We start from the raw sequence: 70,380 nt of genomic DNA, 5'->3' as shown, positions 1-70,380 counted from the left end.
TTCTTAACCACTGCACCACCAGGGAAGTCCAAACTGGCTTAATTGATGTGTGGAAATCTGATAAATTCTAGCATTGAACTCTCACTGCTACAACTGCTGGCAGGAAAAGTGTACAAGTAGTCCCTCAGTATCTGTGAGGGATTTGTTCTAGGACCTCCTGCCGATACCAAAATCTGCGGATCCTCAAGTCCCTTATAAAATGGCATAGTATTTGCATATAACCTACCCGCACCCTCAGCCCACCCTCCACCTGTATACTTTAAATCAGTGGTCCCCAGCCTTTTTGGCACCAGGGACCGGTTTCGTGGAAGACAATTGTTCCACAGATGGTGAGGGGCGGGGGGGGGGGGGGCAGGGGTTGGGGACCCCTACTTTAAATCATCTCTAAGGGCTTCCCTGGTGATGCAGTGGTTAAGAATCCGCCTGCCATTGCAGGGGACACAGATTCGAGCCCTGGTCCGGGAAGATCCCACATGCCGTGAAGCAACTAAGCCAGTGCACCACAACTACTGAGCCCGTGCGCCACAACTACTGAAGCCCGTGTGCCACAACTACTGAAGCCCACACGCCTAGAGCCCATGCTCTGCAACAAGAGAGGCCACCACAATGAGAAGCCCATGCACTGCAACAAAAGAGTAGACCCCGCTCACCGTAACTAGAGAAAGCCCGCGTGCAGCAACGAAGACCCAACACAGCCAAAAAATAAATATTTAAAAAAGAGTGAATCTGCATAAAAACATAAATCTACCATAAAAAAAGATTTAAATCATCTCTAGGTTACTTATGATACCTAATACAATGTAAATGCTATGTAAATAGCTGTAAATACAATGTAAATCATTGCCAGTGCTCAACGAATTCAAGTTTTGCTTTTTGGAACTTTCTGGAGTTTTCTTTTTCTGAATATTTTAAATCTGCAGTTGGTTGAATCCGTGGATATGGAGGGCAGACTGTACGCTGACAATTTTCCTCTCCTCTTTTCTTCCCCCCCAGCTTCTGACCTGGACATATTTGTGTTTCCAAGCAGGCCATGGAAGAAAGACTGATAACAATTTTCCTGGTGTCAGTCTTGAAGGTTCAGTCTTGAAGCTGCCTCTTCTTCTGCACCTGAGTTCCCTTCCCCCACCGCTGGACTGGTTTCTTTTCACTATGGGAGGAGAGAGGAGAGAGAGCAAGGAGGGTATGGTAGAAATGACTCCACCTAGAGCTTGTGGGATTTTTACAGGAGGCCCCGCCCTGCACCTCCCTGCCCAGGGGTCTCTGATGGGAAGGTTGAAAGGTGGCTCTGGTCCTTACCAGGTGTGGCAATGTTGAGCCTCTAAAGACCACTGTCCCAGGATAGGGTGGGGGCGGGAGGGTGGGCAGTGGAGGTGATCATCTCTGTGCTAGTGACTTAGATTCCTGCCAGAGCTTGACCTCTGCAGGCAAAGAATAAAGAGCACGTGGAAGGAAGGGGCCTGGGGAAGCTGAAACTGTGTGACTTTGGCTGAGTCATTCTATAATCAGCCACACCCTTGCTCAGCAACCTTCAATGGTTCCCCACTGCCACGGGATAAAGTCCCAAAGGCTTAACCCTGACCCAACTTATAGTAACCACTGGACCTGCTACTCTACCTTCCTTCCTTTCTTCTTTCTTCCTTCCTTCCTTGCTTCCCTTCCTTCCTTCTTTCCTTCCTTTCTTTCTCTCTCTCTCTTTCTTTCTTTCTCCTTTCTCCCCCTGCTTTCATATACGATATACATATATACATATCATATATATGTGATATATTTTAAAAATTAAACCTTTTCTTTAGAATAATTTTAGATTTACAGAAAAGTTGCAAAGATAGTTAAAAGGCTTCCCGTATACCCCTCAACCAGTTTCCCCTATTACTAATGTTGCAGGAAGGGGGACCCATTCCAGGGCCCAAGAGTGGGCTCTTGTCTAACACTCGGAAATGAATTGTCTGAGGAGACACATGTGCTGACAAAGCAAGAGACTTTATTGGAAAGGAGCGCGTGGGCAGAGAACAGCAGGGTAAGGGAACCCAAGAGAACTGCCCTGCCACGCGGCTCACAGTCTCGGGTTTTACGGTAATGGGGTTAGTTTCCGGGTTGTCTCTGGCCAATCATCTTGCTTGGCCCATATCTGGTGACTCAGGGTCCTTCCTGGTGGCTCATGCATCTCTCAGCCAAGATGGATTCCAGCATGGGGGTTTCTGGGGGATTAGGGCAGGACATATCGTCTCCTCCCTCCTTTAGGCCCTTCTCGAATTCTCCCGGTTAGTTTTCAGCGGCAGCACCATGTCCCTTATCGGGACCCCTGTTGTGAGACAACTCAAGCAACCAGGCCTGGCCAAGGCAGATGGTTTCAGTCAACAGTTCCCTAACATTAACATCTTATGTTACCAAGGTGTATTTGTCAAAACTAAGGAGTCAACATTGATATACGTATTATCAGTAGCTAAACACCAGACTTTTAATCAGATTTCACCAATGTACTTTTTCTGTTCCAGGATCCCATCCAGGATACTACACTGCATTTCGTCCTCCTGTCTCCTTAGTCTGCTCCGGTCTGTGACAACTTACCAGTTTTTCCTTGCTCCTATGACCTTGACAGTCTTGAGGAACACTGGTTAGGTATTTTGCAGAATGTCCCTTAATTTGGACTTACTTGATGTTTTCCTCATGACTAGACTGAAGTTATGGGTTTGGGGGAAAAAATAGCCCAGAGATGAAGTGCCCTTCTCATCACACGCTGTCATGGATTGCATGCTACCCACATGACTTATTACTGGTGATGTTAACCGCCATCACTTGGTGATATTGGCCAGGCCTCTCCACTGTAGAGTTACTGCATCCACTCCCTAACCCCCACCCCTACCTTTCTATTCTTTAGCAAGTCGCTAAATCCAGCTGACACTCGACGGGTAGCGAGTGGGATTAAGTTCCACCTCCTAGAAGGGGAAGCATCTACATAAATTCTTTGGAATACGTCTTTAAAGAAGATTTGTCTCTTCTCCCCTATTTATTTATTGATTCAATCATTTAGTTTTATCAGTAGGGACTCTGTGACATTGATTTTACACTTTGGGTTATCATCCAATACTATGTCACTTCTTTTGTTTTTCAAATTGTCCAGCTTTGCCCATTGGGAGCTCTTTCAGGTTGTCAGGTTGACTCCCGAGCGTTTGCCATGCCTCCCCAACCTTTGGTGTTTGAACACTTCCTTACTTTCTGGCACTGCAAGATGCTCTAAGCTCATCTTGTCTTTTCTCTACCCCAGCCCCAAAATCATCTACTTCTCCAAAGATCCCTGGTTCTTTCTATCAGAGAATGGGTTTTAGAAGACAAACTCTGGACACTGGGTCATTGCCCACGCTACTGGTGAGTAGACCTATGTTTTTAAATTGTGAAATGTACAATATACAGAAGAGTGCATCAAACATATAAGTATGGTTTAAAGAATAATTATAAGCTGAATAGAATCAAATCTGTTTTTTAGCATTAATTATGTCCATTCCTGTGTATCTTCCTCTTGAAACCTTCCCCTGACCTACAAGGCCAGGATGGGGTGCCCCTCACATGAGCAACCATAACACCTAGTACTTATTCCTATGCTAATTCTATATTAATACATGTCTATGGTAAACAAGTTGAAGATGCAGTTGTTTAAAGAAGAAACCAAGCCAGCATTATTCTACCATCCAAGGGAAAATTTCTAACCACCAAGAGTGGTCCAAGGATATAATGGTTTCCCTCTAGATCTGTGCTTCATTCACTAGCCACATGGGGCAACTGAGCACATGAAATGTGGCTGGTCTGAATTGGGATGATTTAGTACAGAAAAAAAGAATGTAAAATATCTCATTAACAGTTTTTTGTATTGATTGCTTGCTGAAAGGATAATATTTTGGATGTGTTGAGTTAAATAAAACATTATTAAAATTAATTGCCCCTGTACATGTGACAAAACTTATACATTTAAAATTGGTTAATTTTATTGCATGTAAATCAATAATGGGGATTTAAAAAGTCTGAGAAGACAAAAAAATTTAATTTCACCTGTTTCTTTTTTTTTTCCCTTTGGTAGCTACCAGAAGAATTTAAATTATATATGTGGCTCACCTTATATTTCCACTGGACGGGGTATTCTATAAAGAGAGATCTCCTGGTGACTAGATGTTTTGGAGCACTGAGTGGATTTTGGCACAGTGCTGGTGGTAATTGTGGAGGTTGGATTAGGTGATTCTTAAGATTTTAGGCTTGAGAGTTTTTGATTCTGTCTCTGCCTTTTCTCCCACTCTTTGCCTCTGTCTACACTCTGCTTATTCCCCAAACATGCCCTATGGCTTCCTTTTTTTTTTTCCCCTATGGCTTCTTCTCTCTGAGCCTTTGTTCATCCAGTGCGGTCCATTTGGAATGTCTTCTCCACTATCTCTTCTGTTAAAATCCTACCTGACCTGAAAAACAGCTGACATGCCATCTCACCCATGAAGCCTTTCCCACAGCGGGAAGTAAACTCCCTGAATACCTCCATCACTACTCACCAACCCCTCAGTGCATGTTGTACTTTGGCAATTTGCTAACTTCTCTCCCCTACTAGATTGGAAGTATGTTGAAGGCAAGTGTGTGTGGCACAGATACTTTGAAGAACTGACCTGCAGATCCTCAAACTCTATTCATGCTCTTTCCTAAGACACATTTTCTGGAGAAGATACTCTGAAGTCCAAGTCCACCTTTTTCTTTCCCACCCACCCTGCTCATACTTTACAAAAGGCTCTCAGCCCTGATTTTCACCCACAACCTTACCCCAGGGGGTTGGGGTGGGGGGTTAAACACCTTCAGGGCACCAACCAAAGGTGAAGAACTGTGATGACTGGATAATAAGGCATTTTGCAAGTGGGACAGTTGCTGGTACTTTGCTTTCAATAGAGTTGAAGGAGATTCTGATTTTGTTGTCATTAAAAATAACTTTTGATGATAGGCCACTATGTAATTTTTTGGCTTGTAACGCCAAGAATTCAAATAATTAAGTGATATTATTGTAACAGAACTCCCTCCGCTTTCAGCTACTTATTTATTTGAACAAGGTTTCTCAGAGTTTCTATTTATAAAAGTTAAAAATAGATATAAAGCTGATGCTGAACCCAGCTTCACTCCAGCAATAAGTAACATTTATTCATAAATACATAAACTAATTGAAAAAAAATCTATTTCAGTAAGAGATACATTTCCAATATCATTTTACTCTTTGTTTAATAATCATTTTTCAAAAGATATATGTTACGTTGCTTTGATCAATTGTGTACTAATACAATAAAAAGTGATATTTCAATCCAGAAGAAATTTTAAAACATAGAGCTTTAGAGTCAAAGGAAATTTTAAATTATTTAAATTTCAAAATTTCTTAAAGTGCAATCATATATATAAATTTCTGTTGGGAGTATGAATTACATAATCAATAACAGACTTTCCAGCAGAAAATATATTACCCTAGGAGAACATTCTGTGAGAGGAAGCAAAATGTAACTATACATTGAAGAAGAAAAAAAATAATGATGTAGCATTTCTGCCTGCTAATGTACAGCTTGTTCTGATATTTTCTTGACATGAATAATAGTGAGTATCAAACCATGATGATACTTACATTCAACTGATGATGGAACAGTTTTATTTAAAATATTTTCAATATGCTAGCAAGTATATCCTTTGCAATGGCTTACATTTAAGGTGAATATTTTATTATTTTTTTAAAAGTTTGATCTATATCCATTCCTTCATTTTATTTTCATTTTTTTTTAAACTGTAGTATCTTTAATTTTATTTATTTATTTATTGGCTGCATTTAGTCTTCGTTGCGGTGCGCGGGCTTCTCATTGTGGTGGCTTCTCTTGCGGAGCATGAGCTCTAGGTACGCGGGCTTCAGTATTTGCAACACGTGGCTCAGTAGTTGTGGCGCACAGGTTTAGTTGCTCCACGGCATGTGGGATCTTCCTGGATCAGGGCTCGAGCCCGTGTCCCCTGCATTGGCAGGCGGATTCTTAACCACTGTGCCACCAGGGAAGTCCCTAAGATGAACGTTTCAGTTGTCAATTTTAAAACGTGCCAGATAGCCTGCATGTGGACCAGCAGGTCCATTCTTCGACCTACTCCTTCCTTCCTCTCCCCTGGTTGGCTGACTTGGATGGAGGTCATCAACGGCTCTATGCCTTCTAGCCTTGGCTTGGATTTGGTCAATGGGAAGTCCTGGCAGGAGACAGGAGGGAGGGAAGAGAGTGAGATTAGGGTTTCTATTCCCCTTGTTCCCACCTCTGGACATCTAGTCAGTCTGGCCCTGTCCATGGACAGAAAGTTAGTGCTCCTCTTAAGGAAGAGAAATTGCCCTTTAGACCTCAGGTGGTAACAGCCTGGCTGCTGCCCTTCCCAGCTTCCTGCATAATCCCTTGTCATTTCCCTACACCTTGACCACACCTCCTACATTAGCTTCTTTGCATATATGACCTTCTTGAATTGTCTTACTTTGAGTGCATTGTTTCCTGTTGGAATCCTCACAAATGCGGAATTAAAAAAAATTCTTTAAGGGGGCACAAGAGCAAAAAGTCTGAAGACCACTGATCCAGGTTATAGCCTCATTCATTCATTCAATAAACATTGACTGCATCATGCCCAGTGTTTGGTTACAAAGATGAATTAGTTGGCCACCTCACACCCATTAGGATGGTTACTATCAAAAATACAAAAAACAATAAATGTTGGAGAGGGTGTGGAGAAAAGGGAACCTTCTTGCAATGTTGGTGAGAATGTAAATTGATACAGCCACTACGGAGAACAGTATGGAGGTTCCTTAAAAAACTAAAAATAGAACTCCCGTACAACCCAGCAATCCCACTAATGGGCATATACCCTGAGAAAACCATAATTCAAAAAGAGTCATGTACCAAAATGTTCATTGCAGCTCTTTTTACAATAGCCAGGACATGGAAGCAACCGAACTGTCCATCAACAGATGAATGGATAAAGAAGATGTGGCACATATATACAATGGAATATTACTCAGCCATAAAAAGGAACGAAACTGAGTTATTTGTAGCGAGGTGGATGGACCTAGAGACTGTCATACAGAGTGAAGTAAGTCAGAAAGAGAAAAACAAATACTGTATGCTAACACATATATATGGAATCTAAAAAAAAAAATGGTCATGAAGAACCTAGGGGCAAGATGGGATTAAAGATGCAGACTTACTACAGAATGGACTTGAGGATACAGGGAGGGGGAAGGGTAAGTTGGGACAAAGTGAGAGAGTGGCATGGACATATATACACGACCAAACGTAAAATAGATAGCTAGTGGGAAGCAGCCGCATAGCACAGGGAGATCAGCTCGGTGCTGTGTGACCACCTAGAGGGGTGGGATAGGGAGGGTGGGAGGGAGGGAGACGCAAGAGGGAAGAGATATGGGGACATATGTATATGTATAACTGATTCACTTTGTTATAAAGCAGAAACTAACACACCATTGTAAAGCAATTATACTCCAATAAAGATGTTAAAAAAAAACCACAAAAAACAAGTGTTGGCAAGGATGTGGAACAATTGGGACACTTGTGCACTGTTGGTAGGAATGCAAAATGATGCAGAAGCTGTGGGAAATAGTATGGAATTTCCTCAAAAAAATTAAACAGAATTAACCTATGACCCAGCAATTCCACTTCTTGGTATATACTCAAAAAAATTGGAAGTAGGGTCTTGAAGACACACTACTGTGTACACCCATGTTCACAGCAGCATTATTCGTAATAGCTAAAACATGGAAGCAACCAAAGTGTCCATCAACTGTTGAACGGTTTACCAAAATGTAGTATATTCATACAATAAAATATTATTCAGTCTTAAAAAAAAATTCTGACACATGCTGCAACATGAATGAACCTTGAAGATGTTATGCTAAAGTGAAATAAGCCAGTCACAAAAGGACAGAAAAAGTATGATTCCATTTATATGAGGTACTTTATTATATTTTTAAATTATTAATTTTGGCTGTGTTGCGTCTTCGTTGCTGCATGTGGGCTTTCTCTAGTTGCGGTGAGCGGGGGCTACTCTTTGTTGCAGTGCACTGGCTTTTCATTGCAGTGGCTTCTCTCATTGCAGTGGCTCCTCTTGTTGTGGAGCACTGGCTCTAGGCACGCGGGCTTCAGTAGTTGTGGCACGCGGGCTTCAGTAGTTGTGGCTCGTGGGCTCCAGAGCGCAGTCTCAGTAGTTGTGGTGCATGGGCTTAGCTGCTCCGCAGCATGTGGGATCTTCCTGGACCAGGGCTTGAACTCGTGTCCCCTGCATTGGCAAGTGGATTCTTAACCACTGCACTATCAGAGAAGTCCGCAATATGTACTTTAATAAAGGTGTGGACAAGTTGTGAGAGCATTGTGGAGAGAGCAACCAATTCTACCTGGGGGAATTGGGAGGAGCTTCCCACAGAAGGTTTTATTTGGTTTATGGCATTGAAGATAAGTAGGAGCTTGTTTGGCAATGAAAAGGAGAAAGTGCATTCGAGGCAAAAGGGCAACATGAATCAAGTCAGGAGAACCAACGACTTTTTAGGGATTGCTGAGTCATGGCTGGGTGTTCAAAAGCTAGTTCAGAAAGCACAAAGATTAAAGGAAACCATTTGTAAATATGATTAAATTAAAAACTTAAAAATGGCAGAAGACATTATGAACAAAATTAAAATACTAAATGACTCTCTGGAAAAAGGTAATTGCAATTTATATATAAATAACACCTAGAAGCTGGTGAGAAGTAAAGACAAGCAAACAAGTTGAAACATAAGCAAAGGACGAAGACGTAATTCTCCCAGGAACTCCCAACTGCAGAGGGAAATGCAAATGAGAATGATTAGATATCACTTCCAAAGAATAGAGTAGGGAAAGGGGGAAAATAGTAACTTTACAGTGGAGAAACACCAACTAAACCAAGTGATGAAAGGTAATAACATCACCAGTAATGTCATGTGGGTAGCATGTGACCTCCTATAGGGTGTGATAAGAAAGGTACTTCAGGGAGCTTCCCTGGTGGTACAGTGGTTAAGAATCCACCTGCCAGTGCAGGGGACATGGGCTCGAGCCCTGGCCCAGAAAGATTCCACATGTCGCAGAGCAACTAAGCCCATGCGCCACAACTACTGAGACTGCACTCTAGAGCCCGTGAGCCACAACTACTAAGCCCACGTGCCACAATTACTGAAGCTTGTGCGCCACAACTACTGAAGCCCGCACGCCTAGAGCCCGTGCTCTGCAACAAGAGAAGCCACCACAGTGAGAAGCCCACGCACCGCAACGAAGAATAGCCCCCACTCACCGCAACTAGAGAAAGCCCGCGCGCAGCAATGAAGACCCAACACAGCCAAAAATAAAAAATAAAATAAATTAAATAAATAAAAAATCTTATATAAAAAAAAGATGAGATACTATTTTCTACCCATGAAATTAACAAAGAATAAAAAGTCTGACTCAAATAAACCAGGAGGATATGGGAAAAATGGTTCTCTCATACTTGCAGGCAGAAGGGCCAAAGGTACTTTAGGAAAACAATTTAGTCTAGTAAAGCAGTGAATGTACAAACCCTGCAATCCAGAAATTCCATTTTCAAGTATATAGAGAGAAGAATTCTTACACATGGACACCAAGAGATATTTATAAAGGCATTTGATACAAATTGTCCACGATAACATAAAATTGGAGCAACTTGAATGTCTATCAATAGGCGAACAGATATAAAAATTGAGATATAGAAATGTGGTGGAATATTTACTATACAGCAGCTAAAAGGAGAGAATGAGATCTCTATATATCAATATGGCTAGATGTTACAAATATTGAGTGAAAAAGTAAAGATGAAGAAGGATATATATGATATGATACCATTGATATAAATTTAAAAGACACACAAAAATACTTTATATTGTTTATGTATACATGTATCCTAATTCATTCATCTAACAGATTTTTTTTTGGCTGTGCCATGCAGCTTGTGGGATCTTAGTTCCCTGACCAGGGATCTAACCCGGGGCTCTGGCAGTGAGAGCGCTGAGTCCTAACCACTGGACTGCCAGGGAATTCCCTAACATCTTTCTTGAATACCTTATTATGTGCCAAGTGCTATTCTCAGTTCTGAGGATATAGCAGTGAATAAGGGCTAACAACTGTATAGGACTTAATAAGAGCCAAGCAATCTGTAATAATAGTATCAATAATAATAACAATAATAGCAAACACTGATGTAGCATTTACTATATAGTTACGCTATAGTTATATAGTTACTATTATAGAGGTAAAATTCTAAGTGCTTTACATGCATTAACTCATTTAATTCTCATAGTAACCTTATGACACAGGGTCTGTTATTACCCCCAACTTATGAAGACACTGAGGGGCAATGAAGTTAAGTAACTTGCTAAGGTCACACAGCTGGACAGTGGTAGAGACAGCGATCAAATCCTGGCATAATGGCTCCAAGTCTGTCCTACCAACCATCATGCTCTCTGCCTCAAATCCCCTGCTGTCATGGAGCTTACATTCTAGTGAAGGCAAGACAGACCATAAAAATGTGTAGGAAGTCAGACAGTGAAAGAGCTGTGGAAAAAAATAAAGAAGGGAAGGAGGGAATTCCCTGGTGGTCCAGCGGTTAGGACTCCGCACTTTCACTGCTGAGTGCCTGGGTTCAATCTGGTTGGGGAATTAAGACCTGCAAGTAGTTGGCGCGGCCAAAAAAAAGAAAAAAGAAGGGAAGGAAAGGGGGAGTATGAGATAGGTTGTGGGGTGTGGTGGTCATGGGTGGCCCCACTGAGAGATAACATCTGAGTGAGACCCCAAGGAAGCGAAGGAGGAAACCATGCCGATACCTGAGGGTAACTGCATTCCAGGCAGAGGAAAACAAGGTCAAAGGCTCTGGGAAGGTGTAAACCTGGAGTGTTTGAAAAATAAATAGCAAGGAAGCCAGGGTGGCTAAAGCAGAGGCAATAAGGGCAAATAAGGGGAAAAGAGATGAGGCCAGAGAGAGGTGGGAGCTAGATTGGGTGGGTCCTTATAAGTCATGTGGACCTTGGAGGGGTCTGAGCAGGGGGTGACAGTATCTGACTTAAGCTTTACAGGACTTAGGCTTCTTTGTTGAAGCGAGATTGCCCAGAGGCGATTGTAATAATCTGGGCAAGAAATGGGTGGTGGCTTGGACTGGAGTGGTAGCAGTGGAGGTGGGAAGAAGTGATTGGATTCAGGAAAGGAGTCAAGGATGACTCAGGTTTTTGGCCTGTGTAAGTGGGAAGACAGAGTGATTGTTTCCTGGATGGGGAAGACATTGGGAGAAGCAGGTTTGGGGATGGGGTGGAAAGGCCTGGGGTTTCTTTTTGAACATGCTGAGTTTGAGATTTCTGTTGGACAACCAGGTGGACACGTTGAGCGTTCAGTTGGACGTAAAAGTCTAGAGTTTTGAGCAGACGAGATGAAAATCTATGCATCGTCTGCATATAGATCTTTTTTGAAACCACAAGAAAGGATGAGATCACCACAGAAATGAATACAGATATAGAGCAGCGAAAATGTGAGAACTGAATCCTGGGGCCCCAACATTCAGAGTTTGCAGCTGAGGAGGAGGAAAGGGAGAAGGGGCCGAATTCAGCAACAGGAGACTGAGAAGGAGCAGCCAGTGAGGCAGGAGAAAAACCAGGGAAAAGCCAGGAGAGAGAGCCAGCTAATTGAAGAAAGTGATTCAAGAAGGCTCAGGTGATCAAAAGTGTTGAAGGCTGCTGATGGGTAAAGAAAGATGAGGACTGAGAAATGACCGTTTGATCAAGCAACATGGAGGTACAGGGTGGCAGAATGTGCCATCCCAAAATATGCCACTTTGGCATAAGGATTATTATTATTACTATTTTTTGCAACTCACGTCAAATAAGGATTATTTGGAGGTAGAGGCAATTGAGAAGAAGGAGAGGCTTCTCTACCCTACCCTTATTTGCATAAAAGCAGGACACACATCTATAAAGGTGTCCCTCCTCCTGTCTCTACCGGGAAGGATAGAAGTCAATCACCAGAGACAACTTTAGACCCTTATCAGCCTAGAGACAGCTCTGGAGGAATCTATATATAAACTTTACTAACTAACCTTTATCTACCATCATTTCCCTTGATTTGCCTTCCCACAATTTGCTGCCCCTAGAGTCGGATCCTTTTCCTTTCTCTTGTCACTTCTCTAGAAGTTTATCATTCCTTTGCTAAGATGCTATATCAGCCCAAGTTCTAACTAATCTTTGAGTCACTCATCTCTGGGTATATGATGCACATGTTTATGAACTTCTGTTTGTTCTTCTCTTGTTAATCTGTCTTTCGCTAGTATAATTTACGCAGCCCCAGCTGGAGAAGCTAAGATGGGCAGAGGAAGAGATTTTCATTCTCCTACAGAAGTCATTAGTGACATTGACAAGAGTGGTTTTAGGTACAGCATATGGGGGTGAAAACCTAACGATCAGATTTGAGAGTCTGGGAGGAGAGAAACGACGCAGGCAGTACAGACAATTCTCTCAAGTTTTTGGCAATAGCTGGAAGGGAGTGTGGGGTGAAGAGATGTGTGTTAAGGTGTCAAAATAATGCGGGCTACCCTGGTGGCGCAGTGGTTAAGAATCCGCCTGCCAATGCAGGGGACATGGGTTCAATCCCTGGTCTGGGAAGATCCCACATGCCGCCGAGCAACTAAGCCCACGTGCCACAACTACTGAAGCCTGCATGCCACAACTACTGAAGCCTCCACGCCTAGAGCCCGTGCTCCACAACAAGAGAAGCCACCGCAATGAGAAGCCCACGCAAAGCAATGAAGAGTAGTCCCCACTCACTGCAACTAGAGAAAGCCCATGTGTAGCAACAAAGACCCAAAGCAGCCAAAAATAAAATAAATTAAAATTAAAAAAAAAAAACGGGTTTCCCTGGTGGCGCAGTGGTTGGGAGTCCGCCTGCCAGTGCAGGGGATGCGGGTTCGTGACCCAGTCCGGGAAGATCCCACATGCCGCGGAGCGGCTGGGCCTGTGGGCCATGGCCGCTGAGCCTGTGCGTCCGGAGCCTGTGCTCCACAACGGGAGAGGCCACAACAGTGAGAGGCCCGCGTACCGCAAGAAAAATAAAAAAATTTTTTTAAAATTAAAAAAAAAAAAGCATTACGCTCATGATAGAAGTTGCCCTGTCGTTGGTAGATGTTGATGTACATTACTTTTTTTTTTTTGGCCATGTAGCATGTGGGATCTCAGTTCCCCGACCAGGGATCGAACCCTCACCCCCTGCATTGGAAGGACAGAGTCTTAACCACTGGACCATCAGGGAAGTCCTACATTACATTCTTGATAGAGGTTGATGTCAGTGAAGGTTCAAAGAGACTTTAAAATTTGATAAAATAGTGCAGATATCTGTAAAAAAAAAATTGAAGGCAAATAAAACAAACTGTAACAGCTGATAATTCAGAAAGGTAAAAAATTTGATGTTTGTTATATTATATTTACACTTTCAAATGTCTTTATAAATAATTAGAGGGCAAAAAAAGTTTGTGGCCCTGAATGTGTGAAGGCCCTTGAGTGCCATGTCAGGAATGGGGTCTGCAGCTGTCTAAACAGGGGGACCATGGCTCAGAATGCTCTCCCTGAAAGCTGTGTATAGCACAGACTGGATGTGGGAACAATAAAAGTTTACTTTAATAGTCCAGGCCAGAGTTTTCCAAAGTGTAGACAGGACCATCTGCATCAAAATCTCCCAAGGGCACTCAATAAAATTCAAACCCTGGGCCTTTCCCCTCCAGCCTACTAAATCCTAATGTTTCCAGCAGGGCCAAGCAATCTGTACCTGAGAAGGTGGAGTGGTAGCAAGTTCAGGGGAAGGTGGGGGGCTGCGTTTAGTACCTGTGGAGATGGAGGTGCCCACAGGACTTCCAGCCTGTGAGTAGATATAAGAGTTCCAAGTTCACCAATGGATGTTGATCAGATTCATAGTCAAGTCTCCCGTGGCAGGAAGCACAGGGACTTGCACACAGTAGGTGCTAAATGTTTATTGAGTGAATTATGACTTTAGCTTAAAAGCCATTCACTGGATCACAAATTCTACCTCCTTACCAACTCTCTCCTACTTGCCGAGGACGTGCATGTTTTTTCATGCTGGCTATCAGCCCAGAGAAGTGGGAAAAGCTTGGATTTCAGAGTCAGACAGACTTGGATTCTCACCTGGCTCCCCTTCTTCCCAGCTCTGTGGCCACAACTGACTCTCTCCTTGGAACCTTAGTTTTCTCATGTGCAAGTAATATACCCTGTCATTCATTCATTCATTAGGGCTCTCTTGCTCTCCTGGAGCTCACGTCCTATGGGGGGGAATGGCAGTAAACAATAAACACAGTAAATAGGTTTATTATATCATATGTGAGAAGGTGGCTGGGCCTGAGTGGTAGTGGTAGTAGTGGTCAGGTAGGGGAAGTATCAGGAGTCACCACATAGTAGCGGTGAGAAGGAAGATTTGTGGAAAGGCTTGAGGGATGTGATGGAGTAGGCCAAGTGGATATCTGGAGAAGAGTGTTCTAGGCAGAAGGAACAGCAAGTTCTAAGGCTCTGAGGTAGAAGTGTGGCTGTCAGTATTTGAGAAATAACAAGGAGGCAGTGTGGTTGGAGTGAAGTGAGTGAAGGGGAGACTGAAAGAAGAGGGCCTTGGGACTTCCCTGGTGGTCCAGTGGGTAAGACTCCGCACTCACAATGCGAGGGGCCTGGGTTCGATCCCTGGTCGAGAAACTAGATCCCACATGCATTCCGCAGCTAAGAAGGTTGCATGCTGCAACTGAAGATCCCGCATGCCACAACTAAACATGCTGCAACGGAGACCCGGCGCAGCCAAAATAAATAAATACATACATACATACATAAATATTAAAAAAAAGACTATTAAGAAAAAAGAAGAGGGCCTTGCAGGGCTGTGATGTTATATAACAAAGGAAATAAGGAAATGAACTCAGTTACAGAGTGCCGATAATGTGTAAGGAACTGAGCTTGACATATGTCAGCCGTTTAATCCTTGCACTAACCTTGAAGGCAGGTGTTCTGACCTCACCCACTTTTTTTACACATGAATAAACTGAGTGATATAAACAAAATACGACTCGCTCATGATGTACAGCTAGTAAGTGGCCCAGAGGATCCTTCCCAAGCACCACACATTGTTTGCTATGTATCTGTCATAGCTAGAGCCATTCCATAAAATTCCCATTACTTTTAGCAAAAGGATTCAATGAGGGGAATTGAGGAGCAGACATGGCCTAAGCAAGGGGGATTACCACCCAGGCCCAGGCATCCTGAGGCTATTCTGGATCTGCAGGAAGAAGAGTCTGCAGATATATGGCCCCTCTGAGTCAAGAGCAATGTGGGCCTGCAATGGTTAAAAAATGAGGACTTGCTAGACTTCCCCAGTGGTCCATTGGTTAAGACTCCGTGCTTCCACTGTAGGGAGCATGGGCTCGATCCCTGGTCAATCCCTGGCCAGGAAATTCCACATGCCGCATGGGGTGGCTAGGGGGAAAAAAAAAAAAGAGAACTTGCTAAAACAGGATTACAAATATTGCAGCATATTTTAACTGATTACCTTCAAAAAGATCATGCTTTTAACATGCAGAGGGACTTCCCTGGTGGCGCAGTGGTTAAGGATCCACCTGCCAATGCAGGGGACACGGGTTCGAGCCCTGGTCCGGGAAGATCCCACATGTCGCGGAGCAACTAAGCCCATGAGCCACAACTACTGAGCCCGTGTGCCACAACTACTGAAGCCCTCACGCCTAGAGCCCGTGCTCCGCAACAAGTGAAGCCACCGCAGTGAGAAACCCGCACAGCGCAAAGAAGAGTAGCCCCGGCTCACTGCAACTAGAGTAAGCCCTCACGCAGCAACGAAGATCCAAAGCAGCCAAAAATAAATAAAATAAGATAAATAATAAAATTTAAAAAACATGCAGAATACACAGCAATATAATTTATATAAAATTATTAAATTCATAGCATACCACAGGGGGAGTGGTCTGATGATGGGACCAGTTTCACAGATGTGAGGGACTTCTTTCTAGCCTGTGTTTCTGTGTCTGAATGTATAACTTCATGTGGCCCTAACACAGAAAGTCTACATTTGAGGCCCTCAGTACATGTAAATAAAGATAAAGATGGTAAATATATGTGGTACTTGCTGGCTGCTGCCCTGAGTTCTATATGTACATTGGCTAAGACCCTTAGAACAGCCCCATGAGATTGGCATTACTGTTTCCATGTGATGGAGGAAGAAACAGTGAATCAGGGAGGTTGACTGATTTACCCAAGGTCTTCTAACTAGTGAGTGGTGGTGTGGGGATCTGAACCTAGACAATCTGGCTAGATTCTTAGTCTTAATTCTTATGCTATACTGCCTGGTCTAGGCCGGGCCTCGGCCACGGGCTGTCCCAGGTGGTTTGTCCCAAGGGCTCTTTCCTGGCACTGTCATGTTGATACAACCTTCTCCAGGCTGTGGAGGACCTTAGGGCTGCTATTTCCTGGTTCTCATGGGATCTGCTACCTCCAAGGCTGGCACCCAAGGACCGACTGAGGACCGGAATGAGGGAGAGTCAGAGAGTGAGGAGGATCAGAGTGCATGCATGAATGTTGACCTCAAGACTGGAAAGGACTGGGAGTTCCATGATGGTCTAGTGGTTAGGATTTGACACTTTCACTGCCGTGGCCTGGGTTCAATCCCTGGGAACTGAGATCCCGCAAGCCACGCGGCATGGCAAAAAAAAAAAAAAAAGAAGACTGGAAAGGACTGTAGGTCTCAGGGTTCTGGCCCATGTCACCTGCATAAAGTCCCTCCACTAGCCCCACCTTTGCCTCCTTTTTTCTACACTGAACCTGTGGTGTTTTGAAAGAGCTCTGGATTAAGATGTTAGAAAACTGACTTAAGTCCTGGATCTGTTACCTAATAGCTGTGTGATCTTGACCAAATGGCTTTATGTCTCTGAGTCCTCAGTTTTTTCATCTGTGAAATGGAAATGAGAATAATAGCTACTATTTATTGAGCACGAGGACTTGGATCATTGATAAACCTGGGGCACTTGGTTGTAAACTATAAAGGACCGAACCATGTGAGGCATATTGTCATTGTTCTGATCCTTGTCCTAAATGCTTTTCCTCTCTTTGGTTATTTCCATTAGAGCTGATGTTCTCCTTTCATCTGCTCCAGGTGACACAAGGCCCTTGGATTTCTCTGAAGGCTTTTCTAGGCTCTTCTGTCATCTCCCAAATGGCTGGACCTGTGCCAGGAGAATGTGAAGTTCAGAGAATTCAGTTTAATGTCGGCACCTGCAGTCACAATCACATCACTCTAGTAGCGTTTGAATATACTTTTATGTGAAAGGAGAGCATATCTCATGAAAAGTACACAGATCGTGAGTGCTCAGTGAGTTATCACAGAACAACTACATCTGTGTAACCTTTGTATCCACCACCCAGTAAAGAAAGAGAACATTATCAGCACCCTAGAAGCCCTTGTTGTGTCCACTTTGTGCCCCCTCCTAACCACTGCCACCTCCTTCCTCCCCACGTCTATGTCTGTGTTGCCAAAGCCCAGCACAAAGCCTTGTCAAGAGGTCCATAAATAGTTGCTAAGCCCTTTGACATCATTTTGTGATCTCAAGCTAGTCACTTGGACTTCCTCTGCCTTGATTCACTCTTCTGCAAAACAAGGGTGGCATTTCAGTAATCTCAATAATTCTCAACCCTAGTCGAGAATCACCTGGGGAAACTTTTGGAAAACTATCCATCTTGCTTGGGCACTACCCTGGAGGAAGTGGATACAAACCTCTGAAGGTCCCAGGCAATGGTAGTGTTTAAAAGCTTTCCAAGGATTCCAGTGTATGGTCAGGATCTCTCAAATCTTACAAATTTCAACCAACACTATATGTTCAAATCTCAGTTCCACTGCTGCTGTGGGTTGAATTGTGTCCTCCACAAAGATGTTGAAGTTCTAACCCCCAGCACCTGTGAATGTGGACTTATTTGGAAATACGGTTATTGAAAATGATCAAGTTAAGATGAAGTCATTGGGGTGGGCCCCTAATCCAGTGTGACTGGAAACCTTACAAAAAGGGGAAATCTGAGCCCAGAGACAGAGACACAGGGAGATCACCACGTGAAGACTGGAGTTATCAAGGAACACCAAAGATTGTTGGTAAACCACCAGAAGCTAGGAGAGATGCGTGGAACAGATTCTTCCTCACAGCCCTCAGAAGGAACCAATTCTGCTGACACCTTGACTTCAGACTTCTAGCCTCCAGGATATGAGACAGTAAATTTCTGTTCTTTAAGCCACCCAGTTTGTGGTACTTTGTTACAGTAACCCTAGCAAACCGATATAACTATTTACATACTAGTTAAGGAACCCTCTTTACCTGTTTCCTCATCTGCAAAAGTGGAACCATAATTGTTCTATATGCTGGGCTCCATTCTAAACACTTTACATAGATTATCTCATTTAGTCATCACATATACTACACTACAGCAGATCAGCAGATATAGGTACTCCCGTTATCCCCACTTTTTCAGATGAGAAAACTGTGCAACAGAGAGGTTAAGTAATTTGCTCAAGATCACATGGTAACTAAATGTATAAGATTATAATACATCCTTCACAAGATTATTGGGGAGTCTCCAAGAGACTGTGGATGTGGATGTGGATGTGGATGTGGATATGAAGGCGCTTTGTAAATAGTAGAGCATTTTACTCATGTTAGTCAGAATCTCTGTAGATTCCAGACTTTTTTTTTTTTTTGCCATCTCTGACTCTCCCTCCTCTTTCGACGCGATACTTCCTTTCCTCGGAGACAGGGGTCGCTGCGTTGAGCGGGCGCTGACAGGTCCTTCTAGCCCGCTGCACCGGCTGCTCGCTGGTGCCTATAAGTGGCAGCGCCGGGCTCAGAGAGGCAGTAGTCCGCCGCCGCCGGGGCTGGGGCCGGGGCTGCAACTGGAGGTGGAGCTGGACGCGGAGGACCTGAAGCTGGGCCAGGGCGCAGCGCAGCACCGCGCCGGGGCCGCAAGGAGGGGCGTTTCGTTGCTGGCCCACCGCGAGCCGCCCTCAGCGCCCTCCAAGGCGCCCTCTCGCCAGGCCGCCTGCCTCCGCCTTCCGCCTCCCTCCATTTCCCCGGAATCTCAGCCCGGCGCGCCTGCACCCGGTCCTTCTTTGGGTGGGGAAACTCCCTGCCGCTTTCTGGCTTCACTTCCTCGCAGCCTGGGCTCTCAGCCCCCTCTCTTCTTCTCCTGGACTGGGTCTCACCCCCTTCGATCCCCTTCCTTTAGCTCAGGCTCCCTGCCCCTTACCTTAGCCGAGTCCCAGCTCATCAGTCACTTTCCGCAGCCGAGGGTCCCCACCCTCCCTTTTCCTTTTCCTTGCCTGGGATCCAACCCATCCTGTCCTTTCCTCTGTCCCTAGGGTGCAGTCTCTCCCCTCCCCCACCCCCTTTCCCAGGCCTGGAGTTCCAGACCTTTTGGTCTTCTCTTACGGTCCTAACTGAGTCCTTGTCCCTCTTCCCCAGTTTGGAGTTCTAGATCGTGAACCCAGCCTTCCTCCACTTCCAGAGGACTGCTTCCACAAAAACACATCTCTAAAACATGAACTTTGCTTAGAGACCCCCAGTCTCTCTTCCCCGCTGCTGACCCCCTGCCACCTGTGTCCCAGGTCTTACTCTCACTCTGCTAAGGGTCGAGGGTGGCAGCAGGATGCTTCTCTGGTCTGGTGTCTGTGGCCTCTCTCCGCCTCGAATCTTCCCTTCGCTGCTCGTGGCAGTAGCCTTGGTGGGGCTGCTACCCGTTCTTAGAAGCCATGGCCTCCAGCCCAGCCCTACTGCCAGCACCATCAGAGGCTCAGAGCCGCCACGGGAACGCTCCATTGGGGAGGTCACCACCGCCCCGCCGGAGCTCGCCCCCGAGAGCCGCCCTGTTAACCATTCCTTCACTGAACACAGCCTGAAATCTCGAAAGGTCTTTCCAGTCCTGGGCATCGACTACACACACGTGCGCACACCCTTCGAAATCTCCCTCTGGATCCTGCTGGCCTGCCTTATGAAGATAGGTAAGTGCAGTTCGCCCCCGACGCTTCCGCCGCCACCAAACTAATGAGCTTCTTGAACCATCCTTACCACTTGAGGCTGCCTAGGAATAAAGGTCTGGACTACTGCTGTAAAGTAGGCAGCCTCTATCCCATCATCGTGGTCCTTCTCAAACTGGAGCTCCGTGGCCTCTGTGGTCTGAGGCCTCCTAAAGATTGGAGCCAGCGTTGTTCATGGGAGAGAGCAGGACCAGAGGATGGGATGCTTCAGGTACTAGGTACCTTCAGCGAGGCTTCCAGGCCTGGCAAGTCTCCTCTGGCTGGGACAGACCCCGAGGGGAGCCAGGCACCCAGCTGTGTGAGACAGGAGTGTCTTCAGCAAGTGGCACAGTCCGCTCTGTCCACAGCGACCAGTGTAATTACATGCTTCGTGGGAGGGTGTTCCAGGATGGAGGCTGTTTCTACTTGGTTTGTCTAAGGAGTTTGTAGTGGGGGACCTGTGTGCTGGAGACTTACAGGTGTGGTGGAAGATGAGGCATCCCCATATCCTCACCTTCCTTCATCCCCAGAGTGTTATCTGTCAGCTTTGCCTGCCCAGGCTGGTCTGGAGCCCCTGAGTCAGTTTCCTGCCTGGGAATGCCATTCCTTATACAGTTTATGGGACGGGGGCCTTGGGAATTCCTGAAGTCTGGTTTGGGGGTGGAGGGAGAGTGGAGGAGGGTCAGGCTTGGTCTGGCCCCAGCTCATCTCCAGGTTGCACCCAGCTGTGTCTCAAGGTGCTGTCATGTTGGCCTGCCTGCTGCTCATCCAAGAGGGAGAGGGACAGGTGGAGGAGCTCAGCATGTTCTGATCTGAAGAGACTTTGAAACATTCTTTTTGGGAGAAGGAAGCAGAAAAGTTGTTCCCTTCCAGAGTACTATCACCCTGCTAGGCCCGAGCATTCTGTTCTGCTGGGTGATTGATGGAGCTCACCAGAGCCTGCATAGCCTAGAAGCCCCTTGAAGTGGTGTCCAGGGGGCAGGGGGTGGGGGTGGGGTTGAAAGCTGCCTTTGCTTTTCTAGCCCCCAGCTAGCTGTGGAAGGCACGGGGGCCTGGAACTCTGCTGGTTTGGGTTTGGAGAGTTTGTGACTCTTGGCAGGAAGCCTTGCAGCTTTCCCAAGGACATGCAGGAGCTCAGTGGCGATGCCAGGCTGGTATGAGGCAGGCTCTGGGACATGCTGCAGGAGGGCACTCGTGCTTCTGTTTTGATCCAGGAGCTGGCTTCCTGATACGGGGCTTTGGTGCTGTGACAGTAGCAGGCCTGCACATGGAGCTGGGCCACCAGCACCTATCCCCTGATGGCAGCCAGCTTCCCGGAAAAAAATCGAGGCCTGGGCAAGGGGAGCCACGTGTACTGATTCTGACAAATCCATGACCTTGAACAAGCTGGGGCCTTTTTCTGCAGGTCTCGCCCACCTGTGAAACTGGCAAGCATCTCTAAATTTTACCATATCAATTGAATCGTGAAACCCTGTGTCTTAATTTGTTGGTAAGAAGCTGAAGTGACTGATGTGTCATTTGCCTGTGTGAGACCAGGAAGAGGCCTCATAAGCACTATTTATAAATTGCCCTCCTCTTTCCAACCCCCTCACCTGGCATTGTGTTAGGGCATTCGAGGCTAATGCACGCACTGTGGGTCTCAGTGCCTTCTGGTGGGTCGACATCATGACCACAAAGATCCTACTCTGGATAGTCAGGAGTTTGTCTCTGCAGGCCTGATTACCTCTAATCCTGATGGGGTCAGGCTTGGCCTGCTTTGTCCCTGCCAAAACTGTGCCCGGGACCCTGGGCAGCTGGCAGAGGTGGTGCCATGACAAGGGTATCAGTCTAGAAGTTAGGAAACTTGGCCTCTTATACCACCTCCCTCTGTGACCTTGCACCAGTCATCCCTCTCCACTTGTCAGTTGATCTTTGTGGCCTCTCGCAGGTCTGATATTTCTGCCATTCCACTGACTTGGGTAACCCTGGCAAGTCACTCACCCTTGGGCCACAGTTTTCTCATCGTAAAGTGAGGAGGCTGGATATGATCTCCGAGGGCATTTGTAGTTCCAAGAGACTGTGTCTCTGGCTTGATAGGGCAATTTTCTGCCTCTGAAAACAGGAGTGCCCTAGCATCTGGCCATCCTGGGAAGAGGGTAGAGAGAAAGATGGCCAAAAGATCTTAAGGGTCCCAGTTCAGGTGGCAAAAAGTGAAAGCCCATTTCTCCCTTTACCTTGCAGTGTTTTTGTTTTGTTTTGTTTTTTTGTTTTGGCTACGCAGCCTGCAGGATCTCAGTTCCCCAACCAGGGATTGAACCTGGGCTGCGGCAGTTGAAAGCCCCAAATCCTAACCACTAGGCCACTGGGGAACTCCCCCTTTGCAGTGTTGAATTGAGGTTGGCACCACTCTGCCACTTACCCTCTCTGAACCTCAGTTTCCTCAAGTATAAAAAGGGGGAAATAATAGTATCTAGTTATAATGCTGCCGGCGTGATGATGACATAAATTAACGCACGTAAAGCTGGCTTTGTACCTATAGGAAGCACTCAGTGAGTTGCAGCTGCTCCTGTTAGTATTTTAACCACCTAAGGTAAATGTATCCCTACCTCAGCCCCTCCTACAGTCTTCCTCTGAGGCTGGAGGATTACAAATCTCTCAACCTAGGCTGCCACCAGCAGTCCTTCCCTAAGGTTTCGGGAAGGACTGAAAGTCAGTCCTACTGACTTTGTTCTTCCTTCACTTAAGCTGCCTCCAGAGCAGGTCCTGTGGGGAGGGGACATGGCACCAACCGACTTTGGGGATGGGGTGTGTGCCGAGGCCATGCTCCCTCTGTACTGTCAGTTACCCAGGAGCCTAGGAGTTCATTTTGGGGTCTTATCTATTCTCCCAGACCCCAGCATGGGTAGGAGCTATGTTGGAGGCCTCATTCTGTCATCTGGGGCAGCTGCTTCCCTTGCAAGTTACCCCTCCTTTAAAAATAGAAGGTGCTGTGCGCAGTTCTCACTCCTGTCCTAATCGTTGAGCAGAGCCTCAGGTAGATACTGTGGGAGATGCGTGTGGGAAGGGTGGGGTTAAGAGCTGAAGTTCTAGAGTAGATGCTAATGGATTCTTTTCTAAGTGACTCAGGGGGTCACATTAGGCAAGTCACTTCCTGTCTCTGGGCCTTTTTTCTCTCTCTGACAGCCAGGGATTCTTGCCTTTTCCTTGGTGAGGAGGGGCTCGTGATGTGAGTTGGGGTTAGACTATTGGGAGAACTCTGAGAATGACTCCAAGCCTTAGGTAGGCCCATTCCCCTCCCCCACCTCCGCCTCCCATTGTGGTTTGGACCCTGCATGAATTCCACGTTGTCCCTGTTTACCTGGCTCCCAGTCCAGTGCCTGTTTCAAGGGAGAGCCTCACTGTAACCCAGCTCACCACTGGCACCCCGTGCGTTTGTTTACGCATATCCCGGACCCGGAACTCCTGGCAGCCTATGAAGCAGGTATTCATCAGAGACCAAAAAACCTTCCTTTGTCCCTTCACATCTTATAGCTTTTTCTGGTTTTGGTGTTTGCAAGGTGTGTTCTGCCATTGCCTCCTTAGAGCAAGTCTGTGAGGAGGGGAGATGGGGATCATTATTGCCCACTTCACGTGCGTGGATATCAGACCCAGCAACTGGTTTCCTGTGTAAGACTAGAACTTGCCTCTCACTTCTCAGAAGGAGAGAGGAACAACTTAAAGGTCACCTTGAAACTGTCTCTAGAAGCCCAGATGGAACTCTCCAAAAAGAAAAAGGTGACCTTTTCCTCTTTGGGAAAACAGCTGAGTGACTTCAGGATAGTGGGAGGGGAGGTCATCTGGGGACTGGGAAGAAGCTTCAGGTAGGACATGTGTGTCCTGAGGCTCCAGGACACTTAGAGGGCCTCTGTTGGTCATATCGCCTGGACTTCATTCAGCTGAACACCCATGAGGTGCACCCTGCCTCTCCTTCCCGCCCCACCTAGCCCCTCCAGCTCTGGTGGGAAGGACAGATGTTGTCACAAAAGCCTGGGCTCTGCCCCTGCCCCTCGCTACCTGTGTGACCAGGCCCCTGGTTTCTCTGAACCTGACTTGCCCCATCGGGAAGGTAAGGATGCTATCTGTACCTTCCAGGATCGATGTGGAGACCAAACGTGGGAATGCTAGCACAGAGCCCAACGTGCTGTGGCAGCTTTCAGGGCCTGTTCAGATTCCTCCACTTTGGGCGGTCTTCCCAGCCCACTCCAGCCCACAGCCGTTGCTTTCATTTCTCCCCTAAAACCGTATCCCTTATTGTTTATCCACAACTTTGGCATTAGGCCTAGTCTGCCCTGTGACATATCTTCTGTTGGGGGGCGGAATGTGTGTTTTAGTAAGAATTACCATCTATTGAGTATCTACAGAGTGGTGTCAGGCACTTTATAAAAGTAATCTCATTTAATTCCTACTATTATCCTATGAGATAAAGGCTCTCTGTCTCACAGATGAGGAAACAGCCCAAAGGGGTTATCTGCTGTGATGCTGCATTGCCATTTATCTTCTGTTTGAGCCTTGGCACAGTCTCCTGACCCTCACGTCCTCCTCAGCAGATGCCCGGGCCCCTGCACGGGGTGGGTGCCCAGCTCCCTGCACCTGCCTTCCGGGATTTTAGGACTCCCTCTGGGGGCTAGCACTTGTTGAAGGTGGAAGCCCTCCCCCTGCCCTGAGAAAGCTGTAGGGGTTCTGTGCCGGCTTTGGGCCCATCCTGTGTCCCTGTGAGTCCACATATGTGTACCTGAATCCTGCAGCCAGGCTGGGCCTATCCTTATCCTCTGCTAGTGACCCTGCCTGCCGTCTCTTTGCTCTCTCAGTGGTCTGACTGAGCTTGTTTCTTCCCTGCTTGGGCAGGGGGATGCCACTTAAAGAGTAGTTTCCTTTGCCCAGCAGGGGATGGCTAACCTTGTGATTACCATCTCCTGCTTCTGGGCTGGAAGGGTACTGGGCTGCTTTTGGTTACCCTTGGGGCCCAGCAGGATCCCCTGAGAGGCAGCCTCTGTGCTGGAAGCAGATGGCACAACTCTCTTTAGGCCTGTAAGGCGAGTGGAGTTTAGTAGTAATTCTCATTAGTATTGTGACTTATTTCCAAAGCACTTGCGTGTACAGTATTTAATTCCGATCTTCTCAATGGTCCTGTGGGTTAGAATAGCAGGTGGTATTGATGTAACCATTTTACATCTAAGGAAACCGAGCCCCAGGTTGTGACCTGCCTGAGGTCACTTAGCAAGTAAGTGGCAAAGGACACAATCCCTGGATTTCTAACCCAAGGCCGTGTCCTCTTTCCTGCCTGGTCAGGTTGTTGTGAAGATCAAGGGCGACCAGAGGTCCCAAGGGTCTTTAACTAGAGTAAATGACCAGGCACATCCACGTTGGTAACTTGAGTGGTTGACAGGAGAGACACTGTTTCTTCTTGGAGGAGCGAGGGGCTAAAGGAGCATGGTGGTTTGGGTTGGTCTGGAGCCCAGGCCAACTTAACTCCAAGTTCTTAACCCCTCAAGCATGCCTGTATTTGTATGAAGAAAGTGTGTGAGAGTGTGAAGGCTGACTCAGCCTTGGCACCTGTCATCCTCACAGTCTGTGGAGCAGCAGACTTTTGAAATGGAAACTTTTCCTTTCCCTTGATGTGTTGTAGGCCCTCTGGGAGGAGAAAGGAGAGGCAGAGAAGTGAATTACAACAGAACACATGCTGAATGGGGCAGGAGAGGGAAGGGGTCAAGAGACCCTGAGAGATGGTATGGTGCTAGCTTTTTGCTGCCTAGCTGTGTGACCTTAGGCAAGGCACTACTTCTCTGAGCCCTCATTTCCTAATTTGTAACATTTATGTTAAATATTTGTTAACTGTATTAGCTGTCACTTATTAAGCTCCTGTTTCAGAGGCTGTGTCAGGTACTCGCACAGCTAGAAAACAGTGGGGTTGAAGCCCAGATCTGTCTGACTTTGGAGCTCTTGTTCTTTTCATCATCATGCCCTGGTTCCCTTTCGGTTCAAACGTTTTATTTTTCCCATGATCATTTTGAACAGGGAAGGATTAAAGGCATTTCAAGTCTTGGCTGCTCTCTGTGCATCATTTCTTGGGTTGGGGGGGAAAACAGTGACCCCCCCCCCCCGCCCTCCAAGTCTTACCGTGAAGCAAATAGCCCTTCTCAGAGGTGGTGGCATTCAGAAACACAGGAGGGACAGGGCATTGGAGCTCAGTAGCCCTGGGCTCCCTTCGGGAATGCCAGCCTGTCCACAGCTGGCAGGCCTGCCTCCCTCCCTCCCTCCCTCTCTCCTCCTGTCACCCTCCCCCACCTGCCCCCCCTTTCCTTCCGTGGTGGGGAGAGAAGGCTCACTAAGCAAACCCAGGACCTGGGTTATTCCTTAGTCATCCATTGCCTGTGTGGACCTCCTGCTGCAGCACTCGCTCCCCCTGTAAACGTCTGAGTCAGACACGTCTCCCCAAGATTGTCTGCACACACTGCGCTGGGCCCAACCATCTCTTTAGATGCCAACAAACATCAACTGATACTTAAGGCAGGCCGTGATTATATGTGGGTTTTTTTTTTTTTTCCCGGTACGCGGGCCTCTCACTGTTGTGGCCTCTCCCGTTGCGGAGCACAGGCTCTGGACGCACAGGCTCAGCGGCCATGGCTCAGGGGCCCAGCCGCTCCGCGGCATGTGGGATCTTCCCAGACCGGGGCACGAACCCGTGTCCCCTGCATCGGCAGGCGGACTCTCAACCACTGCGCCACCAGGGAAGCTCTATGTGGGTATTTTTAATCTTACAGGCTAATCTAATTTTAACTGAACTAAGTTTTGAGTTGGGCCGGGATCAGTGGGCTGTCCCCCTTCCCTGGAATCGTGCTGACTTCATTTCCTTCCCCTGAAAGCTCTTTCAACATGCGGGGCTAGTTTTGGGGTCTGTTAGGTCATACATGACCCCTGAGTTGTGACACTGACTTGCTGATGACCTGGAGTTTCCCCAAATTACCCAGGCAAGTTCTTTCCTGAAAACATATAGCCTTAAGCAGCTCTGAGTGAGATTCAGGATGAGAATTCCTATTCCTTCCCAAGTCCCCTTCCCGGTCCCTTGGGGGACACTTACCCCTAAGCCCAGACTGGCCCTTCCACAGTGCTGGGCCTGAGACCAGGCCACTGAAAAGCGGAGAGGTGACATCACAGCTGTGTCAGACAGAATCTATGAGCTCACCAAAATAATAAGTAACTAACACTTACGTAGCACTTGCTGTGTGCCAGGCAGACTCACAGAGGCTCTGGCTTTGGGCTGGCCAGCCAGGACTGAGAGCAGCTACTCAATTCGTCTGTCCGAGGTGGGGTTGTAGAGGCAGGTCAGGTGAAACCAGCCAGCGGGCTCTGAGCTTGTGGCACATCGGGGAACCAAGAAGAGTGAGACCCAGGCCTGGCTCATCAGGAGCTCCCAGTCTGTTTGGAGAAAATGGTCCATCTGTGCTGAGGTCTCGGCGGACTCCTGGCAGAGGCAGAGTTCAGAGGGAACAAGCAGTCCCCGAGGGCACAGGTGGTTAGGGAAGGCTTCTCGGAGGAGGTGGAATTCGAGCCAGTCTTGAAGATGGAGAGGAATTAGGCAAGCAGGCTGGACAGGGAGAGCTGTTCTTAGGATAGGACTCCTACAAGAATGGAAGCCCCTTGAGTGCAGAGCCTTTGTTTGCTTTCTTCTCTGTGCCTGGCACAGGGGGAGGGCTCCTAAATACTTGGGGGACAAATAAGTGCATGACTGACTTCCGTGTAGAGATAGTGTCCACGTGAAGCCTTTGAGGAAGACAAGAAACCAGCTTGACACAGAGTGATGCTCTCGGCGTCAGCCAGCACCTGTGTAAGTGCTGCTGCCACAGCCGCCTTCCTCCCCCTCTGCCTCCCTCGGCCTGGCTCTAATGGAGGGTCTTCTAGGGCATCCTCTCTGGGCTGGGTGGGGTCTCTCTGGGAAAGTCTGCATCTGTTTGGTTTACCCTCAATTTGTATAATTAAAAGCAAGTTACCAGAGCTTCGTCAGGGAGCTGCCGAGAGCCCTAACTGAATTAAGCTTTTCCTAGGAAGATTCATCGAGTCAACAACCGCACTGTGACTGTGAATTAATGAGACCAGTGCCGTAAACCATGCAAAAAGGCAGTCTTGCTAATTTATAGCTGTACCTAGACACGTTGACTTATGTCTTCTCTTTGTTTTTGTGTGTGTGTTGGGAGTGGACTGGGGCCAGAATCTCCTTTCTGTGGCAGGTTTATTTTTATAATATGAATAAATAAAACATGTTCAACAGTAGAGAGGGGTATTAAGGTAAAAAGTAAAAGTTTTCCTCCTCACTTCTCTGACCACCTCCACTGTCGTACTCCCCAGAGGTTACCGCTGTTAACTTTCTCCTGCATCTTTTCAGAAATTTTCTGTGCATATATGAGTGTGAGAGTGTGAGGGCAGATTTTAGTTTTTAATCTTTTTTTTTTTGTGGCTGCGAGGCTTGCAGGATCTTAGTTCCCTGACCAGGGATTGAACCCGTGCCCTCAGCAGTGAAGGCGTGGAGTCCTAACCACTGGATTGCCAGGGAGTTCCCGGGTTTCGTTGTTTCTTGTTTTTTAATCTTAACATCTTTATTGGAGTATAATTTACAATGGTGTATTAGTTTCTGCTTTATAACAAAGTGAATCAGCTATACATATATCCCCATATCCCCTCCCTCTTGTGTCTCCCTCCCACCCTCCCTATCCCCCCCCTCTAGGTGGTCACAAAGCACTGAGCTGATCTCCTTGTGCTATGTGGCTTCTTCCCACTAGCTATCTATTTTACATTTGGTAGTGTATGTAAGTCCATGCCACTCTCTCACTTCGTCCCAGCTTACCCTTCCCCCTCCCCGTGTCCTCAAGTCCATTCTCTACGTCTGCATCTTTATTGCTGTCCTGCCCCTAGGTTCGTGAGAACCTTTTTTTTTTTTTTAGATTTCATATATATATGTGTTAGCATATATGTGTGTTAGCATATATATGTGTTAGCATACGGTATTTTTCTCTTTCTGACTTACTTCAGGATGTATGACAGACTCTAGGTCCATCCACCTCCCGACAAATAACTCAATTTCGTTTCTTTTTATGGCTGAGTAATATTCCATTGTATATATGTGCCACATCTTCTTTATCCATTCATCAGTTGATGGACACTTAGGTTGCTTCCATGTCCTGGCTATTGTAACCGGATTTAGTTTTTATAAAGCCACTTGTGTAAGGAAAAGAGCTCCAGGCTGGGAATCAGGGACCTGGGTCCTAGTCCTAGCTCTGCCTCTTTCTTGAATATTGTCGTTTTGCCTCCCTGGGCCTTAGTTTCCCTGTCTGTTGATTTCAGTTGTTGGAAGGCTCTCCGGGACTTTCCAGCAGGAAAGGCAGTGGTCCCAGAGGAGCCCCTCCTCTGGTGAGGCCTGGGCAGCCTGAGGCCCTTGGAAGGAGATCTCCACAGCCCCATCCTTTGGGGGAATGGGCCACTGCTATCATGAGCACTGGCTTCAAAGCACAGAATTCTCAAGTTCATGGTAATGGTCATTTCCAACTCTAGCTCAGGGTTATGGGGTTAAATGAATGGGTCTGCAGAGAGCCAGCTCTCTTGCTGGGGAAGTAAGACAATACACAGGGGAGAAAGCACAGGTGGGAAGTTGTGTGGCTCTGGCTAGGATGCAGAGGGGCTCAGAGAGGAGGGGGAGAGACAAGTGAAGGCTCCCTGAAGGAGGTGATCTTGAGCAGTGGGCCAGGTGGAGAAGAGGAACATCTCTCAGGGGGACTTGCTGTTAGAAGGGATCCTGGCTTAGGTGGGAGAATGGACTTGGGGACCTGCTGTTCTTCTAGGATCTAGATCTAGGTTTCTGAGATTCTTTCTGAGTTCTTGATGGAGTTCAGGGGACCCATGGACCATCCTCCTCCAAATATCTGCAGACATTTGTGTGTTTATATCAGAGGAAGAAAGCCCATAGTAGCCATAGATTCTCAGCAGGATTTGTGCCCCCACCCCACGGCCAAAGGTTAAGAGCTTTGGCCCTTGTCCTGTGGGAATCTGAAGAAGGGTAAAGGGCTTTCCTTGGACGAAGTGGTACTTACCTCTGGGATGAGAGGGGTTTGCCTGGGGAACTGCAGAACTCCTTCTAGGCAAGGGGAATGAATCCAGTCAGAATGAACAAGCTGTGTCCCAGGAGAAGAGGAGGGAAGATGATTCTGTAAAGCAGAGAGAAACTTTTCCAGATTGGGGATCAAAGCAGATGAAGCAGGCTTCCCCTGCCCAGTGTAGACAGGGCAAGTACTGGGTTCATTCTGCCCCCTGGTTCTGGTGGGTTTCCAAGGTGAGCTCAGCTGACACCCTGGGAGGTAACTCAGTCCTCCTGCCCTTTTTCCTAAAGTGGCCAGGGCCCAGACTGTCCTCTGAGACTCTGTTACGGGAAGCAGCTACCTTGGAGGCAGCAGAAACAAGCCATTGCCTTTTAAGGGGACGGGCTTTGAGGGCATAATACTAGGCAGCCCCGATTGGCCTCTGCTGTTTCTTGGATTGAGGACCCCCATCTCCTGCTCTGACTCTGCTTCCGGGAATGAAAGTAGACAATATTATTCTACCTGTAGAATATTAGAGGTAGAAAGAACCTTATCATAGCCTGTGGCCCCAGGGCCCAAAGGAGAGATGGAGATGTTTTGATCCAGTCCTCTCATCTCCCCATTAAGGCCGAGAGAGGATGTGCTCATATTCACAAGTGAATTAACGGGAGGGCAGGGAGGGCTTTCCCTGCTCTGTTAACTAACTCAGGGGTCTCTAGGCAGTAAGAGCTGGACCAAGAGGAGGGGCTGTGGTCTTTGGCCTTGATGTTGGTATCTAAGCATTGGTACCTCTCTAGTGGCCCCTAAAAGCCTAAGGAACGGCAGCTTCGTGCTGGACTGTGCATCAGAAGAGCTGTTCCTGGCCGAGAAGCCACTTGGCTTTGGTCATACAGATCCTTGCAGGAGAACCAAGTGCAAGCCTTGGGACCCAGAAGCTTCTGCCCTCACCCATCAAATTCTTCAGGCTTTTGTACTCCTTCACAAGCCAATATTGAGCCTGGGTGCTCTGCTTTTTATAGCATCTTTGCCCTCAAACCAGGGAATGAGATCTTATCTCCTGGGGCCAGGGCCCACAGGAATCTGGATGCCGTACCAGGTAGGCAGGATGCCAGTGTGGAGGCAGGGCCAGCTCACCTCACTGAGCCCAGCCCAAGACTCAGATTACAGCTCAGTGGGGGAGGGGAGCTGGCACCCTACCACACCCTTCTGGGCCTGCCTGGCTGGTGGAACAAACAAAGATGCCCAAGAACTGCTTCTCTCAAAGAGCTCAAGGACTGGTCTGAGAAATTCAGTATAGTTGCAGGGGAGTCAGGCAGTAGAAAGTGGGTGCGAGTCGAGGTGAAGATGGAATTTTTTGAGGGTTTAGAGAAGGCAGAAAGACCTTCCCGCTTGGGAGGATCAGGGAGGCTTTATGGAGGTGACTGGTGAACTAGGTCTTAAAGAATAGGTAGGATTTAGATGAGACGCTCGAGTGAAACAGGGCTCACTGGGCACAGCCAGAAGCTTCTACTTGAGGCAGGACCTTTGGATTGCAGAGGAGTGTCCCAGAGCAGTTTCCTTTGGAAACATGGTGGTTAGGAACACAGGCTTTGCAACTTGACAGACCTGGGTTCAAATCTAAGCTCTACCACTGTAGCACCTTGACTACGGGCAAGTCACTTTACCCTGTTTGTGTCTCATTTTGATCATCCCCAACATGGGGTAACACCTGGCAGGGATGTTGGGAGGATTCAGGGAGAGTACCCTTGTAAGATACATGGCACAGGCTTGACACATTCTGAACATATGATAAATGGTGGCACTTAGGAGTCCTTCTAGGATCAGGAGGAGGAGAAATACCAGCTTGTTTTCTGTGAGTCTTGAATCTCCCAGCAACTGAAAAATCACTCAGCAAGACTTACTGATGCCCTGCTGGGCATCCAGTGCTGTGCTACACACAGGGGGCAGGTGGCTCCAGGTAAATAAAAATTATTATTATTATTTTAATAAAATTATTTTATTTATTTAGTTTTGGCTGCGTTGGGTCTTCGTTGCTGCGTGTGGGCTTTTCTCTAGTTGCGGCGAGCGGGGGCTACTCTTCGTTGCGGTACGTGGGCGTCTCATTACGGTGGCTTCTCTTGTTGTGGCTCACGGGCTCTAGGCGCGTGGGCTTCAGTAGTTGTGGCACACGGGCTTGGTTGCTCTGTGGCATGTGGGATCTTCCTGGACCAGGGATCGAACCCATGTCCCCTGCATTGGCAGGCGGATTCTTAACCACTGCGCCACCAGCAGAGTCCCAAAATTTATTATTTTAGTGAAGTGGGTAGAGCACTTTCTGGCATGCATCAGGAAACCTTTTGGGGAGATACTGTCCTAATTCTTTCTACAAATGAGGAAACTGAGGCCCAGAGAGGTTAGGTGACTTGCCTAGGGTCACATAGCCTGACTATGGCACAGCTGAAGCCAGACCCAGGGCTTCCCATTCCAAGTCCTATGCTGTTTCTCCTACATAACAATCCTTTCACCACCTGGCTGGAGTAGCAAGACTTTTCACTTGAAACATTTAATGAGCACGATTTTGTATGACAATTTGATGTGTAGCTATAAAAGCACTAAATTTTGCAGAACAGATGATGGTTTTTTAATAAATTTATTTATTTTTTAATTTTTGGCTGCGTTGGGTCTTTGTTGCTGTGTGCGGGCTTCCTCTAGTTGCGGCAAGCGGGGGCTACTCTTCGTGGTGGTGCGCGGGCTTCTCATTGCGGTGGCTTCTCTTGTTGCGGAGCACGGGCTCTAGGCGTGCGGGCTTCAGTAGTTGTGGCACGCGGGCTCAGTAGTTGTGGCTCATGGGCTCTAGAGCACAGGCTCAGTAGTTGTGGCACACGGGCTTAGTTGCTCCGCGGCATGTGGGATCTTCCCGGACCAGGGCTTCAACCTGTGTCCCCTGCGCTGGCAGGCGGGTTCTTAACCACTGCGCCACCAGGGAAGCCCGCAGATGAGGATTTTTAAAATAGGCCCAGCTGTGATGAGGTGCCAGGTGATCTGTGCCAGCGTTAAGGGCAGAAGATTCTGCCACTTCGTAACCACCCCACCCTGTGAGCCTCAGTCTTCCCAGTCAAATGCGGTAATGTCTGTAAAGCCCCGAGTACATCATAAGCTCTCAAAAGTGGGAGTCACCACTGTCCTGTAACATTAAAGGAAAAGGAGGGAATTCCCTGGCAGTCCAGTGGTTGGAACTCCACACTCTCACCGCCAAGGGTGCGGGTTCAATCCCTGGTTGGGGAACTAAGATCCCACAAGCTGTACAGCACGGCCAAAAATAAATAAATAAAAAATAATTTTAAAAAAAGGAAGATGAAATGAGAGTGAAGTCTAGCAGTGGAGGATGGTTTTAGGTAAGGGGGCTGGAGGACATTGGGGTAGGGCTGAATGTCACCAGGAATGGGGTGGGCATAAAATGAGACTGTGAGATGAAGTGTCTGAGTTTGGCCTTCAGTTGGAAGAGGGGGAGACACACACTCAGTAAACACTGATTTGTGCATGATAAACGCTGTGCTGAAGATGGAAAGATGAATAAATATAATCCCAGCCTCATGGGAGCAGCTGACATGGAAACTGGCACTTGCCATGTGCTGTGAAGTGCCACAGCAGGGCCCACAGGACTGTGGGTGCACGGGAGGAGTTGGGTGGTGGGCGGATCGGGAAGGCTTCCCAGAGCTTGAAGGTTAAGCAGGAGTTTGCTCATTTCACACGGAGGGAGGAGCTGGAGAAAGACGACATGTGGATAATGCAGAGCATAGATGATGCAGAGCCGTTGACTTTTGCTTCTGAAACCCATTGGGGCATTCTGCATCCCCTCCACCTCACTCACCCCCAAACGTACTTAACCCACGTGCCTGGCTTGGCAGAGAAGCTGAGCTTCCCTGTGGGACAGTGAACACCAGGGATGGGTGTCCTCGTATGCAGGCGATAAGGAGGAAGCTACCATTGAGTGAGACCTACTGAGTGCCTGGCCTTGTACTGAGGGCTCCACACAGCACATCACTGTCTGAGTGTCACGACAGCCCCGAAGGGTGCGAGTCATGGGATTTGCCTTTATCCAGCTTACAGCTACCTCGGGAAAGTGGAAGAGGGAATAATTAAGTGCTTGATGATTGCTGTGCCACTGCCTCAAAGCCCAGGAGGACTTCAGAGAGGGGAGAAATGTGGCTGGAATGAGCAGGGAGCAGGGGCCTTTGCACAGGTGCCTTCACTAGACCCTCATAAGGGGAGGGCAGGTGGCAGGTCAAGTGAGGGTTGCAGCACCTGCTGCAGGTGTGACTGGGCAGCTGAGAGGAGGCCCAGCCAGCTGGGGGGAAAGTCTGGGCTGGGGTTCACTGAGAAATAAGATTGGGTAGGTGGGCTGGGCTGGATTCCCAGGCGTCTAGAACTCCAGCCAGAGGGATATAGAGTCGGCCAGGCCTCTCAGGCTGGTGGACAGATGGCTCCACGGATCGAACGCTTTCCTCTTCTCTCCATTTCCACTTCTGCTCTCCCTATCTAAGCCACAAGCATCTCTAACCTGGATGACTCCAGTGGCCTCCTGGCCCCACTCCCCCTCTGCCTGTAATCAGCTCTCCACAGAGCGGCCAGTGGGGTCGTTTAGAAACGTGACTCACAATGTGGTGTTCCCCTGCTAAAACCTTCCAGTTGCTTCCTGATGAACTTGGGATAAAATCCAGGAGAGGTGTGGCCTATTCCTCTCTCTCCTTCACTCCCTGCTGCTCTCTTCCCACCACTCACACCAACCTTCTTGGGTTCCTCAAACACACCAAGCCTTGCCATACCTCTTCCCCTTCCGTAGGGCCGTGGCGCTTGCTTTCCCCAACCTGGAAGACTGCCTGGAGATGGCCACAGGCCGGCTGCCTTATTCATGCTCTGGGTCAGATGCCGTCTCTTCAGAGAGGCCTCCCTGGCCACCTAGTCTAATATGTAGCCCACGCCTCACCACCCTCCGCCCCAGCCCACGTCAGACAGTCTTCTGGGTGCTGAGGACACAGCCGGGAGCAAGATGAGGAGGCTCCCGACGTCAGGGGACCCACAGGCCAGTGTGGGGCGTTGCACAGTGGGCACAACGTCAGGCCATGATAAGTGTCTGGAAGAAAATAAATATGAGAAAGATGTGCTACTTTGGATGGTCAGCGAAGACCTCTCTAAGGAGCTGGCTTTTGAGCTGAGCCAATGACAAGAAGGCGCCCACCTTGCAAAGATCAGGGCCCCTGAGGAGAGTGTCTTTGAGGAAGCTGGGGTGGAATAAGAGGGAGGTGCGGTGTGAGGACGGAGAGGAAGGTGGGGGCCAGACCCTGCTTGGCCCGTGGGCCTTGGGTTAGGCATCGGATTGGATTCTAGGTGCGTGCAGTGCCAGTGAGCTGGGGAGGGATGTGCAGAGCAGCCTAGGGGTCAAGAGATGGCTCCCAGGGTCGGCTCTGGCTTTGGGCCACAGCGAGCCAAGCAAAGCAGGACCCTGGCCCAGGGCTACTCAGCCAGGTCTGTGAGAGCAACAAGAGTGAAGCTTCCCAACAGGCACCTCTGGCCAGGCCAGGAGCGGGATGGAGAGCCGTGCCCAGGGAGGAGTGGATAGGGAGCGGAGCGGAGCAGGAGGGGGGTGGCGCAAGCACGTGGCGAGGGGAGGGGCTGAGTGAGGTGCCAGGCTCTGCTGGACTCCTGCCCCTCCCCTGCCCAGCCCCAGCACCTCTAGGCAGGATGTCACCAGACCTGTCATGTGGAAGGCGTGGCGCCACCGAGTGCCAGGGCCCTGACATGCCTCTTACCGCCTAAACCTTACGGTCCCGGTCCCACGTGGCCTAGGGAGTTATCAGGCCCAGAAAGGGCAGGCCTGGAATCAGATAATTGGACTTGACTGTTGGGAGGGATGCTAGAGACGGAGTTACGAGTCCAGGAGGTGTAATTGAAAAAGATAAGGGCGTTGGGGGTTAAAAGGCCTGGACTCGAATCCCGGCTCCTGTCCTTGCAGCTGTGTGGTGACTGAGGGCAGAGATGTGGAGGTTCGGTGACAGTGCCGTGCAGAGCACCGAGCAGCGGCGAGGCCTCCTCATCTAGCAGAGGAGGAAGCAGAAGGCCAGAGAGGAAATGACTTGCCCACAGGCCACAGGGGGCGGTGGCAGAGCTGGGCTAGTGCAGGTCTTTAGCTCCTGGTCCGGAGCTCTTCTGTGATGGAGTGAGTGGCCCTTCCCTCCTTCCCTCCTTTACTGTTCCTCTGGAACAGTCCTCTGGCCCTTCTGCAGGCGTGAGGCGGCTGGCCCTGGGCATGCCACCTTCTCCTCAGCTTGCGTCTGAGCACCTACTACGCAATGGCAGGGCTGTGTGGGAGATAGACGTGTAAACAGCTTAAATACAAGGCAGGCTGAAGTGACACAGGGAGACGGCTCAATGCAGCGTGGGCCCTGGTGGCAGACGGTCTCAGTTCTGGCGCCGTCACTTAGAATATAGTGGTGATGAGGCCCGCACCGAAGTTGGGCCAGATCAGAAGGGCTTCTGATTCACTGCAGAGCAGCGAGGACTGTAGTGTAGTGGTGGGAACTGCGGAGGTTTAGGAGGGAGGTGTGACCGTGACTGACTGGCTTGTGTTTAGGACAGAGGCTCTCCTGGCAGGTGGAGAATGAACTGGATGAACTTTTCCCCAGCGTTCTTGGCTCTGGGAATTTTCCACCTCCTCCCTCCCTGGATAATTATGCTTCCTAAGAAACTGATCAGATGGGAAGCTGCAGGAAATGATTTGGGACAAGGATTGTGTAGGAGTTGGGGAGAGAGTGGAGAGGATGTAGCGGGAGAGGGAGATCCATGCCAAGCAGCAGGAGGTGGCTCCCTTTGGAGGGGGAGGGGAGCCTGGGCAGGCTGGAAGTCTAAAGCAGGATGTGGTGGCTCTGGGGAAGCCAGGTTCCTCAGGGCTCCTCTGCTCCTGGTCCCTGGTGGGGAAGAAGGGTGAGATCGACTGGCAGGATCTGGCTTTTCTGGGTCAACAGGAGCGGGGGTCCTAATGGGAGAATGTGAGGCAGTGAAGCCTCGCGGCTGGAGCGCTGGGCTGGGTATCAGAGCCAAGCCCAGGCCCGGCACTGCTGCTTAGCCATCCTTACACATCTGAAATTCCATCACTGTGGGCCAGGGCCTGTTATGGTAAGTGGGTGTGTACCAGGCACCCCCTTCTGGCACAGAGCACTCCTCTCATCCCAGCTCCCAGTGGGCCCAAGACTTTAGCTGTGGGTGTGGCCTCTGCTCCTTTTTGGCCTCACCGGTTAAACCGCAGCCTTCAGTGTGCCGAGCCTTCCGGGGAGCCAGGCTCCATCCACCTGGTGTGAGCAGGTGACTGAACCACAGGGATAACAGTGAAGAGCCAGATGGCCGTAGACGGTCTTGAACCCAGGGGCAAGGCTGCCTTTGCAGTGACACAGGGACCCATTGGGAGATTCAGGGCATCCTTCGGGGCAGTCAGGGGTCAGTATAGCCTGGCGGCTTAAGGTCTTCAGAATCTAACAAACCTGGCTTTGAATCCCAGCTCTACTACCGGCCAGCTGTATAACCTTGGGCTGAGTACCTGACCCACAGCATCATTTTTATCTGGAAATAATTCTCGCCTGCATGTTGTTGTTTAAAATTTTGCTTTATTTATTTATTGGCTGCGTTAGTATTTCGTTGCTGTGTGCAGGGTTTCTCTAGTTGTGGCTCGCAGGGGGCTACTCTTCGTTGCAGCGCACGGGCTTCTTATTGCAGTGGCTTCTCTTGTTGCGGAGCACGGGCTCTAGGCTCATGAGCTTCAGTAGTTGTGACTCACTAGCTCTAGAGCGCAGGCTCAGTAGTTGTGGCACACAGGCTTAGTTGCTGTGCAGCATGTGGGATCTTCCTAGACCAGGGATCGAACCTACGTCCCCTGCATTGGCAGGCGGATTCTTAACCGCTGTGCCACCAGGGAAGTACCTCGCCTGCATGTTTTTTTTAAACCTTTTTCCCTCTGTTCATTTAATCGAGGAATAACATACATACACGCAGTAGAGTACGCTGATCTTAAAGTGTACATATAGCTCGCTGGTTATTTACAAATGTTCACATCCAGATGGAGATAAAGGACATCTGTGTACCCCACCAAAGTCCCCTCTGCCCTTCCCAATCTGTACCCCAACTCTCCCCTGTGGGAACCACCATTTTGTCTTCCGTCATTGTCACTTGGTTGTACCTGTTCTTCAACTCCATATACACCCACAGTCAGGCACAGGTACTCTTGTTTCTGGCTTCTTTTGCTCAGCATTTCTGGGAGGTTTCCCTTTATCTTTGCATGTCCCAGAGGTTTGTTCTTTCCATAGCTTTGCGGCATCGCCTCGTGTGAGTAAGCCGCAGTTGGTTCATTCTCCTGTTGGTGGGCATTTGGGTTGGTTCCCTTTTTTGACAATTATGAATAAAGCTGCTATGAATATTCTTATCCTCCATAGGGTTTTTGATAATTCAGTGAGATAATCAATTACAGTAACACGTTTAATGCTGAGTTTTGACTTAGAGCTGCTGCCCAGAAAATTCCCCCCAGATTTTTGTTGTTGTCGTTTGTAAAAAGGAAAAAAAAAAAACAAAAAAACAACCAACAAACACTACATAAGTATTTAAAGAAAAACGTGCAAATCATACCTTTCACCCCAGCTGCTCCTCAGAGCTGATCCGTCTTCACAGTTCAGTGTGTCTGCCTGGACTTTTCCCTACAGTTGTATGAAGTTCTTTTTAATGAAAACAGCTTCGCAATAATAATCATGCTGTCCGTAATCTTTTGCAACTTACTTTTGTCATTAAATCTGATCTTTTGAAAGAGTCCCCTTCTCTGTGTCAGTGGAGCAGCTTTGAGAGAGACAGGCTAAGTGAGCTCCTGAACCGGTCTCTCAGGCCTTTCACCCTGGCCTGGCTGGACTGCCTTCAGCTTTCCTCAATGTGGAGCCCAGGGTGCAAGTTCTGGCTCTGTTGCGCCCTATCTGGATGTGTTCTTGGGCTTAAATACCCTGAGCTTTGTTTTTTTCATCTTTAACCTGGAAGAACCCATACTTGCCTCTGAAGCATGCCATGAGGTTTAAATGAGATGAAGTATGCGAAAGTACAAAGCAAAATGGAAAGTGATGCGTGTGAGCTGGTTATTATGTAAGCTCAGGGGCTGTCAGAGCTAGAGGAGGCCTCTGAGAATCTAACTCAGCCCACCATCTTAAACGTGAGGAAACAGTGGCTTCGGGAAGGTCACAGAGCCAGCAAGTGATGGAGCCAGACCTGAACCAAGGGAGGCGTAGGAGCTACAGCTTCACAGAGCACCCCACTTCACCCCCGCCTGCCGCCGCCGCCCCCTTCCCCACCGTTCCCACTCTCTCTGGACCAGAGCTTGGCTCTAACTGGTCCACCTCCTATCTGTGGGGACTCCCTGCTAGGCAGGAAGGGTGCTCTCCCCCTGGTTACTGACTGAGGCCACTGGAGACTAGATCTTCCAGGCACTGATCTGTCCCCACCCTCCCCTGGTCCAAGAAAGCAGAGAAGCAGGGAGGTGGGGCAGAGGAGCGGGGACTTGGATGGGACTTGGATGGATAGGAGATGCAGCCCTGGTCTAGGACCCCCAAACCTGGGGCTATGTGAGTCCCCCAGCCCCATGGAGCTCACTTCCTCCTCCTAAGAAACCAAGTTAGCACCGCTGCCCCTGTCCTTAGGTAGACAAAGGCCTGGATCTGAGTAGTCTCTCAGACAGCTTCCAGCTCGGTGTTCAGGTCTCCTGAGGCTTCACCCTCACAACTTCTACGAGAGGGTAGAGGGGGGTTGTCCAGGCCTGTGAGATTACAGCCTAGGCTGAGGTCAAGAATCTGGAAACAAAACCCTGACCAGCATGGGCTGGGCCTTTGCCTCACTACCTGCCCCTTCCCGGGAAGAATTTGGCATGATAAGATTTGCACGGTACCAGCCCAGGAGGGCCCCACTTTCCTCGGTGTTTAGCCACCGCATGTGGTGCCAGGCACACAGTGGCGGAAATGGCTCCTGTGCTCTGGCTCCCATCCGTCTAGGAGCCGCAGCTCATTATGAAAGCACCAGGGCAGTGATATCAGGGAGCTCGCAAGGCCCTGCCTGGGAGTGCCTTGTTGGTCCAGGGTGGGGCTTGGCGAGGGGCTCTGAGCCCTGGTATCTGCTTTCAGGGTGAGGTTGTGGAGCGACACGAGTTCTAGAGGCGGTGAATGGTGACGTCACAGGAGTCCTGCTCAAAGAATGGGAGGCACCACCTGGTGCTTGAGCCTTACCTCACGGGCCCTTTGCCTTCAGCAACACAATGGGGCTCGCCTGACCCTGTGAGGTGGGTGGAAGTGTCCCCATTTATAAATGAGGACCTTGTGGTCTGGAGAGGTTAACTAGCTTACCCAGGGTCACACGCACCAGAAAGTGGAAGAACTGAGTGACCTTGAATCCTGGGAAGCCAGAGTGAAAGACCCATTTGAGGTTCTCTGGTCCCCTCCGCTCACAGGGGAGCAAACCCGAGACCCATAGTTAGGACAGTGTGGGGACTGGCATTCAGGGACAGTGTTCTTTCCTTTCCACTGATAACAACAATAGTTATTCCATACTGAGGCCCCCAGCCTGGTCCTTTGAACATTCTGAGACAGTTCTAGTTAGGTCCATCCTTCAGAGAATTGAGAAAATGGTATCCAGATCATTTTCTCTGTGGCTCAGATGAGGAACCTGGCTGAGAAACGCCCTGGAGGATGAGTACCTGTCAGCTCTGGAGTCAGCTTCCTGGGCTGGAGTCCTGTTTGGCCCTGCCACTTACCCTCTAGGAGGCCTTGGGCAAGCAACCTAGGGCAAGCAACCTAGCCTCGCTGAGCCTCAGGTTCCTCATCTGTGATGTGGGTATGATAGGGCCTCCCGCACTGGGTAGTTGTGAGGACTAAGGAGCCCTCAGTGAGGCTGTCATCATTAACATCCCCATCTCAAGCGGAAGCTGGCCACTGAGCTAGCTGATTAGAATTGGGGCTCCAGCCGGAGTTCCAGGCCCTCCGTGTCCTACCCTGCAGGGGCTACTTTCCCGGCTTCTGCTGCCACAGGTATCCCCACTTCTGTACCATGTGAAGGATCATACGATGGGCCCTGCCCAGGGGGAAGCAGGTGTTCGTGGAGACTTTCTTTACTCCTTCCTGGGCATGGGGTACTGCCCTCTATGGGGCGGGCTGGTGGCAGGCAAGTAGGCAGGTGGGCAGCCTCTCAGCCTGCCTGGGACCTTGCCCCTCTACGCCTGGCTCTTCACTGATGGGCTCCCAGCCTCCAGCCAGGCTCTCCCCACACAATCTGAGCCGGACTCTGGAACCTGTGCCCTGAGGATGAGAGTGATAGACAGTAGGAAGCTGTTACAGGTCGTTTCCTACTGAGCAGCCTGGCTTGAGGGCAGAGCTTGTCTTCGGGGATCAGGTGGTCCTGGGATCAAATACAGCAAGCAAGTTGTGTTGCTTGCTGTGTGCCATCTGGGCAAGTTCTGTAGGCTCTGAGCCTCAGTTTCTCCTCGGAAAATGGAAACACTGCCTATCTCATGGCGTTACTAAGGCGAAATGAGAAAGCACAGGCTTGGTGTGACTCTCCCTTCCTATGCTGGTGGGCAGCTGGAGGGCTACGCTGTGCCCCTTGAGGCAGTGCGCACAGGCCCGACCCAGGCCTGGGAGGTACCTCTGCAAGAGTTCCATTCCTCTTCACTAGGGTGCCAGATGGCTCCTGGTTCTGCAAGCAAAGCACACGCAGAACCAGGGCACGTGGGTACTGCTAGGGGTTACCTAGAGGGAATCAGACGTTTAGAGTGGGTGGGTGGCTTACCTCCAAGGTCACACAGCGAGGGAGTGACAGAGCTGGAAGTAAACTGAGGCTCTGCTCCCAGCCAGCAGGACAGAAAGCCAGGGCTCAGAGATGGAGGCAGCCTAGCTGAGCCGTGGCTCTGGAGTCAAAAAGACCAGCTGTAGGGCCTGGGTTAAGTCCCTTCACCTCTCTCTGCCTCCGTTTTCTTAGCTGCAGAATGAGGATGACAATACCTGTATCAGAGAACTTTCAGGAGAACCATGTAGTTAATGTGTGCAAAGCATCACAGTGAAGTGCTAGAAAAAAGGTGGTTCTTTGAAAAAAGGTGGGAGTAGTATGAGGGGTGGTATTGTGTTCCAAGTGAGGACTGGCTTTGGAATATTGAGTCCTGGGTGTGAATCCTGGCTCTGCCACCACTTTGCAGTGTGACCTTGGCCAAGTCCCTGCCTGTCTCTGGGCTTCATTCTTTGCATCTGTGAAGTGGAGGGGTCAGATTGAAATGGTCTGGGGACGCCCTGCCTCTTCTAACCTCCTGTGGCTTTTTGCTGCCCATCTTCTTCGCCAGGAGAGGTCCAACTTCCCTTTGGTGTTTCTGGAGCCCCAGGCCTTCCTGGCACCAGGACCAAGGCCTGCAGCCGGCTGTGTCCTCATCTCTGCAGTGTCCTCTAAAGGGCAGCCTCCTCTGAGCATGCTCAGCTCTCCCATCTACTCCGCATATCTCCTGGCTCCCAGAGGCCTGAGGTGGCAAACTGTCCCCAGTGGACAGGGAGAGGAGGCGGGGAGAGGCCTGCCAATGCTCCCTCTGTGTCCACCCCCCCGCCCCCAACGCTTCGCAACGCTCGGCCAACTGGGCTGTTTTCAGGAGAAGCATGTGGAGACTTTCAGGGCAGACCCGAGATGGATGCCTCGGGCACCTGCTTAGGGGGAAGCTCCAGCAGCTTAACCGCAGGGACTCTGCTGCTGAGGTTTCAGGGAACCTGCATCCGCAGGGCCCCAGCCACATCCACAGCTCTCAAGATCTGTGCTCAGGTGCCCTGGGACAAAGCTCTACAGGTCTTATAGGGGACGAGAAGCAGGTTCAGTGGGGCTTCTGCCTCTCTTCAGCGTCCCCTCTGTCTTCTCTCAGCACCTCTGGAAACTCCTGCCAGCCAGGCTCAGCCTGGAACCAGTGATGGCAGGGACAGGGCACCAAGCTCTGCTTCAGAGGGGCCGCCTCAGAAGGTGCCCTGGCCTCCTGACAGCTGCGTCCCTGGTAGCCGTGCTCTGGTGCCAGCGGGCCCTCTCTGGCCTGGGACTGGGGAGACAGCGATGGGACCATGCCCTTTTCTGAGCACTTTCTTTGGCAGCCCTTTGCTCCAGATACATCATCTCCTTGGACCCTCAGGACAGCCCTTTGACGTAGAAATGATTATGAGCCCCACTTTTCAGATGAAGAAATGGAGACTCAGTGGTTGAGTGCCTGCTAGTAGGTGGCAGAGCCAGGAAACCAGGCTGCTGGGTTCTCAAGACCAGCCTCCCTGCCTCCTCTGGTAACTGAGTTTGAGTTGAAACTTGGGACAGAATTCTGAGGCGACACGCTGGTGTGTTTTTTCAGTGTCTCCCTTCCCAGCCATCTCGCTCCCAGCCTGCACCTGGACTGCCTCCCCTGGCCCAGCCCTCCTACAAGCCCAGGACCAGCCCCTCTGCCTCAGTCCCCCAGAGAGCTGGCTGCTGGGCCCCCAAGAGAAGCTGCCTCTAGTGCAGACTGCCGCCTGACCGGGGTTCCTCCTCTCACTAGGGCCTGGCTGCCTGGCTGGGCCAAGGCTTCAGAGTGAGTCTCTACTCCCGCGGAGGGCCCAGCACCTCTGGTGTCACCATCTTCCTGCTGTGCTCTTGTGGAACCCAAGTCAGGTGGCAGCCACGCTGGGCCACACAATAGGCTGAGCCCTGGAGGGCAGACATGCCCTGCTCCCCAGGAGCAGAGAGGCCCCTTGCCATCCCACCCCTCCCTCCAAGATGTGTCCTTCTCCCTCCGCATCTTCCTTGAAAGCGGAGTCGTCACGGTGATTGCCGCAGCTCTCTGGGTGTTTATTTTCCTCTCAGTCTTTCTACCTCCATTCCCTCCTCTTTCTCACAGCTACCCTGTGCCACGGTATTGCTTTATCCCCATGCTAGAGGGGAAGGAAGTGGGGTTCAGGGCAGTACCGTGATTTGCCAGAGATCACAGAGAAGTTCAAGTTTAGAACAGAAGCCAGCTCGCTTGTTGGCAGACCAGGACTCTGTACACTGCCCCATGCTGCTTGTGCAGTCTTGCTCTGCATGAAGACTGTTCTGAGCCCAGACATCATGCTTGTTGGCATGGACAGAGACGACATTACAGAGCCCCAGCTTTGTCCACGAGCGGGGCTCATCGGTCAGATGTCAGAGCTGGAAAGACTCTCAACATGCCCCTGAGGATGGGGAAGCTGAGGCCAGAGAAAGGCAAGGGCTTGTTCAAAGCACCTAGTGAGGTGGTGGCAGGATCTAGACTGGAATCCGGATCTCCTGAGCCCCACCCTGGGCTTGGCTCAGGCCCTTTTCCTCTCCCAATGTTGCTTCCTGGTCTCTGCAGGCATTTGGAGGTGAGATGGAGGCTGGGCTTGTCCACCTGCTGGAATCTGCAAGAAGCAGTGCCGGCTGCCCCTGGATCCTAGACTTGATAGCTAGGCAGTTGGAGAGCTCTGCTCCACCCCAGGGTGCTGAGCCTGGGGGCAGCACCATCTCCCTGACTCCCTCCCCAGGGTGCTTGCAGGCAGGACTTTTTCACCTCCTCCGTCAGAGCCCTCCAGCAGTTCTGCCTGGTTCACCAGGTTGACCCAGAATTCCCTCTCCAGGCTACTTAAGGCCTTTCACAGTCTGGCCCTGGGTGAGCCCTGGACTGGGTCAGTGGTCTCAGCTTTGTGACCTGGCTCTGCTGTTACCCGTGATCTTGGGTGCATGTCTGGATCTCTCTGAACTTCTGCTTCCTCATCTGTTGTCTACTGCCTTGGGTTTTAGTGAGGACCAGAGAAAAGGCTGCTTTATGACCATCTGAGTGATGGTTTCCTCTTCAGCCTTCACTGTCATTTACGCCCAGTAGAAGTCCTCTGCCTACACCACATTCGTTCCGCCTGTCCTGCCTTTCCGGACGCTGGGGCTTTGCCTGGAAGGTCTTCCCCGTGTCTCCCTAACCCCAGCCCTTCCTTCAGACTCAGGCCAGTTCAGCTAGTGTTTAGTGCACACAAGCTTAGTGCCAAACACTGGAGATTAGGTTAAATTAGGACAGGAATTCTGCCCTCAAATAGTCATGCAGACTCAACAAACAAGTTTTACCCTTGCCCTGTGCCAGGCTCTGTGCTAAGTGCTGGAGAGTCAGCGGTGAGTAAGACAGGGTCCCTGCCCTTGAGCAGTCTGGACGGGAGATGGCCAATCAGCCACACGGTGTGAGCAGACTCTTTGGGTCTGCTCAGTGCTCCCATGTCTGGGTCTCATGTGGTCCTCACAACAACCTTGTTAGGTCACCGAGGCAGGAGACGATCATCCATTAAGCAAATACTGATTGCAAGCCTACTGTGTGCCAGGCACAACTGTAGGTGCTAGGGACACGACAGCGACCGGGACAGTCTGCCTCGACGGAGTTTGCATTCTGGGTCAGGGGAACCGTCAATGAGCACAAACAGGAAGTGATAAGCGCTCTTAAGAATGATAAAGCAGGGTAAGTGGATAGGAGGGTACGGGAAGGCCTCCCTGAGGAGGGACCCGTAAGAAGGGAGGGAATCTGCCGTCCATGTCCACGTATTCAGTGTAGAATGTTTCAGGCAGAGGAGCCAACAAATGCAAAGGCCCTGGGGTGGACTCATATTTGCATCCAGGGAAAAGCAAGGAGGCCAGTAGCTCCAGAAGGGAGTGAGTGGAGCCAGATCCGGTGTTTGCCACTGGATTGGGTTATGGGTTGTGAGAGAAAGAAAGGAATCAGGATGATTCCAGGGTTTGGGGCCTGAGCAACTGAATGATGCTGGGGAGATGGGGACCGTGGGAGGAGGAGCAGGTTTGGGGGTGGGGAAGTGAGAGTTCAGCTCCTGTGCCCTTGCCACTCTGCAGGTCCACCCTGTGCACACCCAGACACACCAGCCTCAGGGTCACCCCACGCCCATCCCACTGGAAGCCTCCCCATCTTCTCGGGCTCACTCCAAGCTCTGTCCTCTGAGAGTCATTTTCTTTCATCAGTGTCTTTCTGGCCTCTCTGAGTGGTCACCAAAACCTAGTTGAGGGGTGCCGGGCACCCCTTCTTCATCACCACCCCCAGATGCTGTGAAGCACATAGTAGGCTCTGTAGCCAATTGAGCTGGGAGGGGTAGAAGGGGCCCCGGATGCCTCCCTAGGGCGCTGTTCCCTCTTCCCCGCCCAGCCAGCACCACCTAAGTCCTGTTCTCTCTTTGCAGCTCCGCCTCCCTCCTCTGTGGCAGCTGAAAATGGGGCGCCAGGACTTGCTTTCTGCACAGCTGTTGTCCTGGAAATGGTAGAATTTCTCTTTGTGTTGCTTTCCTACCGCCACCTCTCTATATCTGAGTGCGATGATATCGTGAGCAAGTTCAAGTCGTATCTAGTGAATTTAGTTCATTGTTGTGCTTCTAAGCTAAGTGACTTTCAGCTGGAACATTAAGAACAGCAGGTATTGGGTATACTCAATTTCAGTTTTCTCTTAAATTTGGATTTTGCAAACACTACACACTACCCCCACCAAAAGGAAAAGAAAAACCCAGCTTTCCCAGGGCTCTAAGGTTTCTGGAAATAGAACCTCTATTATTGAACCTCTTGTTTCTTCCCCACCCCAGGTGTGGGGCAGACTGGTGCTTGGAGCTCCTGCTGCTGTCTGTAAGTCCTGAGAGCAGTCTGGCAGGAGCCACGACAGGGATGGGGATGGGGATGGGCAGGGAGGGCAGAGCCCGAGCTAGGGAGTGGTACACCTGGGGCACCAGGAAAGGAAGGGGATGGTGGCTTGAAACCAGACTGATGCCAGGTTCTTTCCCAGCTCAAGCACTCTGTGCTTTCCTCTCCTCCACACTCTGTGGTTGAAATCTGGGGAGCCCAGAAAGGCCTCCTTTGAAAGGGATGTGATTTAGATTTTTCTGATACCAGTGGTACCACAGGGTCAGGAGAAAGCAGAAGCCGAGGCCCTCTGGTCTCACTGCCAGCCGCAGAGGTGAGGCCTCCCTGGAACTCTTAGTGGAGGATCTCAGAGTATAAGGAAGCAGGCTTCAGCCTAATGCCATCGTGGAGGGACCATCCAATACGTGATGGCACAGGCAAGGCCGTACATACAGTGAGGTTGCTTCACAGGGGGCAGGGGTGGGGGGCTGGGGGCGTGGGGTCAGCCTGGGTCTGAAACACTGCTCAGTAACCCTGGCTCTCTGACCCTGGGGCACGTAAGTGGTCATCCCTCTGACCTTCTCTTTACCCACCTTAAAATGGGGACAATAATAGTACCTACTGCGGTAGGGTTGTTGAGAATTGAACAAGACGCGGCAGTGAAGTGTTTAGCGCAGTCTCTGCCCCGTAGAAGCAGTCACAGCACGGTGTGTAGCATACACCATTTACACAAAAATTTTAAACTTACAGAAAAGCTTCGGAGTTTATATACCAATCTGTTTCGGGGGTTAGGGGGTCGTAGAATGGGTATAGGAAACGGAGAATCACTGGCGGATTATTCTCCTTTGACTTAATGAACTCATATACTTCTGGGAAAAAGTTTTAAATGACCATGATTTCGTTTAAATCACCAAAGTAATATATGTCCATTTTGAAAAAAATCAAAAGAAACCAGTGTGTATCACATGGTCCCCTGCCAGGGACCCAAACCAGCCACGAGAGTCTTTGGAGCCTGAGGTCCTACCCACCCCCCTGAGCTGCTGCCCTTTCTGGCTGCGCGGAGACCTCTGCTACCTGCCGTTGCCTGCTGGAGCTCTGTATCTTGTCAACACGCACAGGCTGTTTACTGCCTGTCCCTGTCCGTGTCCCTACCTCCCCGCCCCTCCGTGAGTCATCCTCCACCTCACCGCATGGGGACTGTCCATCCAGCATCTATCCTGTGGGGTGTGGGGAGAATCTGCTGGAGTGATATTCATTCAGCAAATGTTTATGGAGAGCTTGGGTGATTGGGGAGGCTGGACTAGGTACCTAGAGTTGCTGTTCCAGCTCAGGGTGAGGTGAGGGGGAGTAGGGGGTACTGAAATGGGTCTTGAGACCCAGGGAGAAGTCTGGTGGGTGTGAAAGGCAGGGCAGGAATAGGACCTGGATCGAGGGCCAGACCTGAAGGTCAGGGGCCCCTCTGAGGCCCGCAGCATCAGCTCGGGCCCCTTGACTTGGGTCCTCGCATGCCTGCCTCCTCCAGCTGTGTGCCAGCACCTTCCTCACTTCCAGTCTCATTTCCAGGCTGGCTGGAGGCCTCAGGGTCCTTGGAAGGCTTTTGAGACGCCCTCTCTGTGCATTTGTTCACTCTTCCCCCATCAGCCCCCTGCCCTCCAGACCCACCTTCAATTCCACATCCTTTAGGAAGCTTCCATCATTCCCTGAACCCACTCATCCTGAGCATTATTTTCATGGGGCTCAGGATATTTGGAAAGCCACCTCAGATCCATTCGACAAGATTAGTGCCAGCCCCGTGTGCTGGGCTGCCAAGTCTACTAGAACACCAGCTACAGAGCTCTCACTCCTCAGTTTGCAGGAGCACCTGACTCAGCCTGGGGGTTCAGGGAAGACTTCCCAGAGGAGGTGACACCTGCGCTGGGTTTTGAAAGGTGGGTAGACGTTCAAGGTGAAGGATTTCCCTCTGTGTGCACAGAGATGGGGTTTGGGGACTTCTAGCAACTGGAGGACAGGGGTTGATAGGGATGGGAGGTTAAGTGCTAAGGGTTAACGAACCTGGAATCCTGATCACAGCTTCTCCTGCCAGGTCTCCGAGAGGGCCCGGCAAGTCACAGCATCACTCTGCTTACTGCTTTCAAGTCTCCTTGTCCCCCCTGCCCTCCGGCCCATGTGACATTTCTGTCCTTCCCTCCCCTTTATCAATCATCTCTGAAGTTTGTCTGCCACGTCACAATGTACAGGTGCTTCTGTATCCAGTCCCTTGATTCTCACTTGTCTACACCTGAGGAAACTGAGGTCGTCTGTGATGTAATGATTTGCCCAAGCCTCCTGGTTACTAAAGGGCAGAGCTGGGCCTCAAACCCAGGTTTTGACCTCCTGGCCTAGTTCTCTTTTCCCCATGCCTCAGGTGGCCCTGCGTATGCTGTTGTGTTCTCAGCTAGCTTATTAGCTAATTTCCCACCCAGACTCGATGTTCCCAGAGGGTGGGACCCTGTCTCCCTGAGATGTGGATTGAAACAGGCAAGAGATAGAGGTACCATTTGGAAGAATGATGGGAAAAGGCACAGAGAGAGACAGACTCCACCAGCATGGGGAACAGTTCTTCTCCAGGTACTTGGAACAGATTTATTTTTGGCTGTTTTGCAGGGGAGGCATATTGCAGACTTGAATTCTCTTCCTGTTGGTGCTCACACGTTTAGTTTTCATTGATGCAGCCTGGCACAGAGAACTGGCAGTTAGGAGACCTGGGTTCTAATTCTGACTCTGCCACTTCCCAGCTAGGTAGCCTTGGGCAAGTCACTTCACCTCTCTGAGCCTCAGTTTCTTCATCTGTCAAATGGGGGTCAGGATATGAGATGAAATGAGAAGAGATACGTAAAAGCCTTGCATCAGACACTCTAAGTGTCCAGTAAGTGTTTTTCTCCTTCTCTGTGCTGGAGATTGTATCTTAAAGTGAATCATGATCAAATATAGTCTTACTGAGTGGGCACTGTTGGTTTACATTTTTTTAAAATTGTCGCTCATTGGGTGACTCCTGTGGGCCAGGAGCTCTAAATAAATGATCTCAGTGACACAGCCACCCTGGTCACTGGGTGACCAGGTCAGTCATCACCCCAGCAACAGAGGAGGAACCAAGACTCAAAGAGAAATGTAACAGGTATTGTGCTAAGTGTTTGACATACACCATCTCATTTAATCTTTTCAGTAACACTGATATTTGGATATTGGCAAAGGCTTGGCGAAGTCAAGCCTTCCTATTTGTCTTTTTCTTTCCTTGTTTTTCATTCATTCATTACCCATACATCCATTTGCTACGTGCAGGGTACTTATGCTGGGGTCTTTAAAGAATACAGACCCTAGAAGGCCTTTTTTCCTGCTTCTCTCTCTGGTAAACTTCAAAGCCCAATTCAGATGGTCCCTGCTCTGGGAGCATCACCTACTCTTGAAATTTCAGAGCCCCCTTCCTTTATCCCACACTTCACATCTGAAAGTCAGTTTTATCTCAATTCACAAATAGTTAGTATGCCTACTCTATGCTGGCAGCTGGAGACCCAGCTGACTCTAGAAAGTTCCCACCCTTAGGGAGCTTAACACCTAAGTGATGGACAGGTGCGCACCAGCAGGTCATGATAACGTAGCGTGATTCATGCTATACCTGGGCTTTGAAGATTCTAATAATAACAGCACTCACTGCTTTTTGCCAGCATTGAGTGCTAGCATTGTTTGGCATCCTTTGCCCTGATTATGTCCTCTTGTGCTCCAGAAACCTTCTGAAATAGGCTTTTACACAGATGGGGAGACTGAGGTTAGGAGATGTAACTTGCTCAAGGCCACCAAGCTAGTCAGTGGCTACACCCTGATTGGAACCAAGGGCAGAGGGGCGAGCGCCACACATCTTTGTCTCTGCCGGTCTGGCTGCAAACCTACCGAGGTGCCGCCAACTGCGTCTGGTTTATCTTTCTCCCTGTTCCTCAGAGCTGGCGTTGATGGTGGGAAGAATCGACACGGAGAGGAATCTGACTCAAGAACAATCAGAGCCCCTCCTACCCCAAAGAACCCTCCGGCCCCAGTGGAGACCGGAGCTGAATACAGACCAGGCAGGCAAGGGCTGACAATTCCCTCCTCCTACCCTAGGAGTTCAGGAGAAGACTGACCCCTTCTGGCTGAGTTAACTGGGGAGTGAGGCGGCAGGCTTAAAAGATCGGAAAGATTCCCCAAGGTCTTTCCTGGGCCTCTAGAGTGGAAGAGGAGCAGTGGCGCGACTTCCCTGGAGAAGAGCTCCTGGGAAGAAACACCTCTGGCACGCTGGGAACCACGTTGGGGCTCTTCAGTCCTGGGTTCTGACGCTCCCCTTAGAAACAAAATAAGAATAAAACCAGGGATAATGTAGGGAGTGGCTAAGAACACAGGCTGGAGCCAGACTGCTTGGATTTGAATCAGTTACCAACCACTTGACTTTGAGCAAGTTGCTTCACCTTTCTGTGCCTCAGTTTCCTCATCTCTAAAATGAGGGGATGGTAATTGTGACTTCCCAGAGCTTGGTGAGGTGCAAGTAAGTTAGACGTGTCAACACATTGCTGTAAACTATAGAGTGCCAGGCTTTCCTTGGGAGGTATTACCTTTCATTACTGTAGTTGAGACTGGTTGCTGGGGCAGTTGAAGAGGGAGTTAAACTGAATTGTTGTGCCACCAGGAACCCCTTGGGACCTGGCCGAGTTGCAGCCCCAGAGCAGTCCTCAGGCCTGGAACTAGGGCAGCAGAGCCCATCGCGTGCCCCTGGGTGCCTGGTGACCCGGCACTGGTGGGCCAAGGAGGCCCCTCTTCCCGGCACTTTCCTCTGACCGCCAGGGTGGGGAAAGATTCGGGAAGTGGGACTGGGGTGTCTGGTCACCCCGGCAACCAAGGGTGATGTGGGAGAGCCTCGCCTGCCTGCTCCACTGCGCCAGTCTCAGCAGATGGGGACAGTCTGAGGAGCTGTAAATAAAATGTTCTCATGGTGGAGAGCAGAGAGGCTGCAGAGGACCAGGAGCCCCTCATCAATATGAAGTTTACTCCAGTGCCTGTTCCGTTTACGTGTGTGTGTCAGAGAGAGAGTATGTGCGTGTGTCTGTGTAAGAAGGAGAAGAGGGTGGGTGAATGTGTGTGTTTGTCAGAGTATGTGTGTCAGAGAGAGCAAGAATATGGGTGATTGTGTGCATGTGTGTGTGTAAGAAAGCGAGTGTGTGTGTCAGAGGGAGTGAGAGTGTGTGTGAGTATGTATGTATGTGTGTGTGTGTGTTCCCACAGTGCCCCCACTTGCCCAACTGCCACCTACACTGGACAGAGTGAGAAACACGTCTCCCTTCCCCCAGCCTCTTCACATCAAAGGCAGGCCAGCCCCAACCTGTGTTGGTGGGTTTGCCCCATGGCGGGGATGTTGAATTCCACACTTTCTCCTCCTGTCCTTGCCCTGGGAGGCCTGGGTGCTCCTGAAGGAGGCCGTGTGGCTTGAGCGATCACTGGACTTGGAGCTTCACGAGTTCTCGTGGTGGGACTGGTCGTGACCACTGACAGGTCACCGCTTCCCTTTGAGTCTCAGTTTCCCCAACCGTGTAATGGAGGATTTGGATGGTCTCCAAGGTCTGTTTCACCTCTCACGGAGGTGGATCTGATTCTAACTGCCTCTGCTCCACCCCCGATTCCATCCTGGTGACATCACCACTGCCACAAGTTCGAGCCTTGGAATTTTTGCCTCATTTCTTGGCATCTTGGGGTCTTGCCTCAGTGCTGGGCCTTTGTGAGGGGACCAGGAACCCAACTGTCCCCCCTTTCACCTCACTCGGTGTCAGCAAGCTTCCTGCGCTTTGAGGGGACTCTTCAGGGGTACAGGGTGGGGACTCCACAGGGTGGAGTCAGGGCCTTGGGAGAGGGACACGCCAGAACAGGCCCTCAGGCCCCCTTCCACCTGCTGATGACAGAGTCTACCCCCTCCCCCTGAAGCTGCTTTCCAGTAATGTGCCGCCTACCCGCAGGCCAGGAGCCAGAGTGGATCCTAGACCTTCCTCCCCAGCCTGGGAGAGGCAGGGCCAACACAGGAAGACCTGGGAGGATCTGCTCCCGGAGCAGGCCTCCAGCCCCAGGTACTCTGGGGGCTGGCTTATTTGAAGAAAGTAAGATGCGCTGAGCTAGGGTCAAGCTCCTCCATTAGACTCTGGGGAGGCTACTGAATTTTGCCGGAGCCCCAGCTTTCTCTTCTGTAAAATGGGGACAATAGCTATCCCACAGGGCTGTTGTGAGGACTAAGAGGTGACATGTGCCATGCTCCCTGCTCAGGGCCTGGCTCCTGAGGCACCTTTAGGAGTAATGAACATTCTTCATGTTATTGTTCTTGGCTTGTTTCACACAAACACACACACACACCCAGCCCCCCACCCCCACCCTGGGGCTGTGGCTTATTTGTCTCTGGGGCCCGGCACTTCCTGGGACCAGGAAAGCTCTGTGGATTGGATGATGGCAGAGAGGGCGGTGAGGCAGTTTCAAAGCCTAACATGCTAGGTGGAGGTGGAGGCTGTCCTCCACCTGCCCTGGGCTGTCTCTTTAAGACTCTGCCTCCTCCTGAGGCAGCCGTTGGTGCTCAGCTCCCAGGGGTGGGGGGTAGGGGTGTGGGGGCCAGCTGGCTGGGTTTGGCTTCCCCAAATTCACATGCTGTCCTGTCTCCCCAAGGATATGGTGTCACCCACACGTGGTGGGGGGGGGGGTAGAGGTACAGGAATGGTGTTCTGGAGAGGCAAACTAGACTACGCAAAGTTCTGCAGGCAAAAGAGGATGTAGCTCATTTGCAAGGAATTTGTCAAGGTTGAAACATAAGAATAAACAGTGGAGGGACTTCCCTGTCAGTCCAGTGGTTAGGACCCAGTGCTCTCACTGCCGTGGGCCCAGGTTCGATCCCTGGTCAGGGAACTAAGATCCCTCAAGCTGCACAGCGTGGCCAAAAAAAAAAATTGACAGTGGGGAGTGGGGAGCATGAGACATCAGCAAGACCAGATGATGGAGGCAGTGCTGAAAGTTTGGACTTTAACCTTTTAGCAAGTGATCAAGGGAGAGTCAGACTCAACCTGACCTACCCTTCCCAGTGTACCAGCCGGGTGAACACTGAGGGTTACTGAAGGCCACTCAAAGACAGGGGATGGGGGAGGGGGCCTTTTTAGCTAAGAGGTGACTTTCGGTCAGGTCTGTTTTCAAGTCTCCTGGCCTAGGATGGAGATGCGTTTTTTCCAACATGTTTTGAGTATCTCCTGTGTGCTTGGCGCTGTGACAAGGTTCTGGGCTGGATAGTGTACTGAGTCTTGAATTGTAGCTGTACTGGCGCCACCCAGATCAGTACCTGAGAGCAGGAGGGCTTTGGGCATGGGGAGGGATGTTCCTCTTCCTTCCCAAGGATCTCAGGGATGAAGAGAGAAGAGACCTGGCCAAACAGGTTATCGGGAATCATGTGGGCTCTGGCCGAGCCCTTTGCATTTTCAGATCAGTAGATACTTGTAAGGTGCCTACTGTGTCCCCAGCCCTGGAGATATAATCATAAACAGATATGGAATCTGCCTGCACAGAGCTTACAGGCTAAGGAGGGGAGGAGAGCAAGAGCCTTCACCTTGAGCAAAGTGTCAAGCAGACCCTCTTAACCAAGAGGACCTTGGGGGTTATGTGGCCGACATGCAGCTAGATGCCCAGGTCTTCTCCACCCACCTCCTCACCCAAAACAAACCAAAAACCCATGGCCAAACCCATAGCATTGAGAGGTGCCCTCTCTGTAAGGGATTTTTGCTACCTCCCAGCTCTGGGTTTGGAACCAAGGGGGCCCGCTGCAGAGAGTGGCCTGCTGCTACCGCTGGTCAGGACCTGGCTTGGGGAGATAGTTGATGGGTCTCAAGCAGAGGGGCATTTTATGTCTTAATGGGGAGGAAGGAGGGGTTGACTTAAAGAACTGCGGAATTTGATGGGAGCTTCTGAGTCAGACCTGGGTTCTGTCCTGGTTCTGCTACTGATTTGCTGTGTGACCTTGGGCAAGTCTCTTCCCCTTTCTGAGCTTCAGTTGCCCTGTCTTTAAAGTGGGTGGAATTGGGCTAGAAACAGGGTGGCAAACAGGTTTCGTCTCACATGCAAAAGTGATGTATTGCCGTCGGCCTCCTGAGCAGCTCTCTGGGCCCAGCAGGAAAGTACGCGAGTCTGGGGTTGGAAGTTGCTGCGTGCGTTCTGCACGTTTGCAGGCCCCTGGTAGTATGATTCCCCAGGTTCCTTCCTGCACTGATACTCTTTGACTCCTCTGTGCTTCTTCCTATCTCCTGTGTCACTTCCCTACCAACCATTGTCTGCCTTTTGCTTAAATACCTCCATGATGAGGAACTGGCTGTCTTCCCTCAGACAGAATTGTTGGATTGTTAGGCCTGGTCTTGAGCTCACATCTGTCTCCCTGAACTTGTCCCTGGAAAGTGACTTGGGTTCAGGTGTAGGTAATGCCCTTAGGATTGCAGATAGAAGTTGTGAGTGGGGACGGCACCAGAAAAGAACTCCTACCCTGACCTGGGCAGACAGGGTGGTCAGGGAACTTGGAGGCACTTGGAGCTTCAGTAATCAGTGTATAATTTCTGCTTTCTGGAGGCATACAGAGCTGCTTCTTTATACTACTTTATGACAGTGACAGAGATAGCATCTCTATATCCTTCGCAAAAAGCACTTTAACAACATCATCACTTAGTTTATACAGCAACCCTCTGAGGCTGGTATCATCAGCTCTGTTTTACAGGCGAGGAAGCTGAGGCTCAGGAAGTTAACAGAGCGGCCTTCTGAAACCAAGCCTTTGCCCCTCTCACCAGCTGCCCTCCTCGTCCCCAACCCCATCCCCAGCCTTCTGTCCTCCTTGCTCCCCTCAGGCCCATGCCTCCCGTTCTCTCACCCTCTGCAGGTTTCCATGTGATCCCCACCATCTCGAGCATTGTCCCGGAGAGCTGCCTGCTGATCGTGGTGGGGCTGCTGGTGGGGGGCCTGATCAAGGGCGTGGGCGAGACGCCCCCCTTCCTGCAGTCAGACGTCTTCTTCCTCTTCCTGCTGCCGCCTATCATCCTGGATGCGGGCTACTTCCTGCCGCTGCGGCAGTTCACAGAGAACCTGGGCACCATCCTGATCTTCGCTGTGGTGGGCACGCTGTGGAATGCCTTCTTCCTGGGCGGCCTCATGTACGCCGTGTGCCTGGTGGGCGGCGAGCAAATCAACAACATCGGCCTCCTGGAAAACCTGCTCTTCGGCAGCATCATTTCAGCCGTGGACCCCGTGGCCGTGCTGGCCGTCTTCGAGGAAATTCACATCAATGAGCTGCTGCACATCCTCGTCTTCGGGGAGTCCCTGCTCAATGACGCCGTCACTGTGGTGAGGGGGCAGGGACCACACCCACGTGCACACAAGATGCAGATCCGAATTCAGGTCCAGAGTGAATCCCACATCCACCCGCTAATGATAGTAATAAGATAGCAAATGTCCATTCCTGCTTGCTGTGTGTGGACATCATGACGGGCACTGGACATGGATTATTTCATCCTCATGACCACCTTAGGAGGTGCTTATTATTCTCACTTTACAAAGGAGGAATCAGGCTCACAGAAGTTAAATTACTCGCTAGGATATGATAGAACCAAAATTAGAAGCCAGGTCTGTCTGACTCCAGGGCCTGAGCTCTTGGCCTTACCAGGTCATATGCTCTGTCCCTGATGGATTGTGGTGTGATCTTGGTTAAATTACTTGTCCTCTTTGTACCTCAGTTTACCCTTTATAGACCATTTAGTCTTTGAGGGGCATTTCGGCTTTCATGTTAGCTGCGTCTTAGGTTAGAGTTTAATTTGTGCAGAGTTCGAGGGCAGCAATTGTGGAAGGGGACCTTGCCTCTAAAACCTACAGAAGGTGACAAGTGGGTTGGTTTGGGTTGGCCACTTCCTTACTGTGTGAGCTTAGGCAAGTGACTGTACCTCTCTGGGCCTCACCTTTGACAGCTGCAAAGTGGCAGAGTAGTTAGTGCTTTCTTTCCGGGTCTAGCGAGGACAGATACCCCCTACTGCAGGGTCTGCACGTGGCAAGGCTGTATATGTTTGCACATACCCTTCCTCCCAGTCGGCTTCCTCAGGAAACAGATACGTGTATGGGCACACTCAGGTTGTGTTGTGAAAACACCTACACCCCCCTCCTAGCTGGACCGCTCAGAGAGCAGCTGCCTGCACAGGAAAACACAAGGACACGTGTGCACGCTCGCACACACACTCCCACTTCCCCCCCAGCCACTCAGGAAGCCGCACCTGAAAGAAGCGACAGACGGTGGTGGTCGGCTGCTGACAGCCTGGGCTTCCTCTCCCTCTTCCTTCCCCGCCACCCTCGTCAGCTCCTCGTGAGGCTGGTGGAGCAGCAGCCTGACCTGAGCAGGCTGGCGTCTGTCCTGTCTCTTCTTGCCCCGGGTTACCACACCAGCCTGTTGCCCCATCTGTAACAGGGATTGCAGTGCTCAGCCTGTCATCCTCCCGGGGGTTCTGACAGGAGTCACACTCGCTGATGTCTGCAAAATCAGTGAGCGCCAGAGACGAAGCCCTCCCCAGAGGCTCTGGGTGTCGGGGTTCAGGTTGGCACTACTGGGGAGCAGCGGGGCGTGGTTACAAGAGTGGATGCGTCAGTCCAGCCACCTCGGGCCACGGCCACACCTCCCCGAGACGGTGGCAGCGTTGGTGGTAATCGCTGGCGTTCACTGAGTACTTCCTGTCGGAATACGTGTGGTCTCATCTAATCTGCACAGAAACTCCATGAGCTTAGCATGGTAATTTCCCCCAGTTTTCCAGGTGAGGAAACTGAGGCACTGAGAGACTAAGGAACTCGTCCAAGGTCATATTAGCTGGTAAATGATATAACTGGGGTTCAGATCTACACGGTCTGAGTCCGGAGTCCAAACGCTTACCAGCATGCTCCTCTGCTGCTCTAGTCCCAGTGACAGTGGTACGAGGCCAGAAAGGAGCACCTCGCCCTCTATGCCTGCCCCATTGGCCCCGGTGGTATGCACTTTAGGGGCCCATGGATCTCCTCAGGCCAGGAGTAAGTTTAGGTAGCCCAGGGCTGAGAATGCACTGCTGTCCTTCACCGGAGCCCCGCCCTGTCTCCCAGACGGTTGTGTCCTGGCAGCACCGGGGACTGGCCGGTGCTTGGCATCTCCCCTTCCTGCCTAGCCCCAGTCAGGCCCTTTCTAGAGCTCTGGGCATGGGTGTGAGTGCCCCATTTTCCAGACAGTAGAGCTGAAGGCTGCCCCAAGCTGAGTGGCCTCAGGCCTTTGCCCTGGAGCAAAGGTGCCCTGCTTCCAGGTGCGGCCCAGGTACTGGGGGCTTCGGAGGGTTCTGTCTCAGGAACCCTCAGGTCCTCTTCCCCACTCCCTCAGTGTCCCCCGGGCCTGGACACTCCCCAGCTGGTTTCTAGGTAGAGCTGTTTCGGAGCAGGCCAAGCAGCCAGCACCTAAGAGGGGGCAGGACCTCCAAGCTGAATGCCCAGGGAGGCCCCGTCCACGGCTGTCAGGGAACAAGCTCTAGGCCCGGTTCTGCTGCTCCTGGGCTGGGGGCCGTCTGGCAAGTCGCTTCACTACTCTGAGCCTAAGTTTAGCAAAGGAACAAGCATCCATAGCCTGCCTGCCTCTTCAGGCTGTGGTGTGTCGAGCAGCATGACCATGATCAGGCGCTTTACGGCGTACGACGTGCCACTTAAGGTCTGATGGCAGTGTTGCAATGACCGTTTATTTCCCCCGCCCGGAGGTGGGGAAGCCATGGAGAGCGTCTTGTCCCACAGTGCCTGAACCTGGTGGGTCATTGCAACCACCCGTTGAGCAGAGATTTCTGGGCCCCACTTCCAGACAGTCCAAGTCAGGTGTGTATGGCCTGGCCGTGTATATTTTCAGAGAACTTCAGCAGTTAGGTCCTGTCCTAGTTCATTAGCTGAACTCCCCCTGCTTTGTGCCGAAGGAAAAACCGAAATCCAGGCAAGGATATGAGAGGCGAACTTGGTGCAGTAGCAGCTAATACTGTGATAGGCACTTTGCCTTCATCGACTAATTTAATCTCACAATAGCCCTGTAAAGTCGGGACTATTGCCCCTATTTTCTGGTCAGGAAAACTAAAGCACAGGGAGATTGAGTAACTTGCCTCACGCATACAGCTGGGGAGCGGCAGAGCCAGAATTTCAACCCAGGTGGTTTGGCCGCAGAGCTGTGCTCTTCACCTGCACGGCACGTCGCAGGCCCGAAGACCCTCTGGCCCCGAGGCCGGTGGTTTTGGCACCTGCTTGGTGCTAGGGTTTCTCTGCTACCACATGGCCGTGGTCAGCGGAGGGGATAGGATCACCCTGGGTGGACCCCAGGGAGCCGTGGGGCATCCTGCCGACCAGCCTGCGCACTCTTCCTAGGTCCTGTATCACCTCTTTGAGGAGTTTGCCAACTACGACCGCGTGGGCATCGTGGACATCGTCCTCGGCTTCCTGAGCTTCTTCGTCGTGTCCCTGGGCGGGGTGTTTGTGGGCGTGGTCTACGGGGTCATCGCAGCCTTCACCTCCCGGTTCACCTCCCACATCCGCGTCATCGAGCCGCTCTTCGTCTTCCTCTACAGCTACATGGCCTACCTGTCAGCCGAGCTCTTCCACCTGTCGGGCATCATGGCGTGAGTCTGGGCGTGGCGTGGGGGGCTGCCAACTCAGATTCCCCAGGCTTGTAGGGTCAAAGGGAGCTACCCAGCGCCCAGGCCCCAGATTCAGACTCCAGGTCCCAGGGCTGCCCCTGAAGCACTGAGTTTAAGGTTCTGGAAAGTCTCAGCCCAGCTGTTTCTTCCCCTCATTTGTCGCAAAGGGAACCCCTTGGTGGTAGCCGGACACAGTCACTCACGCTTGCTGCTGCCCTCAGCAGCCCCAGCAGGGAGGCTCCAGGCTTCCCTTGAAGCGAGGGTCCTGGAGGTCCTGAGGCCCCAGACGGGTCTTGAAGCCAGGGAAGTGTGGAGGGGCAGTGAGGTGCAAAGGTGCTCACAGTAGGGGAGGCCATTGGAAGTGTGGGCCACTGGGGATGACCGCGAGGAGGCTGGGCCAGCAGGAATGGGGCCCAGGTGTGGGCACCAGGCTGGGAGGCCTTGGGCTGCTGCTCGGAAGAGAGCTCCCCGTGGGGACCCCCACAGGTTAAAGGGCCACCACGCTCGAGGGGATAAACCTGAGGCCGCAGACTTGACTTCTGTAAGGTGGAGTGGCAGCATGGCCTCGGGGAGAAGGAACAGGCCTAGGAGCTGGGCAGCCCTTCGTTTGCGTCTCAGTTCTGCCACTCGCTGGCCGTGTGGCCGTGGGCAGGCGACTTTATTTCTACAAGTCTCAGATCTCTCGTCTAGAAAACACAAGAATATGCCTGTGTCTACAGGGTTGGGTGAGAGGATTGAGTGAGAACAGGTGTGCGAAGCCCGCAGGGGCGTCTGGCTTGTGAGGGGAGCTCAGGAGACAGGCACCTGTCCACCTCCCTGGCTGTGGAGGCGCTTTGGGAAGGTGCAGCTCGACTCTGAACCCTGAACCCCGCGCTTCCCTGACCCCAGACTCATTGCCTCGGGAGTGGTGATGCGCCCCTATGTGGAGGCCAACATCTCCCACAAGTCCCACACGACCATCAAGTATTTCCTGAAGATGTGGAGCAGCGTCAGCGAGACCCTCATCTTCATCTTCCTCGGCGTCTCCACCGTGGCCGGCTCCCACCACTGGAACTGGACCTTTGTCATCAGCACCCTGCTCTTCTGCCTCATCGCCCGAGTGCTGGGTGAGGTCCCGGGCCCGAGCCAGGGGAGGTGTGTGTGCGTGGTGGGGGTGGGTGCTGTGTGTGTGTCTGTGTGTGTGTGAGAAGTGCGCTGGGTGGAGGGGCTGGGGCTGGCTCCTGGCTGGGCTTCCCCACTCCTGCTGTCTGCAGTGCTGAGGCCATGATGGGCCTTTGAGGGGAGAGGGACGTGCTTGAGGTGCATCCGTGATCTCTGGGGAGACAGTCATGATGTGCCAGTGGAGGCCCACAGAGCCAGGTCTGTGAGTGTCTGGACTTTAGCGCTTTCAAAGCTGCCTGCAGTTCCTTCCAACCTCTGCTGCTAGCCTGGGGTGCACACGGGGACCAGGCCTTAGGCCCTCGGCCGCTGCTTCAGCTGCCAGACACACATTACCTCAGTGATTGCACGGCTTCCCCGCTCTGGGTCTCACCTCCTCTCTGAGGTTGGGTCTGGGCGTCACATTTACTTGCTGCACTGTCTTGAAACCCCTTTAATCCTCCAGAAATTCTGGTTCTGTGGGTTGAGATTGGACTCTGAACTCTGCATTTTTAAATAACTTTTTATTACAGAAGATTTCAAACACACAGAAAAGTAGGTCCATCATATTTAATAGGTATCAACTTGTGGCCATCTCTTTTCCCATCCCCCTCCTGACCTCCAGCCGCTGGAGGCCTCTGTAATGTCTCTAAAATATATCCAGGTTGAGGGAACCCCTTAAATTGAAGATCCACCCAGCTCTTGGATGGAGGGATCTGGAGCATCTTGGGCCGAGGGACCCGAGAAATGAGTGAGCTGGGTGGGCTTACTAGTGGAGGCTTCCTCCAGACAGAGAAGTCTCTCTGCTGCAGAAGCCAGGAGGGTCTGGGACAGCCTGACTCCTCTCTTCCCCTCCCCGGCAGGCGTGCTGGGTCTGACCTGGTTCATCAACAAGTTCCGCATCGTGAAGCTGACCCCCAAGGACCAGTTCATCATTGCCTACGGGGGCCTGCGAGGGGCCATCGCCTTCTCCCTGGGCTACCTCCTGGACAAGAAGCACTTTCCCATGTGTGACCTGTTCCTCACGGCCATCATCACCGTCATCTTCTTCACCGTCTTTGTGCAGGTGCTGGACAGGGTGGAGCAGCCCTGCCTGGGGACCCTGACTCTAGCAGGAAAGAGGAAGCACATGACCCAAGAGGGGGCCCATGGGTTCTAGTCCCAGCTCCACTGATAGCTAGTGCAGTTATCACAGGGACAAGCCACTCCCCCTCTCTGGGCCCCAGTGTCCTAAACTGTAAAGGGAGAGTTGTGATCTTGCGTCATTGAAAAGTGACCAATCAGAATGTAAAGTAACCAGACTGCTGCCTAGCTTCGTTAGGGATCCAGATAGCATTAAGAGGAGTGGGTCCAGTCAGCAGGCCCGTGATGCTCATTGTAGGAGCTTAAGGAAGTGGTTTAATGTCTTAGGATCTTAGTTTCTGCATCTGTAAAATGGGAATAATAGCGCAACATGGGGAACTGGAAAGGTCCCTGAGCTGGCCAGCAGGAGGTCTGGAGTTAGCCAGAGCTCTGCTGTTGTCAGTGTGACCCCGGGAGGGACTCTCCTGCCATCTCTGGGTCTCAGATCCCCATCTGTGAAGTGAGGGGACTGAACTGGATGATCCTGAAGAATCCTTCCAGCCTGCTGGCCGTGATTCCTGTGCATTTAAACAACCCAGACTTAGCTGAGAGCCTCACCGCCCTCAGAGTCCCCAGGGAAGCCAAGCCTGAGATGATGTAAATTGCTTTTCCTTATCTGACCTGTGACCTTGGGCAAGTGAGAAACACCCTGTCTGGGCCTCTGTTTCTCTACCATCCCCTCCATCTTTCCTGGACACTAATCCTGGCCAGGCCCTAGATGGGAAACATCATTGCCTTCTCGGGAAAAAACAGTAGAGAGGAAACTTCCTCGGGCTGGACTTGTTTTTTCTGTCCTTTAAAAGCAGAGGGGACTGCCTCTTTTGTCATCTTGCCCTGCTTCCACCTTGACTTTGCAGTTGTATATGCTCATGGTTTACCAAGCCCTTTTTTTAAAATATAAATTTATTTATTTATTTTTGGCTGCATTGGGTCTCAGTTGCTGCGTGCGGGCTTTTCTCTAGTTGCAGCTAGTGGGGGCTACTCTTCGTTGTGGTGCGCGGGCTCTCGTTGCGGTGGCTTCTGTTGTTAGGGAGCACGGGCTCTAGGCACACGGGCTTCAGTAGTGGCTTGCGGGCTCTAGAGCGCAGGCTCAGTAGTTGTGTCGCACGGGCTTAGTTGCTCCGTGGCATGTGGGATCTTCCCAGACCAGGGCTCGAACCTGTGCCCCCTGCATTGGCAGGTGGATTCTCAACCACTGCACCACCAGGGAAGCCCTACCAAGCCCATTTTTAATGAAAGCAGCTTTGAGGTAGGGACCTCCCTGCCTGAGTTTGAATCCAGCTTTACTACTTCTGTGAGACCTTAGGAAGTTACTTAACCTCTTTGAGTCTCAGGTTTCTCATCTGTAAAATGAGGATAATGAATGGGCTTACCTCTTAGGGTCATTGTGGGTATTGAAGTGCTAATCCTAGTAAAACACAGTTGGTCCTGGCACATGGCAAGTATGCAGTTAAATTAGTTGCTGCTGCTCTTACTAGGTCCTCCTGGGTGGCAGTCCTGCAAGGGGGGCAGAGCAGAGGTGGTCCTCCCTGTTAGCCAGGCCTGACTTCCCTGGGGTGACAGAATGCATCTGTGGTGGAGCTCACACTTGAACCCAGGCCCTCTGACCCCTGACCTGGGCTAGATGCCTTGTGTGTGAGTCACTCGGCTGGATGGGCTGTGAAACCGCTGGCTGTGTCTTTGGAAAGAAGCGGGCCTTAAGGACCTGCTTTATGTAAGTGCTGCTGGGAGGTTGGGAGATTGGGGACCTCAGAGCAGAGGGCATCCCAGACTCAGGGACCCTGGGGTGGGGTACCTCTGTGGCCTCCCTGCCAGAGTAGCAGAGCTACAGTGCCTGACACCCACCTGCCCTCCAGGGCATGACCATTCGGCCCCTGGTAGACCTTCTGGCTGTGAAGAAAAAGCAAGAAACGAAGCGCTCTATCAACGAGGAGATCCACACTCAGGTACTGGAAGCTGGGCCTGGGCCCTGTGTTGCAGGAGGAGGCTCCGGAAGCTGGGGAGCAGCTAGGCCTCGCGTCCATGCCCTCAGTCAGCCCCTCCTCCCTCATCCCAGTGCCCCGGTGGTCCTTCAGCCTCCTGAGGTCACCAGGTCACACCACAGGGAGGTGTGATATGAGCAGCCTAGAACTTGAGGAAGGGGCGTCACGCAGTCTCTGCCTCTGCAGAAACCTATCCCAGGCATCGGCACAAGTGGGTTCAGAGAAGGGGTCTCAGCCGGGCCCCGGTGGCCAGAGGGCTTGAGGTTTCCCTGGGGTTCAGGATGAGTGAGGTATAGGTGCCACCTCCTGGCTGGTCCTGGAACTATAGGGCTGGGCTGAGCAGAGCTGCACTAGGGTGGAAGGGGGCGCCCGTTCAGAAGTCTTGGTAGGGGAGGAGCCCAGTAGTAAGGCTTGACCTGGCCCTGGGCCCGTTTCAGTTCCTGGACCACCTTCTGACAGGCATCGAGGACATCTGTGGCCACTACGGCCACCACCACTGGAAGGACAAGTAGGTGGCAGGCCTTGTGGGCAGGAGGGTGGGAGGGGCAGGAAAGGGTCTCCCGGGGCCTGGGCATCAACCCATCCCAGGAGGTGGCTTCATCCCTGTCCTCCCTCCTCCCACCAGGCTCAATCGGTTTAATAAGAAGTATGTGAAGAAGTGTCTGATAGCTGGCGAGCGCTCCAAGGAGCCCCAGCTTATCGCTTTCTACCACAAGATGGAGATGAAGCAGGCCATCGAGCTGGTGGAAAGTGGGGGCATGGGCAAGATCCCCTCTGCCGTCTCCACCGTCTCCATGCAGTGAGTGCTAGTGGCCAACCCTGGCAGCCTCTGCAGGCGCACTGACCCCTCAACAGGCACCTGGAGCAGGCCCCCTGGGGCATCTTACCGGGCTGGGCGGGAGAGCTGCAGGGCCACACTGAGGACCTGAGGCTTGGCCCACCCCCCACCCCAGCCATCCCGGGGGGACCCTTCTGGCCCAGCCCAGCAGGCCCCAGGGTCCCAGGAGTTTTCTCATCTGTGCCCCGTTATCCCAGGAACATCCACCCCAAGTCCCTGCCTGCCGAGCGCATCCTGCCAGCACTGTCCAAGGACAAGGAAGAGGAGATCCGCAAAATCCTGAGGAATAACTTGCAGAAGACCAGGCAGCGGGTGAGGAGCTGCTCCCCAGCCGGCCCCCCTACAGCAGAGGAGCCCCTCCGCCCCCTCTCTGCTCCAGCCCCGCGCCACACGCCCAGAGCCGCCCAGCCCCTCCAGGCCCAGCTTCTGGGGCCTGCCCTGCCTGACAACTGTTCCTCCCACAGCTGCGGTCCTACAACAGACACACGCTGGTGGCAGACCCCTACGAGGAGGCCTGGAACCAGATGTTGCTCCAGAGACAGAAGGCCCGGCAACTGGAGCAGAAGGTGCGTCTGGGACTGGAGCTGGCTCCCGCCTTTCTCCGGGAGCCTGGGTTCTTCCTCTTCGTGCACCGCCACCACCAGGCCCTTTTGGAGCTAGAGCCACTCGGATCTGGTTTTTTGGCCTCCTCCGCTTGTTTCAAAGGCTGAGCCCCAGGGCGGGTTCCAGAAAGCTGCCTTCTCTCCCTCTTCCCCACTCAGAGCAGCAAAGAGGCCCCCTTCCCCATTGTGTCCTCAGGCATCAGAGCTAGAAGAGTCTATCCATGTGCTCTAACCCCTCTAGTGAGAAGACTAAGGCCCAGGGGAAAGGGCCCTGTCCCAAATCACAACGCAAGGCACACGCGCCTTCATTCATTTGTTCAGGAAGCATTTGTGGAGCGGTTCCTAAGCGCCAAGCATCAGAGTATCCTCTGTGAATCCGGTGGTGAACTGGCCCAGCCCCTCCCTTACAGAGCTTCTCCTGCAGTAGCCCCTGCAGGACAGGAAGTGCAAGGGGCCCTGAGCACCTTGAACAAGGAAGTGATCAGCGTATGCTTAGGGTGAAGAGCCACAGGGGAGGGAGTGTGGCAGAGGGAGGTCCAGGTGGAAGGAAGAAGCTGTGCATAAGCTCCTGACCACAGACTGAGGGGGCTCAGCTTTCCAGGAAGCTTGTTAATGGTGTTAGGGTTTGGGCTTTATTCCAAGGGCGTGGAGGGTCACGAAGGAGGGTTCTAAGCAAGGGAACGACATGGGGAGCAGTGGGGGTGGCCCGGCTTAGGGCAGTGGCGGGGGGAGGGAAGGAGCAGGTAGCTTCAAGGGACATTTAGGAGGTGGAAGCAGCAAGGCTTGGTCACCATACTGAGGGGGGACTGAGGGAAGAGGAAAAGGCGTCAGGGGTCACGTCTAGCCTTCCACTGGGGTAGTCGGGAGTGGTGGCTGAGAGAGGGGACACCAAGGAAGGAACAGCTTTTGAAGGAGGATAAGAAGCTGAGTTCGGTTCCAGCGTGTTGCATTGAGATACCTGGGGGCCGTCCAGGGCCCAGGTGACACTCCTGAGTTGACTCTCCGGGTCTGTACCTCAGGGGTAGGTGTGGGCTGGAGCTAGAGTCTGGGCAAGTGTCACCGTGGGAGAGGCGGGGCAGCGAGGGGGGTGTTCAAGGCCACCCCGGAGGTTGCAGAGCTTGACAAGAGGCTGGGCCAAGCCCTCAGGACCTAGCACTGGCCCGGGCAGAGAGGGAGCGGGCACCCCAGACACACCAAAGGAGGGTGTGGCCGCTGGCCTTGGGTGCCGTCCAGAGGGGCCGCGCATGCTCACCCCTGTCTGCCCTTCCTCTGTCAGATCAACAACTACCTGACGGTGCCGGCCCACAAGCTGGACTCGCCCACCATGTCGCGGGCCCGCATTGGCTCAGGTAAGGCAGGGCGCAGGGTGCTGGGCGAGGGGCCTCAAGGCTGGGCACACAGTGCCACCATCTCGAGGATGAGGCTGCAACAGGAATGGGCCTCAGAGAGCCCGCGGGGAGGACGGGCTGCTCCCTCCCTGACCTCCCAAGCTCCTCCTACATCGGGTAGAGTTGGGGGTTCACCAAAGGGGGCAGAAGAGTGGCCCTGCTGTCCTCCCCAGGGACAGAGCGTTCCACGTGGGGCTCATGCTGTGGAGCCGGGTGCCTGGCAGGGAGGCCGGGGGCAGCTGCACCGTTGGGATCACCAGCATGTGGGGAAAACAAGGGCAGGCCTTCCAGGACCCGGTGACTCAGGAGGGAGCCTGAATTCTTGGTCTGAGGAGGGACTCCTATGGAAGCCCCAGGGCTGAGGAGGGGAACACAGTCCTACCTCTCAGACCCCAGTCCGAGGGGAGGAAGAGCAATCTGCTGTGTTGACAGGGGCTTGGAAAGGCCCCTGTGGAGTGATTTGAAGCGCGCCAGGATTGCTGAGGTTCTGTAGGAGTTGCTGGCACGGGCTGAGGTGGGGCGCACGCTGGGCAGGGCTCAGGGGCACAAGCCAGCTTGTGCCTGGCTCTCTGTCCCCAGACCCGCTGGCCTATGAGCCGAAGGCCGACTTGCCTGTGATCACCATCGACCCAGCCTCCCCGCAGTCGCCCGAGTCTGTGGACCTGGTGAACGAGGAGCTGAAGGGCAAGGTCTTGGGGCTGAGCCGGGATCCAGGAAGGGTGGCCAAGGAGGACCACGAGGACGACGACAGGGGCATCGTGATGCGGACCAAGGAGCTCTCGTCCCCAGGCACCGACGACGTCTTCACCCCTGCACCAAGTGACAGCCCCAGCTCCCAGAGGATGCAGCGCTGCCTCAGTGACCCAGGCCCCCATCCTGAGCCTGGGGAGGGAGAGCCTTTCATCCCCAAGGGCCAGTAACACTGGGGCCAGCGGACGGTGCCCGTCCCACCACAGACTCTCCCACCAGAGCAGGGGTCTGCTGGCGGGGCTCCCCTCGTCCTTCCCGACCTGGATTGGCCCTGCCCCTCCCCCTGTCGCATGGCAGCTGGGCCCACAGCCCCCACCGCAGCACGGCTCCCCCTGCCTCCTGGGAAGCGCCCTCCCTCCCACCAGAACTGCCTTCCCAGTCCTTTGGCAGACCTGCTGGGCTGAGGCAAACCCTGCCCTTCCTGATCCAAGCTCTCTCCCATACCCAGACCAGGGCCTCTGAGTTTCCCAGACCTCGGAGGGCCCCCTCCCAATCCGTCACCCTCCTCACTGAAGTCAGTCTTAGTTTCTAACCAAAGAGCCTCTGGCTCAGCCTTGGTCCCTCCTGGAAAGGGAAGGAGCCGGGGCCTCTGTTGGCCTAGGCCAGGCCCTCCACTAACAGCGTTAAGACTAGGGGACCAGGCATCTGACTGGGGGAGGAGGGATCAGTGACCCATGGCCGTCCCACCCTCCTCCTGCCAGCTCTGTCACCCTGGCCAGCCACCTGACCTGTCCTTACTCAGAGCTGCAGGCTGAGGGCATCTCTGAGTTCTGTCTGGAGCTGAGGCGCTTTGGACGATGATATGACTCAGCTCTCCAAACTGTGCTCCAGCGGGGACCACTGGGCCCTTCAGGGGCTTCTGTCAGGGGCACCAGAAAGTGCTACCTTTTTATCTGTTTTGTTTGTTCACACTTCCATGTAAGATTCTATTTGCACAGAGGGCATTCCTGTTTTTAAAACATTTTTGAAAACCTCTAGCTGAACAGAGCTCCGGCCATCCTACTCTGTAGCATTACCCATCCTCGTTTGTGCCTGTCTGCCCAACACTCTCCCCCAGAACAGTCCTCTGTCCCCAGGGCTCTGATTTCAGAAATGACCTCACCCGCTCACATACCCACCCTAATCATGATTTTCTCTAACTCACAGATGCCGGGCCTCCTGGCACCTTCTTTCTCTTGGGCCTGACCCTCAGTTCCCGCTGGCCTGTTTTCTCTCATCCCTCTCCCCTCCCCCATTGGCCCCTGGAACCTCTCTTATAAGCACTGCACCCAGCTTGCTGTGGAGCCCCGTCCTCAGGGGAGGGGCCTCCCCTGAGCATCTCCCACCGGCCAGGGCTGGTGGGTGGGCTGAGTCCTGGGTCCCCAGAGGCCTTTGCTCACAGGCACACACTCCTACTCCCACTGCCACCGTGGGCCAGGCCCAGGCCTACTGGTGTCTGTCCTTCTCCCAAGGGTACTCCTTTCCCCAGGATTGTGCAATAGTCAGAGCGTCCCCCTTCCCAATGGACTGGGCAGTGGGTGCTCATCCGTCCCCCCTCCTCTCCGTGTAAGTGCTGTTTGGGGCAGGAGTCACCATGCAAGGGTGACGTTGACAACCATGTTCAAAGCCACCCCAGCTGCTGCCGCTCTGCCGTCTGTACAGAAGAAACCGAATCTTTTTCATATTCTAATAAATCCGCGTGAGTTTTTGATAGAGTCGAGGGCTGCTCCCTGGGGACCAAGGACTTGTGGGAGGAGGGTGGCCCAGAGCCCCCAAGGACTTGGCTCAATGGCTGGCACAGAGAAACACTTAATCCATGTCAGGGGCTGGTGTGGTTATTACTGTGGGTCCAGCACCAGGAACACAGCTGTGAGCAAAGCAAGACGCTCCTTCAGCCTCTGGGGAAGAGCAACATTAATCAGGAAAACCCATGTGTGTGTGTGTGTGTGTGTGTGTGTGTGTGTGTGTGTGTGTGTGTGTGTGTGTGAATGACAGTGAGGGGAGGAAGGGGTGACGAGGAGGACTTTCCTAAGTGATGGATAGAACTACAGGATGAACTGAGGTTAACCAGGTGAGGAAGGTTTCAGAGAGTGCGCGAATGTTCTATCTAATTGGGAGCTGCATGTGGGAACACCCTAGGATCTGAGGAAAGGCTGATGTGGCTGGGTCAGAGAGTGACAGGAGGGGAGGCGAAGATGGGACCTTGTAGCCCATGGTCAAGATTTTGGTTTATACTAAGGGCAATGGAGAGGCTCTCTGCTGCAAAGTGGGGACAGTAACCCCTGGGTGAAACGTGCTCAGGAGTGAAACGGGCTCAGCACCAGTGCCCAGTGGGCTGAGATCGGCTGAGGTTGGATCCCTGAGGTGCATTTTCAGGAGATGACCGCCAGAGGGCAGTGAGGCCTTGGTACATACCCCCAGCACCCTTGGAACCTGCTTTGTGGAGAAAAGCATCTCCTTTGCCCAGACTGGGACCTGTGAACAGAGCTGGTTTGATCCATAAAATCTGAAGTGGTCCATGCCAAAAGGACCATACGGAGGGACCACACCATCCATTTCTGTATCAGTGTCCCAGGTAGAAACGGATGGTACGCTCAAAGGGTTACTGAAGAGCCTTCAACTAAGGAAGTCTTTACAGAGGTATGGGCAGGGTTAAGGGAACCTACCAGGGATGGGACCCAGGGGGTTCACATTACAGGAAGCCCCTAGACCTGAAGAGCAAAAGGAGGGAGCTGTTACTATGGGGGCCGGGGGGTGGGGTGGGAATGCCCTGCCGGGGCTGCAGCCATGGGGAGCAGAACACAGCCTCTGCGAGACGGAGCCAGGGGATAAATATTCTGACTTTGATCCTGCTGGTGCCTCCCTTTGGGTCAGACCCATCTGCAAGCCCAAAGCAGAGGCACCTGAGTGACTTCACTGAGTGTAGTCCACAGAGGTCAGCCTTCCAGGAATGGAACAAGGGGAGAGTGGATTTA

At 51.6% G+C, this 70,380-nt stretch overlaps 1 protein-coding gene across 1 annotated transcript; it reads left to right on the top strand.

The window, feature by feature from the left end:
* Positions 1–18,986: 18,986 nt before the first annotated feature.
* On the top strand, positions 18,987–68,481 carry SLC9A1 (solute carrier family 9 member A1). Its single transcript, XM_065873139.1, has 12 exons — positions 18,987–20,120; positions 55,830–56,290; positions 59,339–59,589; positions 60,496–60,713; positions 61,608–61,810; positions 63,723–63,812; positions 64,286–64,356; positions 64,474–64,647; positions 64,884–64,998; positions 65,151–65,252; positions 66,565–66,637; positions 67,256–68,481. Exons 1-12 carry the CDS (start codon positions 19,769–19,771, stop codon positions 67,594–67,596), a joined length of 2,451 nt encoding a protein of 816 aa, XP_065729211.1. The 5' UTR covers positions 18,987–19,768; the 3' UTR covers positions 67,597–68,481.
* The last annotated feature ends 1,899 nt before the right edge of the window (positions 68,482–70,380 follow it).

The sequence above is a fragment of the Phocoena phocoena genome, chromosome 1 (assembly GCF_963924675.1).
Source record: "Phocoena phocoena chromosome 1, mPhoPho1.1, whole genome shotgun sequence".
Classification (NCBI taxonomy): domain Eukaryota; kingdom Metazoa; phylum Chordata; class Mammalia; order Artiodactyla; family Phocoenidae; genus Phocoena; species Phocoena phocoena.
Note: the sequence above shows the minus strand (reverse complement) of the source record. Positions and strands in the feature narration are given on the sequence as shown.

Excerpts from the sequence above, each read along its gene's own strand:
- SLC9A1 (XM_065873139.1), top strand. The coding sequence starts at position 19,769 with ATGCTTCTCTGGTCTGGTGTCTGTGGCCTCTCTCCGCCTCGAATCTTC. Across the intron at positions 20,121-55,829 it reads GGCCTGCCTTATGAAGATAG|GTTTCCATGTGATCCCCACC; the intron begins GTAAGTGCAGTT and ends CACCCTCTGCAG. Across the intron at positions 64,648-64,883 it reads GTCTCCACCGTCTCCATGCA|GAACATCCACCCCAAGTCCC; the intron begins GTGAGTGCTAGT and ends CCGTTATCCCAG.